The sequence below is a fragment of the Geotrypetes seraphini genome, chromosome 7 (assembly GCF_902459505.1).
Source record: "Geotrypetes seraphini chromosome 7, aGeoSer1.1, whole genome shotgun sequence".
NCBI lineage: Eukaryota > Metazoa > Chordata > Amphibia > Gymnophiona > Dermophiidae > Geotrypetes > Geotrypetes seraphini.
Window position 1 is genome coordinate 85,543,180 of NC_047090.1, and position 72,089 is coordinate 85,615,268.

Sequence of the window (72,089 nt, forward strand, 5' to 3'; positions counted from 1 at the left end):
TATGAGGAACACAAATGGCTTATCTGTGGTGACTTCAAAGTTATCCAAGATGGCTGCGTTAGGTAACACGTATCTAGATCTTGCTCTGCTCAGCTAACAATTTACCTTCTCTAGGAGACTTGTGCTGCCGGGGGGAAATTTTTCTTCCTGCTGCGATGCCAAAAAGGAGAGGCAGGAGCACTGCTGGCATCTTACGGCGCTCTGGAGTGCCGATTTTTGGCAATATTGAGGAGCTGGTTCGTCTGATGCAGGGAGCTGCAGCGATACCATCAGAGACAAGCCCGCTGAGGATGCCAGGTACTGGCAAAACCGGAGCAATTCCTCTTGGGCCTGACACCACCTTGAGTCCCAAGGTTAGAGCCCCACCTCCACAGCCCTAGACTACCAGTTCTCCCAGAGGCAAGGAAACCCCAAAGGATGGGGCTGCCCTCTCTCCAGAGGCAAACCATCTAACATCAGGGAGTCTGATAGGTGAGTTTCTTGTTCAGGGAAACTCTGAAGAGGAGTTTGGGGCAGTTCCTACTTTAGGAGGTGGTTCAATCCAGAGGGAACAAGGCCAAAAAACTTTAACAGATGGTGAGCACCTTCATCCTCAAATACAAGCTTCCTTTTGGGAAAGGCCTCCTGAGATGACATTATGGGACTTGGTAGCTAATTTTAGCAAGGCAATTAGTCCCAATTTCCAGAGAATAGAAAAAAAATTGCCCCAGCAATCAGAAGAGTTGGAAATAATAAAATCCAATTTGACTGTCTCTAGAATCTCAGTTCAAAAAGTTGAACAAGATATGAAGTCCACTAAACAATTACAGGAGTCTTTAATTAAAGACAATTTGAATCTTAGAAGGAAACTAGAGACACTTGAAAACTATTCTCGTAATAATAATCTGAGACTAATAAATTTTCCAAGACTAAAAATGGTGACCCCTAGAGAAATGCTTCGGAGATATTTGTTGGAAATATTGGAAGTCTCAGAGGAAAATTTGCCTCCATTTTCTCAGGTATACTACTTACCTACTAAATCCTTACCTCAACAACAAGTAAAATCCACTGAACAAGTAATGAACATTTCAGAGATTTTAGAGATATCAGATGCAGAAGTAGCAACATTGATCCTAACACTAGCTCTTTCTATAGATAAAGCGTGGATATTGAGACTTTTCTTTAAAAACAAACATAGATAATTTATTGGATGTAAAATTCAAATGTTCCCTGATCTTTGAAGAGAAACACAAAAACGCCAACGTGAGTTTCTTCTTTTAAGACCAGGGATCATCTTATTAGGAGCTACATTTTACTTAAGACACTCTTGTAAATGTATAATTTGCTACCATTCTATTACGTATGTTTTCTTCGAGCCTCAGCAAGTAACTATATTCTTGGCTTTATCTCGTTTGGATGGAAATAAATCTTGAGCTCTATAGAACAAAATTGCAACTCCAGTTCCAGCAGAGTAGTCTATAGCACAGTTCTTCAACCGCCGGTCCGCAAAAAAATCTTGCTGGTCCGCGAAGGATTCGGTCCCCGCCGCAACAAAAGGCCGGTGTCAGCTGACTTGCAACTTCCTGTTGCAGTCGCGGTGCCGGGACTCCTGCCTTCCACCGCATTTGCCTCCTGCCTTGTCTCCGCACCTTCAGAACAGCAGCGGCAGCTCTGTGCATTTTTAACTTCGGCACAGAGCTGCCCCTAATCAATAGTTTAGCGCGGTTTCATAAGGCAGCTTTGGGGCCTTTGCTAGGCCGGCCCACATCGCATCATCGAAGTGGGCCGGCCTAGCAAAGGCCCCGAGGCTGCCTCATGAAACCACGCTAAACTATTGATTAGGGGCAGCTCTGTGCCGAAGTTAAAAATACACAGAGCTGCTGCTGTTGGTCTGGATTCTTGGGCCCTGAAAGAGGGCAAAGAGCAGCTGTCCTGGAGGTTTCCCTTCCTCTCGCCTTTGCAGGTCCCTTTTTTCCACCTTTTTTTTTTTTTTTTCTTCTTCAAACGGCAACGGGCCCCAGTATCGACATCAATCAAGTAAGTTCCACTGTTCCTTGCAAGCGGTTCTGCTCGGCCAAAGCTTCCCCTCTGATATGAGCCACCTCAGGGGAAAGAAAGTGACCCGCAAAAGTGAGAGGAAGGGGGGCAGATAATGGAAGTTGGAGGGGGGGGAGAGAGAAGGGGCAGATGATGGAATGGAGGAAATGAGAGAGAGAAGGGGACAGATGATGGAAGTGAGAAGAAGGGAGAGAGCGCAGAAGGCAGATGGATGTCAGTTGAGAGGGGAGAGCAGATGCTGAATGGAAGTGGGGAAAGAACACATACTGGATGGAAGGAGATAAATAAAGGGGGAAGAAAATAGTAAGATAATGGATGGGTGAGGGGAAGGAGTGACAAGCTGTGGGTAGATACAGTGAAAAGAGGGAAACAGGACTAAATAGTAAGAAAGAATTTAATATAGATGGAGGCAGAAAATAGAGAAGGAAGACCAGAGAAGAAAAGGGAAGAGAGAGCAGAGAACGATATCAGATCTGAGTGGAGGAAATGAGAAGAGAGAGATGCTAAAAACCACAGGGGGGAGGGAAGGACAGAGATGCCAGACCATGAGGGGAACAGAAGGAAGATGATGGATGCCAGACCAAATGGGGGGGGGGGGGCAGGAGGAGAGATGGAAGGGGCAGATGCTGGACTGAAGAGACAGAGAAGGTTATCATGCCGCTGTACCGGGCCATGGTACACCCTCATCTGGAGTACTGTGTCCAGCACTGGTCACCGTACATGAAGAAGGACACGGTACTACTCGAAAGGGTCCAGAGAAGAGCGACTAAGATGGTTAAGGGGTTGGAGGAGCTGCCGTACAGCGAAAGATTAGAGAAACTGGGCCTCTTCTCCCTCGAACAAAGAAGATTAAGAGGGGACATGATCGAAACATTCAAGATACTGAAGGGAATAGACTTAGTAGAGAAAAACACTATTCACCCTCTCTAAGGTAGGGAGAACGAGAGGGCACTCTCTAAAGTTGAAAGGGGGTAGATTCCGTACAAACGTAAGGAAGTTCTTCTTCACCCAGAGAGTGGTAGAAAGCTGGAACGCTCTTCCAGAGGCTGTTATAGAGAAAAACACCCTCCAAGGATTCAAGACAAAGTTAGATAAGTTCCTGCTGAACAAGAATGTGCGCTGGTAGGGCTAGTCTCAGTTAGGGTGCTGGCCTTAGACCAGAGGGCCGCCACGTGAGCAGACTGCTGAGCATGATGGACCACTGGTCTGACCCAGCAGTGGCAATTCTTATGTTCTTAGGGCAGACGCTGGATGGAAGAGAGTGAAAAGGCAATGAAAGCAGAAACCAGAGACGACAAAAGGTAGAAAAAAATAATTTTATTTCTATCTTGTGATTCAAATATATCAGATTTGAAGTATGTATCTTGCTAGACATAACTGGGGAGTGCAAAGCCCAGGCACTACTTCTTTAGCTTCCAGCTGGCTTAGGGCTCTCTCTGACCAGGGGGCAGTTGCCCTAGTTCTACTCCCCTAACACCATTCCTGTCATGTGTGATTGTGGTATTCTATTACATGATATTTGTGTAGCATTCTGTAATAATTTAGCTTATTCAGTTTTCTTGATAGTAGAGGGGATATATGTGAAGGGGAGGGGAGACAGGGTTTTTGTTGATCTTTGCCCTGTATTATTTGTATTTATAAAAAGACAATTGTATAGAATATTGTTTCTTTTTATACTTTAATAAAATATGTTCAATATAAAATCATAACTATTTGAGGCTTGTGCAGATGGGATCAGATGGTTTGTGGGACCGAGCTCGCGGGGATGGGGCGGCGATGGTTTTTTAAAAAAATTTCAGTCTTAGTAGTTTGCCGGTCCACGAAATAATTATTTTATTTCCGCCGGTCCACAGGTGTAAAAAGGTTGAAGAACACTGGTCTATAGCACATCCTATGTTGCATAGAATTATACTTTTCATTTTGATTCGCTTGTATGAACCTCTTGGATCTATATGGAGGACTTGAGCTAATTTGACCATTATGGTATATTCTTTGTTTGTTTGGGGGTTTTTTTCTTTCAAGTATTGATGTTTCACACTTTAATATTGTAAAAGTTATTGGTTAAATACGCTTTCTGTATAAGTTGTACTTGGTAAAAAATTTGAAAATCAATAAATAATATTTTTAAAAAGTTATAGGAATACTATTAGGACAACAAGCTGGGTTCACTAAAATGCCTTGTTTTCTATAAGACAGTACGGCAAAGCAAAGACATTGGAGTATGAGAGTTTTACCAGAGTGGTGAAATTTTGTGCCTAGAACTAAAAACAGCCTGCATGAACCACTTGTAGACCCACAAAAAGTCCTGCTTCCACCACTACACATCAAATAGGGCTTGATTAAGCAGTTTGTAAGGGCTCTAGCATAGGATTGGCCCTGCTTAAAGTACCTTTCTAAGAAATTTCCCTTCATCGCACAAGAAAAATTGAAAGCTGGAATTTTTGTTGGTCCTCAAATAAAGAAACCGATGAAGGATGAAGATGTTGATAAAACAATGAATGAGAGAGAAAAAGACGCATGGACCGCCTTCTGATCTGTTACTGTAAACTTTATAGGGAATAACAAAGATCCTAATTACAGGGCCATTGTTGAAACAATGTTGCAAAATTTCAAAGAAGTTGGGTTGTAACATAAGTGTAAAAGTTCACTTTCTACATTCCCATATCGACATTCTGAAAAATCTGGGACATTATATTGAAGAGCAAGATGAACATTTTCACCAAGATATTAAAGAGATGGAGAGAAGGTACCAGGGGAGATGGAATGAAACTATAAGAACATAAGAATTGCCGCTGCTGGATCAGACCAGTGGTCCATCGTGCCCAGCAGTCCACTCACGTGGCAGCCCTTAGGTCAAAGACCAGTGCCCTAACTGAGTCTAGCCTTACCTGCGTACATTCTGGTTCAGCAAGAACTTGTATAACTTTGATTGAATCCCTGGAGGGTGTTTTCCCCTATAACAGCCTCCAGAAGAGCGTTCCAGTTTTCCAACACTCTCTGGGTGAACGTTTGTACGGAATCTATCCCCTTTTAACTTTAGAGAGTGCCTTCTCAATCTCCCTACCTTGGAGAGGGTGAACAACCTGTCTTTAACTAATAAGTCTATTCCCTTCATTATCTTGAATGTTTCAATCATGTCCCCTCTCAGTCTCCTCTTTTCAAGGGAGAAGAGGCCCAGTTTCTCTAATCTCTCACTGTACTACAACTCCTCCAGCTCCTTAACCATTTTAGTTGCTCTTCTCTGGACTTTTCGAGTAGCACTGTGTCCTTCAAGTACGGTGACCAGTGATGGCCCGGTACAGAAGCATGATAACCTTCTCCGATCAGTTCGTGATCCCCTTCTTAATCATTCCTAGCATTCTGTTCACCCTTTTCACCACCACCGCGCATTACACGGACGACTTCATCGACTTGTTGACCAGTACTCCCAAATCTCTTTCCTGGGGGTTTCTACAAGTACCACACTGGACATCCTGTATTCATGTATAAGATTTTTGTTACCGACATGCATCACCTTACACTTATCCACATTAAACCTCATTTGCCTTGTTGCGGCCCTTTTCTAGAGCGTGTTTATGTCATGTTGCAGGTCTTTGCAATTTTCCTGTGTTTTCACTAATCTGAATAACTTTGTATCATTTGCAAATTTTATCACCTCGCTCATCGTACCAATTTCCAGGTCGTTTATAAATATGTTGAAGAGCACAAGTCCAAGCACCGAACTCTGTGGCACTCCACTCGTGACGCTTTTCCATTCCGAGTGTTGTCCATTTACCCCACTCTCTGTTTCCTATCCGCCAACCAGTTTTTAATCCACATGAGTATTTCACCCTCGATTCATTGGCTCGCAATTTTTCAAAGTAGTTGTTCATGCAGGACCTTGTCGAGCGCCTTCTGAAAATCCAGATGTACAGTGTCGACAGGGTCACCCTTGTCTATCTGCCTGTTAACTCCCTCGAAGAAATGCAGCAGTTTTGTCAAGCAAGATCTTCCTTTGCTGAAGCCGTGCTGGCTGGTCTTCATCAGATTGTATCCGTCACGGTGGGCAATGATGCAGTCCTTTATAAGCGCCTCTACCATCTTTCCCAGTACCAAGGTCAGACTCACCGGTCTGTAGTTTCCCGGATCTCCCCTCGAACCTTTCTTGAAGATCAGCGTAACATTCACCACTTTCCAGTCTTCCGGAATCCTTCCCGATTTGATCGACAGATTGGTTATTAGTTGAAGCAGTTCAGCTATAACCCCTTTCATTTCCTTGATTACCCTCAGATGGATGTTGGAGAGGGACAGTCAAGATCTTCAAGGATCTGCAAGGAAGTCAAAGAGGAGAAAGTTTGAAAATTAATGGAGCACTGTTTGCTTTTTGTTTTGTTACAGGGTAGTCATGAAATAAATTAGGGCAGTTCTGTACAGTATTTTTTTTAAATGTGTTTGTAATAAAATTTGACCTTATGTGAAATGGTGTTTGAATACATTTGTGCTTACAGTAGTTAAAATCATGAAAATATAACTTCTTATTTTGTGTAAAAACCTAACGTGACAGGCAAAAATGGATGTCATTTCTAGAATCAGCATACAAAATTGATTCAAGAACAACTACTTTTAAGAAATCATCTGAGTAAAAGTTTTAAAATGCAGTCTGGTGATCATTACCTATTGTAATAAGATCTTTTGGATTGGAACTTAAGGAGGGATTCCAGACTGCAGCTTTGTAGGTTTTTATATTTTAATTATTTTAATCTTTTCTTTTGTTAATGGTGTTCCTTTTCTCGGAGTTTAAAATTGTAAACCGCTCTGCTGTTATTGTGAACGGTGGTGTATAAGTACTAATAAACATTATTCCACACAGTATTTGAGAGGCAGTCACACCATGAAGTGATACAAAGTAGAGAATGATACGGGGGAAAAAATCTGCCCCCACACTGCACCGTCCCCGGCCCACCATCCTCTGTACCGCCCCGTCACCGCCGTACCCTTCACCGCCCCGTCACCGTCACCGCCATCCCTTTCACCACCCCGTCACCGCTACTGCCATCGCATTCATCGCCCCGTCACAGTCCCCGCAGCATCCATATAAGCCTCAGTACTGCAAAACACCATGAAGACAGAAGAGAGTCCTGCCACTACTACTACTGCACTGAGAATCTGTTTCAGTGCCTCTGCCCTGTTGTAAAAACAGAACATAAAATAAATCAATTGACTTGTCCTCCCTTGCAATGACGCGTCCCTCATGTTTACCTATAGCTCGAATCAGGTCAATTGTGGATCTGGAACGTGAGCGCAGGCAGACAGTGATACAAAAACAGCAGACACCCGACCAATTGCAGTGTTCCGCCATCTTCCTCCCTCCATCTCACCTTAGATGTAGAGTATGCCGGCTTTCTTTTTCGCCCAGCCGCACGTGCAGCTGCTCATTTGTTCAATATTCTCCTCTGACGCAACCGGAAACAGGAAGTTGCAAGAGAGGAGAAGATTGATCAACACGAGCAGCCGCGCATGCGGCTGGGCGAAAAAGAAAGCCAGCATATTCTACATCAGTGTTTTTCAACCTTTTTACACCCGTGGACTGGCAGAAATAAAAGAATTATTTTGTGGACCGGCAAACTACTAGGACTAAAATTTTAAAACCCTGTTTCCGCCCCATCTCCGCAAGCTTGGTCATCTCAGTAACTATAGAAAAATAGACAAATATAGTGCAAAATATAGAGAGCAGATATAAATTCTCAAAACTGACACATTTTGATCACTAAATTGAAAATAAAATCATTTTTCCTACCTTTGCTGTCTGGTGATTGATTTCATGAGTCTCTGGTTGCGTTTCCTTCTGTCTGTGTATCCTTTCTTTCTTTCTGCACTCAGGCCCAAGAATTGTCCCTTTCTATTCCCTCCCTCTTTCCTTCCTATGTCCTTAGTGCCCCCGGTGCCTCCTTCCCATGTCTTTAGTGCCCCCGGTGCCTCCTTCCCATGTCTTTAGTGCCCCCAGTGCCTCCTTCCCATGTCCTTAGTGCCCCTTCCTGTCTTTAGTGCCCCCAGTGCCTCCTTCCCATGTCTTTAGTGCCCCAGTACCTCCTTCCCATGTCCTTAGTGCCCCAGTACCTCCTTCCCATGTCCTTAGTGCCCCTTTCTGTCTTTAGTGCCCCCAGTGCCTCCTTCCCATGTCTTTAGTGCCCCTAGTGCCTCCTTCCTATGTCCCTCTCACTGCCTTCCACACTTTGTCCCACCCCCACCCCCGAAGCCTGCTTGCCTGTCTACCTTTCTCTCTCCCTAGCCAAAGCCAGCCTGCTGCCTCCCTGCCGCTCAAAAAAAAAAAAGCCTCCCTCCTTTTCCCCTTCTCTTACCGCCATGCTGCAGCTGCTAAAGCCGGAAGTCTTCTTTCCGACTTAATTTTGAAGTCGGAGAGGACGTTCTGGGCCATCTAGGCAGCAATTGGCTGACCCAGACCGTCCTCTCCGACGTCAGAATTAACGTCGGAAAGACTTCCTGTCGGCTTTAGCAACTGAGAGCAGGGGAAAAGGAGAGGCTTTTTTTTTCACGCGGACCGGCAGAAATTCAACCGGCGGTTGAGGAACAGTGCTCTATATCTAAGATAAGGTGGAGGGAGGGAGATGGCGGAACGCTGCGATCGGGCGGGTGGGGACCGCGCGATCCTTGATTGCCTCACTGCGGAGACAAGTCCATTCACCGCTCCACGGGGCGGTGAATGGCCTTGTCCCCATCCCGCAGAGGCCACTATTTTTTCTTCCCCGTTTCGGCGGGTTAACCGCCACCGTGTCATTCTCAAATACAAAGGCATTATAAAATTTTCATCTTTTTTTCCATTCCTTTTCTGATAATTCCTAACATTCTATTTGCTTTCTTAATCATCACTGCATATTGAGCTGGGGGTTTCAACTTATCATCAGTGATGACACCTAGATCCTTTTCCTGGGTGGTGACTTCTAATGTGGAATCTTGCATCACGTAGCGATAGTTCGGGTTCCTCTTTCCCATGTGCATCACTTTGCACTTGCTAGCATTAGACATCATCTGTCATTTTGATGCCCAATCTCGCAAGGTACTTTTGCAAATTTTTTACAATCCTCTTGCAATTTAACAACTTGGAGCAACTTTGTGTCATCAGCAAATTAATTATCTCATGAGTTATTCCCATCTCTAGATCATTTAAAAAGCATCATTCCCAGCAGAGACCTTGGGGAACCCCACTGTCTACCCTTCTCCATTCAGAATAATGGCCATTTAACCATACTACCTTTTCTACCTTTTAACACATTCTTAATCCACAATAGGACGTTACCTCCTATCCCATGACTTTCAAATTTCCTTAGGAGTCTTTCATTAAGTATCATAAGGAATCAACTTCCTTAATATCCAACATTTACTCATCGTCTGTTTTCAAAAACCTAAAATCTCATTTTCCATCTTTCTTTCAGCTAATACAACTATAATATTTTTCCTACCTGCACCATTCACTAATAACCTTGAAGACAACAGTGACTTGTAAAATAATCTAGATAAGGGCATCGTTTAAGTAAAGCAATAAAAAAAAATAATATGCTTATATTTTGAATGCTGAAAAAGAACACAAAGACATTCATGAACATTGCATACTTTACACTGACCTAACATCTTTAGCAGGTTCACTGTACATAAAAAAAAACATGTATTTCACATACAACATATCCCTACATTCCATAGCTCTGAAGCCCTATTGCATTTATACAATGCATACATTTATACAATGCATACATTTATACAATGCAGACAACTGAACTAATTATTCAAAGGTGGAGAGGAATGGCTGGTGGACTTAGAGGTTATTATCTTAATTAGATAACACAGACATCTATAAGCTCATGCTTCATACAGCAAAAAAGATCTGTCTCATTGAAATATTACAGTATTTCTTCTGTATCATTTAAGCTATAGCCATGTAGAGTATACAGTTCCCTGTGCTTCTTATTTTTGTTGGGGGGGGGTTGTTTGTTTGGTGTTGTGTTTATGGGAGCCCGAGACCCTGTGTCGACGGGCGTAAGGTAACGCGGGGCTGGTAGAGCTCTCGTGTTATCCGTTGTCTGGGTAGGTGGGATTAGAGTAGTCAGGGGGAGGGCAGGAAGGAATAGACAGGGATTGGGCAGAGAGCCTGTCAGGGAAAATAATTTTAAATTCATTGGTGGAGTGGTGTGGGGGCAAGGCTTTAAAGCCAGGACCCTGGAGGATTCGACTCCTCCTGAGGTCCTCCAGGACGGCTTTTTTCCTCCAGGGCGGCTTTTGTTTTTGGTGGTGTGTCGGTCGTCGCGGAGAGGCGCATGGCAGAGCGAGAGGTGTCTGGGTCGGCATCGGAGGGAGAAGCGTAGATATCTCTGCTGGCGGGTGCGTTGTTGATTGAGGACCCGATGGAGCAGGTGGGCGGCAGCGGAGTTAGTGGGGGTAGTAGGCCTGAGCGGCGGTCCCAAGGTGGAGGCGTTGTCGGCTATCGCGATCGCCAGCTCAGGTCTTGGAATGCAGGGGCGGGCGTTGGGTAGGGCCACGGGGCCTAGTTCGACGTCAAGGAAATGGCAGGGAAAGTCACGCGGGAGGAGTTCCACCTGGCTGGCAGGCTGTAACTCCAGCGTTTCCAGCGCTGTGTTTGGGGAGGTTGGGCTGGCTGTAGAGGGTGGCTCCAGTGGTTTGTCTGCTGTGCAGGCTGCCCCTGCAGGGTTTGACTCTTCTGGAGGGTTTGAAGTGGGTGGAGAGAGCTTGCTTGTCTCAGGGGCAGGGGACCAGGGTGGGGCGGTTGGCAGTGTTGTGGAGGGGGTGCGGCCCCAGACCCATTTGGGAAGGGGGCAGGGTCCCTGTCTCACTGGATTCCAGGGTCAGTGGGGGGCTCCGTGGGGTTTTCCTCAGTGGTGGGCGGATCCGGCTAGTTGGGGGCCGGGTTCGTCTTTTTCCCCTTGGGGTGGCAGAAGGTACCCCAGTGGGGTTGGTGGTCCAGTTTCTGCTGGGAGTGGGAGGTCTGGTTGGCATATGCCTTGGGGTGGTTTCCTAGGCTTTGCTCCTGGCTCTGCTTTATTTTCACAGGGTTCATCGTTGGCGCCTGAGCGCCCCAGCAGTGCAGTGGCAACATGGAGTCATTCTTCTAGCACCGTCGGAGGCGCGTCAGAGAGGTATCAGAGCGGCAGTGACGGCGGCGTGCGACCCTGTTGTGAGAGTAGCTGCTGGAGGTGGCACTACAGGTTCTTCTGCTCCTGTGGTGGCTGCTGGCAGTGGCGCCACTGTTTCTACGCCAGTATCTTCTACAGAGGCCGGTCCTGCTGATGGTGGCATTTCGGCCTTGGAGAACATCGCGGGACCTTCTACATCGGGTAATGTGGCGCCTGCGGTTGTTGCTGGGGGGAATAAGTCCAGGAAGCAGGGGAGGGATAGGTGGATGCGGCGGAGGGGGTTGTCTTCTTCGGGGTCTTCCTCATCTTCCTCCTCTTCCTCTTCTTCATCATCTTCTTCTGGGACAGTTCCTGGCAGGGTGGGTGGTTATGTGGTAGGTGGTAGCGTGGTTCCGATGGGGGCGAGTCGGGGTGCTCCAGCGTTGGTGGCATTAACAGAACTCTGGGAGAGGGTTCCACGGACGTTGCGGCGCAAAATTCGGCGTCGCTCCTGTTTAGACATATTTCAGCTCATGGAAGGCAGAGCTCACAGGCGCAGTCGGAAAAAAGCAAAGCAGGGGACCAGCGAGTCCAAGCAGCTGCCGGTGGCTCGGTCCATCATTAATTGGATGCATTCCTTCTTGCGACTGGCCAGCGTTTGGGGGCGTGCGCATCCAGGGGATTATGGTCTGTTGTTAGCTTATGCGGACTTGGTGCTGGATGCTTATCAGCGCTTTGGGGGTTGGTCGTGGCTTAATTACGACGAGGCATTTTGTGTTTTTGCTTGAGTGTCAATAAACAAATAGAAGGAATAACAAGTAGCTCTCTGATAAACAGGCTCTGTTCCAAGAAATCACTTTCTCTCGACACAGCCATGTTTTGGCTGGCGGGCCTTCATCAGAAGAAGGAAATCAACCTTACAAATTGAAACCATCAAACATAAAAGAAAGTCTAAACAGAGTAAACATTGCATGAACAAAATACATACTTGCAGAAAATATACATACAGACCAACTATAAAAGCATAAATACATAAATGAAAAATAGAACGTATAAATATAATGTTAAAATGATATGATAGCTATTAAATTAATTCTTATCCATTGGAAAGATTCTTCTAAGTTAGATAGCAATAATTGGTGGAATTTGGTTTGTTTATACGTTATGTATGAAAAAATACTAGCAGTCAACTGTGGCAATGTGAGAATCTTTAACAAAATTTGGGAACCTTTGCTTAGATATCATAATTAATATATTGTTATAAATGTTATTTCGTTTATATCACAACTTTTCATGACTAATGTTTGGTATTTATTGTATTGATATGGTTTATTTGGTCTCTGTATATTATGTATTTCTTTTTAAAATTTAATATAAAAATTTTTAAGGATAAATGCACAGTAAAATTTTTATACCTCGCAGGTCAAGATGAAATTAGCAGATGCTTAGGAGACAGTTCTATATGAGAAAATGGTTTAAGAGCCAATGAACAAAAAGAGGAGTGTGTGGCGTAGTGGTTGAAGCTACAGCCTCAGCACCCTGGGGTTGTGGGTTCAAACCCTGCGCTGCTCCTTGTGACCCTGGGCAAGTCACTTAATCCTCCATAGCCCCAGGTACGTTAGACAGATTGTGAGCCCACCGGGACAGAGAGGGAAAATGCTTGAGTACCTGATTGTAAAAACCGCTTAGATAACCTTGATAGGCGGTATATAAAATCCGAATAAAACTTGAACTTGAAACTTGAAAACACAGATTTTTAAATAAACAGCACCGGTTACTTACAAATGCAACAATTGCAATGATTACTAGACCAATGGTGTAAATGTGTAAACCAGGGGTTGTTCAACCTGCGGCCGTATGAAGTATTTTGTGCGGCCCCGGTCGAGGGCGATGCAGTTTTTTTCTCTGCTGCCATCTTGCCGGCTCCCTCCTCTGTCTTGCTGCAGCATTTGCAGAAAACCAGCAGAGAAAATGCCTGGGATTGGGATTCATATTTCAGCTATGAAACATTTCCTCTCACATTCATACCAACTACTCCCCAACACCTTCTGATTATTGGTATAATATTGGCCACAGCTTTATTTATACCACATTAACTTCCATAACCAATTGCAATAAAATGAATAACAACTTTCAAAATATACATCAAACACCAAATTGCATTTTTGCGGATCACTCACTGGAGCTGTTCGGTAATGAAACTAGCTCCAGTCTCCACAATACTACTTTTATAATATCTTGTGACTTACAGGGTCGTCAAGCCACCTGAACCCACGGCGGTGCCGCCCACGAGTCCATATTTCCAATTAATCCCATATCTTAACTTAACCCTCCTCTGATATCAAAGTTCTTGTCTAGGCCACAAGCAGTGACAGAGCTACTCTTGTCACTGCCCCCCCCCCCACCCCACCCCCGAAGCTGCGGCCAACTAGCCAACCAACCAACTCTGTAATAAGTCCTGGATCGTACTCAAAAATATGTTTACCCCAATCGATAAGTAAACCCCATCAGGACGAAATAATCCTGGACAATCCGCCGAAATGAGATCATGCACCAATACCCACCCATCATGGAAACAAGTTTAGAAATGTCCACATTCACACGCCTACAAAGGCGTTCAATAGCCGCCATCTTCCTCGCTTCTTTCCAACAATGCTGGGGTAAAATATGAGACCAAACCATGAATGCCATTGGGAAAAAGCAGCTGCAGACAATAAATCAAACTTCATTTGGCGTATCAACTCAACACCTTTTGTCATGCACAAGTTATTGCCCCCCAAATCAGAATAAGGACTGGTGAAGAAAAGTGACTTGTTTGAAGAAGTGTAGGCAGTAGCTGCTCCCAGCACATCTCACAAATGGCCAGCCAGTGAATCTGAATTCTATACTCCACTAGTCCTAGCTAATTATAAGATGAAATCACCTACAGTGTTAGCATTATGCAAATTAATTATGGATTTCTGTTAACAACAAACCAGGAGAGTAATAAATTAGACACAACCACATAACTACCTCAAACTAGCCATTACCAAATAACTATCCATGAGATAACAATGAGTTAAGGTGGGAAATGGTATGAACATGAGGCCGAGGATAGGTTCAGAGTTAGTATAGATGACCTGGAAAACAAAAGAGAGGTGAAAAACAGTGGAAAGTGATGGTGGTGCTGAGGATAGTAAAAGAGGTGGATCCCGGAGATCTTTGGGGGATGGGAGGCCCAGGAAGGTGGGGGATCTTTGCTGGAGAAAGGAGATTGATGTGCCCTAAGTGCTGTTCCCTTTACGATTCCTCCATGAATCATTATGATGTGTATTAGAGGCCTGTTGCTCTGGTAGAAGAGAAAAAATGCTTGCTCAAACTTGACATTATTTTTCCATGAAAATGCAGTTTGTTAAGTTCAATACAAGCAGCATTATTCAATATGCACAATAATGATGTGCTAAGCATGCAGTTGCATCTCATTATTAAGTAGTCTGTGTTACTTTAAACTTACATTTATTACTGTAAAAAATAGCACATCATTTTATAATTTAATGTATGTTAACTGGTAACTATTGTGCATTACTTCTTTAACACATATTAGAAACTACCCCATATATGAGGTTATCTTGGGAACTAATGGTCCTGAAAGGGCATCTATAAAGAATGATAGTGGTTCTACAACTGAACAATTAGATGACATGATGGGTCTCCCAGGAGGATCTTTGACTGATTTAAATATTTTTTGTAGGGCTATTCAATTAAATGTTTTAATCACACAATTAATTGCAATTAAAATTTTTAATTGCATGATTAATTGTATAAAGTGTCCCCTTACATTCCCTCCTCTATAGTGCAAATCCCTGAAAAAGAAATAATACCGCAAGTTTCAAATCTCACCTCTCACTAAAGCCCCCAACCCAAAACAACTAGTCATACTCATTTTCCTTGAAAATGACCAGATATCTTTTTGTAATATTTTTTTGTAATGCATCTTCGATAATTCTTTTGTAATCCGCCGTGAACCGCAAGGTAATGGTGGAATAGAAATCCCTAATGCAGGGGTAGGGAACTCCGGTCCTCGAGAGCCATATTCGTCGGGTTTTCAGGATTTCCCCAATGAATATGCATTGAAAGCAATGCATGCAAATAGATCTCATGCATATTCATTGGGGAAATCTTGAAAACCCGACTGGAATACGGCTCTCAAGGACCGGAGTTCCCTACCCCTGCCCTAATGTAATGTAATGTGTACATAACAGATGTAAGTTCTCAAAACTAATACATTTCAATTCAATTGTCCCATAGAAAGGCAATATATCAAATCGCATTACCACCACCACCAACCCCTCCCATACTAAACTACAAATAAAATAATTATAACTTTGATGTCTGGTGATTTTTATCTTTCTAATCATCTCATTCCACATCTCTGGTTCTGCTTCTCTGTGCTCTGTCTATTCATTTTTTTTCCTTTTTTTTTCCTCTTCCTGACCCATTATGCATCTTTCATGATCAGCTTTTCTTCCATTTCCTTCCTCCTTTTCAAATCTGTCTAGTTTCCATCTCTTCTCTTCCCTGCCATTCATAGGCACCATCATCTCCCTTCCATTCATTTCCTTTCTGTTCCCTTTCATGGGTACTCTTTCTTCCCTTTTTTTTTCCCTTCCCTCCCCTCCCTCTCTCCATCACTCCATGCTAACCATTTCTCTGCTTCCCTCCTTTGTTACCATATCCCTTGGGTTTTCCTTCCCTATTTCCAGAATCTGGCCCTCTCAAATATCACCCTCCTCCCTGCCTGCACCTCTTTCTCCCAGCAAATTTTCCTGTCTCTCCCTCCCTTCCGCTCCGACCATAATCAAAATAGCTCTCTTCCCTCTCCCTCGTGATTGGTTCTCTCTCTCTCTCCCCCCCTCCCTCCTTCTCCCTCCCCTCCCCCATGGCTGAATATTTCTCTCCCTGCCCTCCCCATTGTAAGGTATCTCTCTCTTCTTCTTCTTTCCCTGCCCCCCTGGTCGGGCTTCTCTCTCTCTTCCGTCCCTCCCTTCCCCCATGGTCCAGTCTGGTCGCTTTCCTCCATCCCTTTTCCTGTGGTTGGCTTTCTGTCCTCCTTCCTTCCCTCTCTCTAACCCAGGGGTGTCAAAGTCCCTCCTCGAGGGCCGCAATCCAGTCGGGTTTTCAGGATTTCCCCACTGAATATGCATGAGATCTATTTGCATGCACTACTTTCATTGTATGCTAATAGATCTCATGCATATTCATTGGGGAAATCCTGAAAACCCGACTAGATTGCGGCCCTCGAGGACCGACTTTGACACCTGTGCTCTAACTTTACATAGTCGCTGGCAGTGCTAGCAATTAAAGCAGAGCACTGCCTGCAGGCTAGGTGACTCTAGTCTCTTGCAGTCTCTTCAATCCCTGCTACACTGGAACAACTGATGTAACTTCCTGTTCTGGTAGCAGGGACTGAAGAGACTGTGAGAGATTGAAACAGTGCTCTGCTTTAATTGCTGGCACTGCTGGAAGCTATGAATGATTAGAGAAATGGAGGGAAATAGGACAGAGAGCCAACCATGGGAGGAGGGAAGGAGGAGACCCGTCTGAACTGGACCATAGGGGGGGACGAAGGAAGGAGAGAGAGAGGCCTATAGTAGTCTGGATCAGATGGTGGGCAGAGACAGTCCCAAGTGGAGGCAAGTGGCGACGGCAGCAAGGTAGCTAGATGGGCGAAGGGGGAGGAGAGACTACTGCAATTTGGTGCTTCTGGATATACCTGCATCAGCGTTGATGTGCTGCAGGTAGCCCAGAATGCGCTGTTCGAACTCTGTTTCGATGAACAAAGAGTGATCATGTGACAGAATGCTATATACAGTGGCATACCAAGGGGGAGGCAGGGGGAGGTCCACCCCGGGTGCACGGCCCAAGGGGGTGCACAGCTGGCCACTCACTGGGTAATAGGCTGCCGCCGGGGAAAGGCTGCCATTGCTGTCATCAAAAACAAGCCGGCGTTCTCCCTTCCTACTTCTCTTCTCCGCGAGCCGACCAACTCTAGCTGTCTGACGTCAATTCTTATATCGGAGAGGACGTTCTGGGCCAGCCAATCTCTGCCTGGCTGGCCTGGAACGTCCTCTCCGACGTTAGAATTGACGTCGGGCAGCCAGAGTTGGTCGGCCCGCGGGAAAAGCAGCAGGGCGAACTCGGCGCCGGCCTGTTTCCGATGGCCATTGGCAGCCTTTCCCTGGCGGTGGTGGCAGAAGTATGTTTCCCAATGGCGGTGGCATGAGGGAGGGCAGGGAGAAAGAAAGAAAGGGGGGGACAGGGATCCAGAAAGAAAGAAAGGGGGCAGGGTGAAAGAAAGAAATGGGGCACGGAGAGAGAGAAAGATAGACATACAGAAAGAAAGGGGGCATGGAGAGAGAAAGAAAGAAAGAAGGGGACAGGATGAAACAAAGAAAAAGTTGGGGGAGGGAATGAGGTCTGGAGGAGAGGAGGCATACAGGAGGCTGAAAGAAGGGAAGAAATATTGGATGCACAGTCAGAAGAATAAAGTGCAACCAGAGACTGATGAAATTACCAAACAAAGGTAGGAAAAATGATTTTATTTTCAATTTAGTGATCAAAATGTGTCCATTATAACATTTTCTCTGCGTACAGTGTGCTTTTAAAATTTTATTGTTGGTAGATCATTTTGACTTGGCCACAAAGGTAAGGGGGAGGGAGGGAGGAGAGCTGCTGAAAGACATCTAGTAATCCTTGCAGGCTTGACTGTGCAGGGAATTATTTTTGTAAAATCATGTTTTGTTATGTGACTGGCATTATGTAGACTTTAATTTCTATGAATGAGTAGAATGAAAATTATATAAAATTACTTGCTTGTTTTTATGTGCGTGCGCTGAAGTAAAGTGGAGAGAGAGTGGGCTGAGGACGCTGAAGGGAAATGGGGAAGAGAGAGTGGGGAGAAGACGCTGATTTATAAATTGACAATTGTACAGAATATTGTTTCTTTTTATACTTTAATATAATAAGTTCAATATAAAACAATTCAAGGCTCGTGTGGATGGAATCAGGTGGTTTGTGGGGATGAGGACCGAGTTTACGGGGATTAGTCCAATAAAATGGTATTTTCTTATTTCTCATTATTTGTTTTATTTTTATTTGTTAATTTGTAAAGTGGTGATTGTTATGTATCAGTTTTTTCAAATTTGCATCTATTGTCTTTATATTTTGCACTGTATTAGAGTTCCGGAGATGGCACTTCTTATGTTCTTATGAAAAGACACGGCTGAGGGGAGATATGATTGAAGTCTACAAAATCCTGAGTGGAGTAGAACGGGTACAAGTGGATCAATTTTTCGCTACTTCAAAAATTACAGACTAGGTGACACTCAATGATGTTAACAGAAATACTTTTAAAACCAATAGTTAAGCTATGGAACGCATTGCCAGAGGATGTGGTAAGAGCAGATAGCGTAGCTGGTTTTAAGAAAGGTTTGGACAAGTTCCTGGAGGAAAAGTCTATAGTCTGTTATTGAGAAAGACATGGGGGAAGCCACTGCAACTCCCGGGCTCCTGATCACTGTAGCGACACGGGTTCACCGCGACCATTACTGCTCCCAGCGTGTTCCCTCCAACTAGGGAATCCTTTAGGCCCCCTAGGCAACAGCCTAGGGTAAAACAGCAGGTAAAATGTCCACAGTGCAAGCAAGCAAGGAATCCACACACACTCAAAGAGATTCAAAAATAAAGTTAGATTTTTATTCCTGACCCTGAGTCAGGTTGCTCTGAGATTCTTAGCAGGCTATAATATTTTCCAATACATTGGTGCAAAAAGCCAAAACATACAATGCTAGGCCAACCTGGCCATGCTGGTTTCACCACCATCAGAATGACCCTTATTTCTAAAATCAAAAAGGGAAAAAGAAACACAAAAACCAAAACTATAGCTGGACTTCAATTTCTACAGCTCAGTCCTCTTCACCAGCCTAAATAGGTAAAGTAAGTTCAGCAATAAGGAAACATACACACAGTTCTCATTGCATGACAATAAACTTTTCATAAGCCAAAAGTAAGCTGTTAAAGCTGGCGGGCTCTGACACTGGCTGACTGCAGTCAAGGAACTTATTCAAATGGAGTTCCTCCGTGGCTGACGTTCCCTGCAGTAGCTTATCAGCAGCAATTAGTCTCCAGATGTGTGGAGAAGAGGTAAACAAAAAGCTCCGTAGTGAATTGTTCAAGCAGTTTAAAGTTATAAACAATGTAACAACATTCTTCACAACCAAGCTCTGAAAAGTGAGACAATTCTGCTGTACACCAAAAATAACTCAGTCTCAGGATTTCACCAAAAGAAACAGGTAAGAAAAAGTATCAAACACTTTCCACCTTTTCAGCTTGTGTCCATGACTTCTAGCCTCTCACTAGGCTCACTGGACAAACCAATATTCATAGGTTCACAGCTTTCAAACTGCTTCTCAACGGTGGGTTCAGACTCTTCAGAAAGGTCCACCATCTCCCACTCTTCCCCCAGCTCATCAGCATTCAACCAGGCAGAGAAATCATGCTGCCTCTCTGGATCACTTTCCCAGTTCCTCTGCTCCTCCCCCTCTCTGGGTCTCAGCTGCCTCCTTTTAACAGGCTCCAAATCACCCCTCCCTGCTCTAAAGAGGGGAAAGGGAGAAAGCTCCTTCTGTAGCTGTGACTGATCACATGACAGCTTCCTACTAGGTCTCTGCCTGTTCCCTGAGGTCTTATGAGCTCTAACAGCCGGCTTGGAAGAGTAACCTGCAACTGGTCTGTACTCTCCCTGGCAGTCACTGTCTGACTCACCAATCTCGGTGCAAGGGAGGTCAACGCTCTCATACTCAGCAGAGCCAACCTGGTCAGCTCTCCTGCATAGGGGCTTCCTGCTCTTCCTAGTTAGACCTGTGACAAAGCTAGGAGGAGAGCTAGATTTGTCACAATTGGTAGCATGGAATATTGCTACACCTTGGGTTTTGACCAGGTACTAGTGACCTGGATTGGCCACCATGAGAACGGTCTACTGGGCTTGTTGGACCATTGGTCTGACCCAGTAAGGCTATTCTTATATTCTTATAGTCATTGTGGAAATTGAGAACCATAAGAGCTTATTTTGACATAAACTCTTTTTGATTGTTAGTGCAAGATCTGCTTTTAAGTCAACTTGACTACGGTAATATTGTGCATTTTGCTGGAGCCCATAAAAATCTGCAGAGACTGCGTATTATTCATATTACACCTTATTATCATCAATTGCATTGGTTGCCAATTGAAGCGCAGATTAAGTTCAAGTTTGGTTGCTTCTGCTTTAAGGTATTGGCAGGCTTAATTCCAGAATATCTCTTGGAATCATTTACGTTCAATAACTCCAAATATTCCAGGAAATCACACGCACTATTCTCTTTCCATCTGCCAAGGGTTATAAATTTTAAAGATATCAACAATGTCTGCTATCCTTTCATGCAACACTATGGGATAAGGATTTGACTTTCTTACTTATGTCGACTGACTCTTATTTACAGTTTCGACTTGTCTTAAAAGCATACGTTTTTACTGAATATTTTGATAATTAGACACGCTCTGCTATTCTTCTCATCTTTTGTATATATAATCTTTTGTGAACCGCATAGAACTTAGCGGTATTTGTGGTATAAAAGTGAGTTGTATGTTATGTTATGTTACTTGATGTCAAAGTTTATTATAATAATCCTCCATTAATACCTCAAATGGTGCAGGTAGTAATAATCCATTCAACACACATTAATGTATTAATGAAGCATGATTATAATAAATTTTGACATCAAGTACCTTGTATCCCTGGTTGTTTTGGTTGTGCCTAAAGATAGGTGCCATAAAGGCACCTAAATAAATAAATAGATACCTAAGTTAGTCACCTAACATATCCACCTCCCCCCCCCCTCCCTTTTACAAAACCGCAAAAGCATTTTTTTAGTGCAGGCCAGGGCATTAAATGCTCTATGCTGCTCCCAACACTCATATGAACTCTATGAGTGTTGGGACCAGCACACAGCATTCAGCGTGCCAGCAGGCGCTAAAAACCACTTTTGCGGTTTTATAAAAGAGGGGGGTTAATTAGTATATTTGCTTCAATTATGAACTTTAATAAACTCATAATTAGAAAAAAATAAAAATTAATTGGGTAATAGGCACCCATCTTAGGCACAATTCTACATTAGCTAGACGCCTAATGGTGCATAACTCCAAAGTAGGCGTGTTTAGGGGAAGAGGCACCATTAGGCACAATTCTCTAAAGTATTTAGGCGCCTATAATTTTGGCTCCTTCAAAATGACTTTTGTAGATGATGTTTTAGCCAGGGTGTGAAACACTGTGGAAGTTTGTTTAATGTTTGTTGTAGCAAATTTTAATATTTCTATGCTAGTATAAAAATATATACAAGTGAAAAATCACTCCCATATGAGATAAAAAGGAACAGGAAAGGGATTGGGACTTGTATACCGCCTTTTTACAACCACATTAATAGTGGTATACAGTACATGCAGATACTTCAAGTGTTTTCCCTATCTGTCCCAGTGGGCTCACAATCCTTCTAATGTGCCTGTAGCAGTGGCGTACCTAGGGTATGTGGCACCCGGGGCCCATCATTTTTTGACACCCCCCCCCCTCATGTAAAATTTTTTTTTTTTTTTTTGCAATAACCATGAAATGGAATAAATGGTCAGAATAGAAACAGGCAGTGAAAATTTTCTTTTTTTTTTTTTTTTTTTCAAAGTATTTTTATTGAGAATGGCAAAAGGTCCAGACAAGCAACCATGGTCTGTACAGAAACTTATACATTATCAAAAAGAACACAGAATGAGAGTAACAGCAACAACAAGCATGAACAAGCCTCTCCCAAGAGAAAATTGCCAATGAGAGGCATAGCAATACACAACAAAAGGCCAAAACTTGGGGCAAGCAAACAAATCCCACCCCAGAACCACAAGAATAATAAGCCGGACTAGACCCTCAGCCATATTTTATAATGAAAAAAACCCCCACAAGCAACAACACCCAGACCGCTCACCAGACACACCAATCCGCACAACAAGCACCCAAGAAACACCCAGCCACCACCCAGACAAAACTACCAGACACACCTACCCCACCAAGCCCAGACCCAACCCCCCCTCCCCAGAGAGTGCAAGCGCAAAGTGGACCGTGAAAAGGGCAGCTGCAGAAGTGGAAAGCCCCAGATAAGTAGGTTAGCTAAAGAAAGCCCACAGATAGAAGAAATCAGGATAACAGAAGTTCCAACAAATGCTCCCACAGAAAATTTTCTTTTATTGAACCTCATTTATGTAACCATTATTCCAAACATAACATAACATAAATTATGTCTGAATTGTCATGACATCAGAAGTACATATGGAGTAGTTGCAGGTGATGCTTGGGACAGTTCTGATTATGTTAGTTTGGTTTTATGTGTTTTTTTAATAGAAGGGTTTTTATTTCTTTTTTTAAGGTTTTGTAGTTTGTGGTCGAGGTCAATAGGTTGTAGAGTTGGGGGTCAAGTGTTGCAGCTCGAATGGCTAGGAGGTTGTCGAACAGTTTTTTTTCTTTTGACGTTTTTGGTTGGAGGGTGTGTGAATGGTGCGTGAGTTCTCCTATGTCTGTTTGAAGTGGATTGAATTATTTAGCTGAAGAAATTAGTTACCCCCCCCCATTCCACACACATTAATTCTCTTCCATTTTTGTTCCCATTATAAAAAAACACTGATAAGTTCCCAGGAAAAAAATACATTAAAATAAGAAGTGAAAACAAAGGCCCCTACAGATGAGAACATAACATAAGAATAGCCTAACTGGGTCACACCAATGGTCCATCATGCCCAGTAGCCCATTCTCATGGTAGCCAATAGTGCTGCCTGATTCAGAGAAAAATATTTCATTCGATCCGATTCACCCTGTTGAATCGATTTTTCGATTAGATTCACTGTTAATGACACCGCTTTTTAAGTTTAAACAAAGTATAACAATAAATTTCACAACAACAATAAATTTCACAAAGTACTTTAAAAAAAAAAAATCACATTTTTTCCATTAAAGCAGTTCTGGAGACATTTGCTTGAACAGTCTTTTTTCCCAGTCCATAAGCAAGCAATATGAAAAAGATTTCCTTAATTATCTACTCAAACATTTTTGCTATTTACTTTCATTGTACCTAGACTATTATTCAGTAGAAAAAATTTAGTTTGTTCAATCAAGCAGAACATTCACTCATAGAAGTCCAATGTCCACACAGGATTTGATTGAACAAACAAATTTTTTCTACTGAATAATAGTTTAGGTATACTGAATAGCAAAAATGTTAAAGCCACACAGAAAAGCAGTAAAAGTCAATAGGTTCTCCAAGTGGGAACAACTGAGTGCACCAATCCAGGGCAAGCAGACGCTTCCCCCATGTCTTAATAACAGACAATGGACTTTTCCTCCAGGAATTTGTCCAAACCTTTCTTAAAACCAGCTACGCTATCTACTTTTAACATAACTTCTGGCCACTTCATTTTTAAGCTTAGATCTTTCCTTCCAAACAGAGACCTTGCTAGATGTCAAATACAGCACAAGGTAACTTCACATGGACTTAACTGTGCAGGAAATGAATCTCCTCATACACCCACCATATAGTGCAAAAATGTGCAAAGGTCTGTTTTTTTTCTTTCGATCACTACATAGCCTAATGCCACACAAGCAGCGCTGTTACAAACATATTCTGAAGGTCAATGCTAAGGTTGACAAAGTTTCCTTCCTTGGACCAGAAGGAGATACTGACAAACCACTGGAAGAGATTCTAAAACAACTACCCAGAAATAACACCCAAAGACCCACTCAGTGTGTGAACCAGTTGAGTGGAGTGGACTAACTGGGGGTGGAAATGGGCCCAGAGTTTGCTCAGCAGAATTTCCCAGACTACCTCTTCCTCTCAACACACTGACATGCTACCACCACCACCAACACTAGGAACACCTCACCGAGTATGCCAGCAATGCTTATAAACTTTATAAAACACATTATTATATTTTCTTATAAAGCATATATTTTAACTGAACTCAGCCTTGCCATTCACAAAAATAGAAAAGTTCCCATTTCAAGCTGTCTCATGTACACTTTTCAAATCTAACATATTGTAATCACAAAACAGAAAATAAAATTATTTTTTCTACCTTTTGTTCTCTGATCAATATTCAAATCTTGTTGGTCCCAGGCTCTTGTTGTCTTGCTTGCCAGGGTCTCCTTTCTCTGTGCTAACCATCCGTCTGCCATCTCTGTTCTCCCCTTCCGTTTCCCTTCCCTCTCCCGGAGATCTGGCATCTTTCCTTTTTTTTGTCTCCATCCACAGATTCACCTTTTCTCAACTCCCCACCACCCCAGGATCCACCATCTCTCCCTTTCTGTTCCCAACTATCCTCCTATCCAGTATCTCTATCCCCCCTCCACACCATCCCCTGTTTCCAAGTTCTCTCCCTTTCTGTTCCTTCCCTCCCTAAATCCCATTATGCACCATCTCTCTCCCACTCCTCTGTTTTTAGACCCATTATTTCTAACCCCCAAAGTCTGGCATATGCACGTATCTTTGAACCCCCCCCCTTCCCTCTCTCCCTCTGTGTACTTTTACACCAGGACCCCCCTCCCCCGAAGGTCTGTCCCCCCTCCGAAGGGCTACACCCCACCCCTGAAGACCTGCACCCCCCGAAGGACTTTACCTCCCACCCGAAGGTCTGTCCCCCTCTGAAGGCCTAAACCCCACCCCTGAAGGCCTGCACCCTCCCCGAAGGATTGTACCCCCCACCCGAAGGTCTGTCCCTCCCTGAAGGCCTGCACCCATCCCGAAGGCCTGCACCCACCCCGAATGCCTGCACCCACCCCGAAGGCCTGCACCCACCCCGAAGGCCTGCACCCCCGAAGGCCTGTCCCCCCCCTTGAAGGCCTGACCCCCCCTTGAAGGCCTGCCTGCTTGTCCCCCCTTGAAGGCCTATCCCCCCTTAAAGGTCTGCCTGTCCCACCCCCTTGTAGGCCTGTCCCCCCTTAAAGGTCTGCCTGTCCCACCCCCTTGTAGGCCTGTCCCCCCCTTGAAGGCCTGACCCCCCCTTGAAGGCCTGCCTGCTTGTCCCCCCTTGAAGGCCTGTCCCCCCCCTTGAAGGTTGGCACCCCCCCAAAGGCCTGCACCCCCTTGTAGGCCTGTCCCCCCCTTGAAGGCCTGCCTGCTTGTCCCCCCTTGAAGGCCTGTCCCCCCCCCCTTGAAGGCCTGCACCCCCCCTTGAAGGTTGGCACCCCCCCAAAGGCCTGCACCCCCTTGAAGGCCTGCACCCCCTTGAAGGTCGGCACCCCCCCTGAAGGCATGCACCCCCCCTGAAGGCCTGTCCCCCCTTGAAGGCCTGTCCCCCCCTTGTAGGCCTGCACCCCCTTGTAGGCCTGTCCCCCCCCCTTGTAGGCCTGTCCCCCCCTTGAAGGCCTGCCTGCCTGTCCCCCCCTTGAAGGCCTGCACCCCCTTGAAGGTCTGCACCCCCCCCCCGAAGACCTGCACCCCCCCTTGAAGGCCTGCCTGCCTGCCTGTCACCCCCCTCCCCCTTGAAAGTCTGCCTGCCCGCCCGCCCGCCCCACCCTGAAGGCCTGATGCCCCGACCCACCCCGAAGGACCATTCGCCCCCCTGGCCTCCCCGCACTACCTATGAAGCAGCCGCAGCAGGATCGCGACGTCAGCTATATTTGCGCTACTTAGGAGCTGCTTCCTGCGTCGCGGTCCCGCCCCCTCCTCTGACGTCAGAGGAGGGACGGGACCGCGGCGCAGGAAGCAGCGCCCAAGCAGCTGAGGGATTGCTGACGTCGCGATCCTGCTGCGGGCTGCTTCATAGGTGTGCTGGAAGGTCAGTGGGGCGAGCGGTCCTTCGGGCGTGGGGGGGGACTGAGCGGCAAGGCCGGGAACACCCCCTCAGGGCTGGTACCCGGGGCGGCCCGCCCCCCCCGCACCCCCCTAGGTACGCCACTGCACCGAACCAAACTGATAGAAGGAGAATGAGCTTCTTCAGGGATCTGACCCAGTTCTAATACCTCTCCGTCTCCGTGCCGACCGACCCCCTCAAGGACCGACCCTTGGAAACATGTTTTCAGGCTTGGAATCCAGTTAAAAGGCAATAGACGCTCTGTCTATACCTGGGACCAAACTGAAAGAAATTTGTCCAGCCCTGGCAAGTTCAAACCCAACTCAAACCAAATTCTGCACTCCTGGGGAAGGGGGAGGTTTTGCTTCTGAGAAAGTGCTCCTTAGTACATCAGAATCTCTGTCTGCTTCTTGGCACCAGCACTGGAGAAATAATGAGACGCCCTACTTTCTTTCTGCATGTGAAGCCATCTGGAGGGGGGGGGTGTGTGTTTGTGAGTACCAGAAGGCACTGCGAGGAAGGAACGGGGTATATTAGTAGATCTGTGTGTGATGGAGGGCACTAGGGCCAGCAGGAGTGAGGTACATAGTTAGAGCTGTAGAGGGGGGGGGGAGAAGGAGGGTGTCCCTATTGCAAGGGAGGAGTGAGGTTTTCCCTCGCCTTTTCTTCAGTCCTAAAGTTCACATTTTCTGGCTTTGGCTGCCTTCAGCAGTCATGCGACCGGGTAACAAAGCCCCCCTGACCCTGCACGCTGTCTGATTCGGCTGCTGTTGAACAGTTTGCGTGCCGGAACCCTTCTCAGGCTGAGTGGAATTTGGGTTATGAGCTGCAGGGAGTGGTTGTGAATTTCTCCGTGAGAACCTTGTGCATCCTCATCCAGCTTGAGTTCCGATCCTCCCCGAGGCTGACGTATTTCCTGTTGCCTCAGCTTTCAACAGCAATCTGACCTGGAGGAGGGGAGAACAAGGCCTGGGAATGCATTTATCTGAGTTTGGGGTTTAGGTTTCTGCCACTTGGTGCTGAATGTAAGACGCGCGCACGAGGACGCGCACGCGTAGACGTCCGCACGTAGACGCCCGCACTAGACGTCCCCACGTAGACGTCCGCACTAGACGTCCGCACTAGACGTCCCCACGTAGACGTCCGCACTAGACGTCCGCACTAGACGTCCCCACGTAGACGTCCGCACTAGACGTCTAGTGCGGGCGTCTAGTGCGGACGTCTACGTGGGGACGTCTAGTGCGGACGTCTAGTGGGGACGTCTAGTGCGGGCGTCTACGTGGGGACGTCTAGTGGGGACGTCTAGTGGGGACGTCTACGTGGGGACGTCTAGTGCGGGCGTCTAGTGCGGGCGTCTAGTGCGGACGTCTAGTGGGGACGTCTATTGCGGACGTCTATTGCGGACGTCTAGTGGGGACGTCTAGTGCGGACGTCTATTGCGGACGTCTAGTGGGGACGTCTATTGCGGACGTCTATTGCGGACGTCTAGTGGGGACGTCTAGTGCGGACGTCTAGTGCGGACGTCTAGTGGGGACGTCTAGTGCGGACGTCTAGTGGGGACGTCTAGTGCGGACGTCTAGTGGGGACGTCTAGTGGGGACGTCTAGTGCGGGCGTCTAGTGCGGGCGTCTAGTGGGGACGTCTATTGCGGACGTCTAGTGGGGACGTCTATTGCGGACGTCTAGTGGGGACGTCTAGTGCGGGCGTCTAGTGGGGACGTCTAGTGCGGGCGTCTAGTGCGGACGTCTATTGCGGACGTCTAGTGCGGACGTCTACGTGGGGACGTCTAGTGCGGGCGTCTAGTGCGGACTCAAGCTGGAGGAGGATGCACAAGGTTCTCACGGAGAAATTCACAACCACTCCCTGCAGCTCATAACCCAAATTCCACTCAGCCTGAGAAGGGTTCCGGCACGCAAACTGTTCAACAGCAGCCGAATCAGACAGCGTGCAGGGTCAGGGGGGCTTTGTTACCCGGTCGCATGACTGCTGAAGGCAGCCAAAGCCAGAAAATGTGAACTTTAGGACTGAAGAAAAGGCGAGGGAAAACCTCACTCCTCCCTTGCAATAGGGACACCCTCCTTCTCCCCCCCCCCCTCTACAGCTCTAACTATGTACCTCACTCCTGCTGGCCCTCCATCACACACAGATCTACTAATATACCCCGTTCCTTCCTCGCAGTGCCTTCTGGTACTCACAAACACCCCCCCCCCCTCCAGATGGCTTCACATGCAGAAAGAAAGTAGGGCGTCTCATTATTTCTCCAGTGCTGGTGCCAAGAAGCAGACAGAGATTCTGATGTACTAAGGAGCACTTTCTCAGAAGCAAAACCTCCCCCTTCCCCAGGAGTGCAGAATTTGGTTTGAGTTGGGTTTGAACTTGCCAGGGCTGGACAAATTTCTTTCAGTTTGGTCCCAGGTATAGACAGAGCGTCTATTGCCTTTTAACTGGATTGCCTGAAAACATGTTTCCAAGGGTCGGTCCTTGAGGGGGTCGGTCGGCACGGAGACGGAGAGGTATTAGAACTGGGTCAGATCCCCGACCCACCCCGAAGGACCATTCGCCCCCCTGGCCTCCCCGCACTACCTATGAAGCAGCCGCAGCAGGATCGCGACGTCAGCTATATTTGCGCTACTTAGGAGCTGCTTCCTGCGTCGCGGTCCCGCCCCCTCCTCTGACGTCAGAGGAAGCAGCGCCCAAGCAGCTGAGGGATTGCTGACGTCGCGATCCTGCTGCGGGCTGCTTCATAGGTGTGCTGGAAGGTCAGTGGGGCGAGCGGTCCTTCGGGCGTGGGGGGGGACTGAGCGGCAAGGCCGGGAACACCCCCTCAGGGCTGGTACCCGGGGCGGCCCGCCCCCCCGCCCCCCCCCCCTAGGTACGCCACTGGCCTGTAGCCTAGACTTACATATGGCTTAAGCAAAACCAATACTGTATCTGAGGGCTATCAGATGTGTGATAAGAGGCATATATAAATTTGGGTAAATGTTGTTTGTAGACCTGTATGGGAGCAGAGTGGAAAGCGGTTATGGAGCATGTATAGAGACTTTTCCTCTTCTGTGGAGGGGCTAACAGTTTGGGGAGATGTTTTTGGAGGGGCTGACAATTTTGATGGTGCTAAACATCTCTCACATACCATCTTATAAAATAATTGCTATTTGGCAACACATTGTTATTTCCTGTTATTTGATTTCCAATGGCCAAGATGATTTCAGATGAATTGAGCCCAAAGAAAGCAAAAAAAAAAAGTCAGATAAAGCTAAGCAGCTGCATGGCCATGTATCTGAAAATCAGAATTTATGTTTTATGAGACCAAATAAGGTTGCCTGTGCTACTCTTATTGTATCTATTACACATTTCACTCAAAAATCTCATCTCTTCTAAACCTCTTCAGGGTGCTTGAGGCAGCAGAGCAAAAAGGAAAGGAATTTTCTATTTACCCAGAGGTTCTGACATTCTGCCACACAAGTCCATTCTGCCTATTTACCTGCTCTCAAAAAAAACCCCACAAGAGACACAACAAGAGGAGACGTTTTTCCCACCGAAAGCACCTAGTTTGCAATTCTGTAGGTGTCTGAATGCATCTGTAGCTTCCTTCTGTCTCATCAGAGTTATTGTTGCCACGTTATTCTATTTCTTTTTTGATTAGTTCAGGTTCCCCCTCCTCCCTCCTGCACAGGCTCCAAGCTCTCTCAAGCCAAATGTTCTTCCACTGGTTGTCATGGTGACTGAATTGTTTGTGAGCAGAAAGGCCCTGTTGTCTGCCATTGTTCTGGTGTAGTTTAGGTAATGCAGGAAGCATCACAAGAGAAGTGGATGCCCCCTCCCAATCCCCCAACCTCGGGGGGGGGTTTTTGTCCATACAGTGAAATCATTTAGAGTGGACAATCTTACATAAAAAGACAGCAAATGGGGGCCCCTAACCAAAGACAATAACCAACCTCTTTCTCCAGAGACAGGAAGGGCCCCTTATTGCGGATAGAAACCAGAAGACGAATGATATATTTGAAGGAAAATGCACAGATATATTTATAACTAAAACAAGTGACGGGCATTAAAAATGGTATTTTGGAAGTTATCAGCAGCAGAGATGTCCAGCTGTACCGTTGAAATAATCTCCATTTAAACTTCTGATGCTTTACCATTGAGTTCAAAATAGAAAGGGAAATTTGGAAAAAGAAGGATCTTGGCATTGTGATGTGTATGGTGGGGGTTTTTTTTTTCTATTTTGCTAATAATGTCTTTCATTATTTCTCTCATAGTTTTCTGCTCTGAGTTTGAAGGAGTTGGAATATTGGCTGACATTTCTTTACAGATTTATAGCTAAATATAGAAAAGCTGTATTTCTGTAATTGTTTCAGATTTATTAATTATTTGAAATGAAGAAAATAAACCAGTCAAGCCCAAATTCTTTCTGTACTAAAGCAGGTCTGGGCCAAAACTTTATTTATTTAGGTAATAAACTTATAGCCTGCCTAAACCCAAGTGAGTTTGATATATATATCCTTCAGAATGTCAGTATAGCTCAGGTGGGATCAGCCAGTCATCTCGATTTACTCTGCATACTTTTATAGCTGAAGATGTAAAGAAGTATCACTGGTTCAATGGGAGTGTTCATTAGAAGTGCTCAAAGCAAAAATTTTCATTTTGTTAAGTTCCCCAGCAGCTTTTACGATTTTTATTTTTATTTTTGGTTTTGATTTTGTTTTGTTTTGGGTTTTGTTTGATTCTGGGTAATGTTATCAATAGTGCACTCTACGGTATTGTACAATATCATCACTATTTCAAAATACTGCTGTAGCAGGATAGAAATTTCATGCACTGCATAAAGGGGTGCTTGGATTTCATAGGCCTGCTTATTAAATTAGTGTTCAGGTTAAAAGTGTGTACCATCAGCAGTGCTGGGGAGTTTTACAGCTCTGCTATATGCAACCCTAGGCTTTAGGGTTGCCTGAGTGTAACAGCTGGAGTTGAACTTTTAACCTTTGTTCTGTTGAATCCCTTACTATTGACAAATACGGGGCAAAAAATTCTGATTTTTTTTCCTGTCATTTTAGATTAAATGACATGAAACAACATGGGTGTGGTAATGTGACTAAGAGTGTGGTTTGAATCTGTCACAAACACAGCCATACACTCAAGACTTGCAAGCAAAAGAAAAATTACTTTATTGCTATGATTCAACATGTGCATCCCTGTAACTATAGTCCAGGACTAGTAAAGACTCATTTCTCTCTTGCTCTTCATATTTTACTATCAGTACTCTCTTCCTAGGCTGATTCCCAGGCTCAAGATGCATTAATAATATGTCGTCATCTTCTTCCACTAAACCAGTCTCACGAAAAGAGCTGCAAAATCTCACAGCTCTTTTTGCGAAACTGGTCCTGTGGCAGCAAGAGATGTTACATAGTAACATAGTAGATGAAGGCAGATAAAGACCCGAATGGTCCATCCAGTCTGCCCAACCTGATTCAATTTAAATTTTAAAATTTTTTCTTCTTAGCTATTTCTGGGCAAGAATCCAAAGCTCTACCCGATACTGTGCTTGGGTTCCTACTGCCGAAATCTCCGTTAAAACCTGCTCCAGCCCATCTACACCCTCCCAGCCATTAAAGCCCTCCCCAGCCCATCCTCCACCAAATGGCCATATACAGACACAGACCGTGCAAGTCTGCCCAGTACTGGCCTTAGTTCAATTTTTAATATTATTTTCTGATTCTAAACCCTCTGTGTTCATCCCACGCTTCTTTGAACTCAGTCACAGTTTTGCTCTCCACCACCTCTCTCGGGAGCACATTCCAGGCATCCACCACCCTCTCCGTAAAGTAGAATTTCCTAACATTGCCTTTAAATCTACCACCCCTCAACCTCAAATTATGTCCTCTGGTTTTACCATTTTCCTTTCTCTGGAAAAGATTATGTTCTACGTTAATACCCTTCAAGTATTTGAACGTATGAATCATATCTCCCCTGTCTCTCCTTTCCTCTAGGGTATACATATTCAGGGCTTCCAGTCTCTCCTCATATGTCTTCTGGCGCAAGCCTCCTATCATTTTCGTCACCCTCCTCTGGACCACTTCAAGTCTTCTTATGTCCTTCGCCAGATACGGTCTCCAAAACTGAACACAATACTCCAAGTGGGGCCTTACCAATGACTTGTACAGGGGTATCAACACCTTCTTCCTTCTACTAGCTATGCCTCTCTTTATACAGCCCAGCATCCTTCTGGCAGCAGCCACTGCCTTGTCACACTGTTTTTTCGCCTTTAGATCTTCGGACACTATCACCCCAAGGTCCCTCTCCACGTCCGTGCATATCAGCTTCTCTCCTCCTAGCATATATGGTTCCTTCCGATTATTAATCCTCAAATGCATTTCTTTGCATTGAATTTTAGTTGCCAAGCATTAGACCATTCCTCTAACTTTTGCAGATCCTTTTTCATATTTTCCACTCCCTCTTCGGTGTCTACTCTGTTACAAATCTTGGTATCATCTGCAAAAAGTCACACTTTTCCTTCTAACCCTTCAGCAATGTCACTCACAAACATATTGAACAGGATTGGCCCCAGCACCGAACCCTGAGGGACTCCACTACTCACCTTTCCTTCCTCCGAGCGACTTCCATTAACCACCACCCTCTGGCGTCTGTCCGACAGCCAGTTTCTAACCCAGTTCACCACTTTGGGTCCTAACTTCAGCCCTTCAAGTTTGTTCAACAGCCTCCTATGAGGAACTGTATCAAAGACTTTGCTGAAATCTAAGTAAATTACATCTAGCATATGTCCTCGATCCAGCTCTCTGGTCACCCAATCAAAAAATTCAATCAGGTTCGTTTGGCACGATTTACCTTTTGTAAAGCCATGTTGCCTCCGATCCTGTAACCCATTAGATTCAAGGAAGTACACTATCCTTTCTTTCAGCAACACTTCCATTATTTTTCCAACAACTGAAGTGAGGCTCACCGGCCTGTAGTTTCCTGCTTCATCCCTGTGACCACTTTTATGAATAGGGACCACATCCTCTCTGCTCCAATCCCCAGGAATCACTCCCGTCTCCAGAGATTTGTTGATCAAGTCTTTAATAGGACTCGCCAGAACCTCTCTGAGCACCCATAGTATCCTGGGATGGATCCCATCTGGTCCCATTGCTTTGTCCACCTTCAGTTTTTCAAGTTGCTCATAAACACTCTCCTCTGTGAACGGCGCAGAATCCACTCCATTTTCTCATGTAACTTTGCCAGACAATCTCGGTCCTTCTCCAGGATTTTCTTCTGTGAACACAGAACAGAAGTATTTGTTTAGCACATTTGCTTTTTCCTCATCACTCTCCACATATTAGTTCCCAGCATCTTTTAGTTTAGCAATTCCATTTTTCATCTTCCTCCTTTCACTAATATATCTGAAAAAATTTTTGTCTCTCTTTTTTACATTTTTAGCCATTTATTCTTCCGCCTGTGCTTTCACCAGACATATATCTCTCTCTTGGCTTCTTTCAGTTTCACCCTGTAGTCCTTTTTGCTCTCCTCTTCTTGGGTTTTTTTATATTTCATGAACGCCAACTCTTTCGCCATTATTTTCTCAGCCACTAGGTTGGAGAACCATATCGGCTTCCTTTTTCTCTTGTTTTTATTGATTTTCTTCAGATAAAGGTCCGTAGCCATTTTTATCGCTCCTTTCAGCTAAACCAGGTGGTTAATAAAATAAAATAAATGATTAGCAGTTCTATGTGCTCCTCTTGTTGATCAAAATGGTACAGGGAGCTGGCAGTGGTGGAAAGGCCATGGAGGAAGACAAAAGAAACGGAGACTAGTTTGAAATAACAGGAAATGTGAGCATCAGGTCTTTTTTTTGCATCATTATCAGCTCTTAGGCACAAGCCTACTTTGAACTACTGTAGTAACGTAAGAATTGCCGCTGCTAGGTCAGACCAGTGGTCCATCGTGCCCAGTAGTCCACTCACGCGGCGGCCCTTAGGTCAAAGACCAGTGCCCTATTTGAGTCTAGCCTTACCTGCTTATGTTCTGGTCCAGCATGAACTTGTCTAACCTTTTCTTGAATCCCTTAAGGGTGCTTTCTCCTATAACAGCCTCTGGAAGTGCATTCCAGATTTCTACCACTCTCTGGGTGATGAAGAACTTCCTTACGTTTGTATGGAATCTAAACCCTTTTAACTTTAGCAAGTGCCCTCTCATTTTCTTCACCTTGGAAAGGGTAAACAATCTCTCTTTCTCTGCTAAATCAATTTCCTTCAGTATCTTGAATGTTTCGATCATGTCCCCTCTCAGTCTCCTCTTTTCAAGGGAGAAGAGGCTCAGTTTCTCTAGCCTCTCATTGTACGGCAACTTCTCCAGTCTCTTAACCATTTTAGTCACTCTTCTCTAGACCCTTTCAAGTAGTGCTATGTCCTTTTTCATGTACGGTGACCAGTTCATAGACATCTGCCCTCCAGAAGGAGCTGTTTTACCTATTAGAAGGCAGACTTGAGAATTTCTGCCCTAACTCTGGACTTGTTTTCTGCTATTGCGGTTTTATTTATTTATTTTTCCATTATTATCAAAGAGGAGTACTCTTTACCTCTCAAAAAACTGAAGACCCATACATCTATATGTGGATGCCTATGACACACCCAAATCATGCCCAACGCACACCCAAAAGTAGACATGTTAGAACACTGAGCGCCATATGATTCTGTAAATGGACGTCCATATTAAAACCTTGCCCATGTCTATTCTATTAGACGTGGATTTTTCCGATGTGCATATATGAAATCATAGATGCCTATTCTGTGAATCACGCACAGCCTTTGGACGTCTACTTTCTAATTATTGCTTGTTAAAGTTGTAAATTGTGCTTATTATTCAATCTATTTGGATACCTAAGTTGTTGGACGTCTACATTGTGGATGCCTAACTTTAGGCATCCTTTATAGAATTGCCCCTTTATGTCCAACTAGCAAAGGGGCAGTTTTGAGAAATACAGCTAATAAAAAGAGGGTGGAAGGGTGGGACATCAAGGAGAATATGAGAGGAAACGCAATTCTGGACTTAATTCTAAATGGACTACGAGGACTGACACATTGTAGGCACTTTGGTGAGCCTAGAAAGGCACATAGGGCCACTTAAGCTCACCCAAGGCTAGGCATAGGCATGGTTTCACCCAGAGGTTGCCTTAGGTGAGCTTAGGTGGCCCTAGGCATCTCCCTAGGGTCGTGATAGGCGCCTGAATTGTAGACCAACAAAATGCTGACCCACATTTCAAATAGACACAGCCACTGAACTGATTGTGACAAGGGAATTTCCCTGCCATGACTAGTTTAGAGGCCATAGCAGGGAACCCGTCCCACCATGAAGTTGACCGGCAGGACAGATGCACAATCTCTCTTGCTGGAACCTCCCAAAGCACACCCCCTTGAATGTCCGCAGCAGGAGGAGTGCCTAATTCCTCCTGCCACCCCACCCCTGAAGATCATCGGCAGGAGGGATGCACAGTCCCTCCTGCCGGCCCCCCCTCTAAAGATCAATGACAGGATGGATGCCCACTCCCTCCTGCCAGAACCCCTACATAAAAAATGCCCCCACCCCAACACCCCCCAAGCTTATCTAGATCCTCCTGTACCTTTTTCTTGCAGGCCAACCAAAGGGATGCTTACTCCCTCCAGCCAGCAGGCCCACCTCCGCAGAATGGTGGGCCTTCCCCTTCCCAGTACCTAAGACACTGATTGGCCCAGGTGTCTAAGGCCCTTCCCATAGGAGGGGCCTTAGGTGCCTGGGCCAACCAGAATCATAGGCCTCCCTCCTAGTGAATTCTTGGATGCACTGGGAGTGGCCTAAGACTCTGATTGGCCAGATCCCTTAGGCCACCCTCCATGAGAGGCAGATGCTGAGACTGGGTATCTCATACAGAATCTAGTCCTGATTGTATAAACATTTGGACATGCACCAGCCTGTGATCTTTGCTATATACTGAGGGACAAGGGTACCTCTCATCCAAAGATAAGTTAAATTTGGGGGGGGGGCTTACAATTATTATATAGAGATTGATGATATACTATGATAATATTGAAAAAGAAGTACGCAATGACACCAACGGCGGAGTTTTTCTGACCAAGGATGTGCCTCCTGGTTCAAATTTAAATTCTTTGAAGTTAGGTTAAGTCCTTTGGGTCCTTTTCTCCATCATGTTAGTTAGTGGATATTCTAATCCCTGTATCAATATTTGAATTTTGAATTTTTTCTATGATTTTTTTTAGTGGATTTGATATTATTAGCACGTGACCATTCATTTAAAAAAATGAAAATTCTGCCATTTTACTGCTGCAATAAAAATGGCCTTAGCGTGCAGGAAAAACCCACACAAGGGCACACTAATGCCACTTTTTACCACAATTTAGAAAAGGACCCCTAAATTTCAGAACTACACAAAAGTATGAATATATATTACCTTGGGTCCACCCTTAACTTTAGCATCAAGGTTAATGATGGTGGTGGAGACAGTACAGCTCTTCAGCAGAAGACAACACACCAGGCGAGGTTATAGGCCATAGTGAATCTCTTCATTTACCCACTACAGCAGAAGATCACAGGAGTTAATGATAAAGTTATGAGACCTAGATACAGTTACATGGATCCATGACGTTACAAAACAAATATATTTTTAATGTCACAAATCATTATATTTAAAACAAAAATGTTCACAAAGAGGTCCCTCCAAAAACTGAAAGAACGAAGAAATTGTCCCAGTTGCAATGGGTGCTACTTTCATTTAAAACAAACAAACTTCCAAATACACCTTGGTAAGTCCTTTGTTTATATTATACCTATGACCTTCAGGAGGAAGCTGTCCTTGGTATAGTGCGAGTATTAAGAGAATACTAGTAGTATTTTGAGAGGAGGAGACTGTACCCATCAAAATCTGGTTTATAGTAAGGTGGCTTCCTATCATAGTATGTGCAAAGCAAAACCATTTGAGACACTGTCCCCATAAATAACTCTGAACCCATCAGCACAGTTCAACAGATAATCCAGCAGAGGAGATTGAGAGGGGCATGATCGAAACATTCAAGGTACTGAAGGGGATAGACTTAGTAGATAAGGACAGGTTGTTCACCCTCTCCAAGGTAGGGAGAACGAGAGGGCACTCTCTAACATTGAAAGGGGATAGATTCCGTACGAACATAAGGAAGTTCTTCTTCACCCAGAGAGTGGTGGAAAACTGGAACGCTCTTCTGAAGTCTGTCATAGGGGAAAACACCCTCTAGGGATTCAAGACAAAGTTAGACAAGTTCCTGCTGAACCAGAACATACACAGGTAGGGCTAGTCTCAGTTAAGGCACTGGTCTTTGACCAGAGGGCCGCTGCGTGAGCGGACTGCTGGGCATGATGGACCACTGGTCTGACCCAGCAGCATCAATTCTTATGTTCATATGTACTTAATATGTAAAGGTTATGGAACTGGTTATGCCAGAGCAACTATAAATATGAGCTAGTGTTCAACAACAGTAGAAAATCAATGTAGCTTAATTCAGTGGCTTTCCTTGGAATTTAGAGGAAAAATTCAGTGTACTTACATACTGATTTTGTTGACTTACAATCATATGGCTCTGAAACATGATGCAAAATGATTAAAATGCAAAAATAAAGAATTAAGAAAGCTCAAATCTAGCAGATCAGCTAATCTGTAAGAAATTCATTTCAAAGATTGACTTTTCATTAAATGTGCATCATTTCTTGTCACTCTTAAGCATTTCACATTGATTATCTTAAGAAAATGTTACTGCTGTTTTTGTTTTCCAAAATATAGATCTAACAGCTTGCCGGTACATTTATATCTATTTATTCATTGACTGATATTAGAAGGGTGCAGCCTCAAAATTGTGATTCTCGATCCATGATTTCCCACCTTGGAACCCAAAAATTTGAAATTCGTTACCATTTTTTAGATCTTTGTCTTCCAATTGTAGTTTAGATTTAAGAATCACCTTTGCAACAACACAGAACAATAGTTTTAAACACATAAAGCAATTATATAAGAATTAATCCATTTGAACTAATGGAGTCCCCTTTATCACCAGTTCTGTTTAGGAGTTGATATTCAATGTGGTTTAAACAAATAGGAGAAACTCCTACTTGCTTAAACCACACTGAGAAGACTAGCTGCCAAAATTCAACAGCACTTAATTGACCAATGCCATTGAAAATGGAGAGTGAGGCACAGTGGTTAAAGCTACAGCCTCAGCACCCTGAGGTTGTGGATTCAAACACATGCTGCTCCTTGTGACCCTGCACAAGACACTTAATTCCCCCCCCCCCCCCTCATTGCCCCAGGTACATTAGATAGATTAGATAGACCTGTTGCTTCTATCTCTTCAATATCACCAAAATTTGCCCCATCCTCTCTCAGCACACTACCCTTGAACAAGCTCTCGTAACCTCACGCTTAGATTACTGCAATCTTCTTCTAACTGGTATTCCACAGTGTCACCTTTTCCCTTTGCAATTTGTGCAAAACTCTGCTGCACGACTCATCTTCTACTAACCTCGCTATCCTCATGTTAACCCTCTCCTTAAGTCACTTCACTGGCTCCCTATCTGCTATCGCATACAGTTCAAGATCTTATTGCTGACCTACAAGTGTGTTCATTCTGCTGCCCCTCAATATCTCTCCTCGCTCCTCGCTTCTCTCTTATACACCTCCCAGAGAACTCTGTTCCTCAGATAACTCACTCTTAGCGTTACCCTTCTCCTCCACTGCCAATTCCAGACTTCGTTCCTTTCATCTAGCTGCCCCCTATGCCTGGAATAAATTACCCGAGTTTGTCTGTCAAGCCCCTTTACCTTCCCTTGTTTAAAAGCAGACTGAAAACCCACCTTTTTGATATAGTCTTCAATCCTTAACCCTACTCCTCTGGCTCTCCAAACCAGCTGCTGATTAACCATTCCCCTTAACTGTATCCATGACATCCTGTTTGTCTTGGCTGTTTAGATTGTAAGCTCTTTCAAGCAGGGACTGTTTCTTCTTCTTTGTGACTCTGTGCAGTGCTGCGTGTGGCTGGTAGTGCTACAGAAACAATTAATAGTAGTAGTAGATTGTGAGTCTGCTGAGACAGACAGGGAAAAATGCTTGAGTACCTGAATAAATTAATGTAAACTGTTCTGATCTCCCCTGAGAGAACAGTATAGAAAATTGAATACATAAATAATATTGACTCTGACCATTCTGATCCAGAGGGCGGGGCTGGGACAGAGCCAGCAGTTATACAGGAACTGGCCATATTTAGTCGGTGGCTATAATCCACTGAATGTCACAGGCTTAATATTGTTCCTTTATCTCAAGGGACCTTCAAAAAGTTTCCACACTTTAATTCTTTAAACACTATTGATTAAATATCTCAAAAGCAAATTGCATCACTTTTCCATATAATCACCTTGTTGCCTGACTGACTAGTCACATGGCATTCTACAACACACCCTCTTACCACTTCTCCCACCCCAACCATCTCCAGCGAAAAAATGAAAGTGCAGAAACTTTTTAAGGACCCTCGTACTACTGCTACTACTACTTATCATTTCTATAGTGATGCCAGACATTTATAATGCTGTACATTAAACATGTAAGAGACAATCCATTTATATGTTATGTATTATAGGGAAATTCTATTCATTTAAAAAAACAGAAATATGGAACAATAGTCCACTAAGCTTAAGAGAATCAGATTCATTCCAATCCTTTCACAAAAACTTAAAAACCTGGCTATTTTCAAAATTGTAAGTTCTGTTTATTTCTTCAGCTTTTTAAATTTGCTGTAAACTGAGTCGAGCTTTATTATATGAAGATGACCCGGTCTATAAATTCAAGTTTTAGTTCAGCATGGCCCCGATTCACTAAAGTCAGCGATCAGGGCCTTAAGCCCCTCCCTGTGTAGCACATGATGCACTGGGGCAGGGCCTAAGGCCTGCATTGCTGACAGTGGCCAGCGGAGGAGCAGGAGGGACTGAGTACCTCTCCTGCTCCCGACTTAAAGATAAAGGGGGGTGCGAAGGGGGGAGGGCGACCCGACAGCAGGAGGGATTGGGCCCGATGGCAGGAGGGAATGGGCATCTCTCCTGCCATATTCGTGTGGGGGGGGGGATCATCGGGATCAGCAGGGAGGGAAGGGGCGCTTTGTTGAGGGGGGCGTTTTTTCATTGGGCAGATATTTTGCATGTATAATACATGCAAAATATCTGTGCCATTAAAAAAAACAAAACCCCAAAACAAAAAAACAATTTTGCATGAATTTTGGCACTGTTCAGCATGTTTTTAGGGAATGGTTCATGTGTGCAATGGTTCATTGTAAAGCGATTTAGTTTCCCACTGGTCTCTCAATATCCATATCTCATCAAAATCTCTAATGCTCTTTACTGCACCTTAGAGGTGGAGGCTATAATGCAATATTACAATCTGTTGCACTATTCTGCAGAAAAATGGATGACTTCAGTTTCTAGAATTGGTCATTTGGCTAATACAGTGCATTTGTTAGAAAAATAGCCATTTTCCTCTAAAAAAGACAAGTGTAATTATCATCATATTTGCTGCTGAGTGTGAATCATGCCACAGGCTTACAGAATGCATCAATATAGCATAATTAGTTTTGACATTAGATAAATCCTCAACATGCTATCAATCTAATTAACTATTTACCATTCAAACTGTGTTGAAAGTATGGTAAGATGGCTTTTGTGCTCTTATTACTTATTGAAGGAATATATTTATGCACACAAATTGCCAGAGATGCTGGGATAAAGGCTTTGATCTAATGTACTATCCATTATTGGCTCAGGTACAAGAGACCAGAAAGTACACAAAGCTGTCTGCTGCAGACTGGGGAATAAAAAGGACATTGTTGATACACAGCCAGATTAGCTAACTCAGTCAATATTTGCATAATGCAAGGAGAATTCTTTGCTCTTTGAGATTAGGAATTGAATCTCACCAGAAAACTACTTCCTTGACTGCAAGAGTTTTAATATTTCAGTAATATTTCCACTCTCTTGTGTCAATCACACATATTAGCAAGCTGATAAGCTTTTGCAGGAGAGAATCATGAAAGAATGAACCAGGAAGCTGAGAAAAGCGGCACTATTAACCGTGTTATTCATTTGTTACAATGCATTCTGGATTCTGGTTTGGATGTGTTCAAGCAGTCTCTTATGTTTTGCAAAACTGAAAAAATGTTCACAGAAGTAGAAAGTCATATTTTGGACCAGTGTCTCTCAAACTATGCACCACGGCTCAGTGTTATGCCCCAAAGAGATTCTGGATATGCCAGGAGAGTTTCCAGAATTTTAATTTATTTTAAAAAATTCCCTTCGTAAGTATATACTGCACTAGAGTAGATTGCATGTATGCAGAAGTCTATCAATGATATGAGCATCTGTGTGCGTAAGGATACAACCATACAGACAGGCATCATTGTTTGACATGATTGGTCTTTGAAAACTAACAACAAGTAATTTTAGCTTTATTATTGTATGCAGTAGTTATCCTAACTTGAGCAACAAAGCAATCAAGGCTTTGTTACCATTTAGGATCTTCTTAACTTTGCAAACTTGGATTTTCAGCTCTGACAGAAATTAAATTGGCAAAAAAGAGAATGACTGCAGATGCTTGTCAACTATCAAGACACATTTTGAGTTCATTTGCCCTCAAAAGTAAGCACATCCATCGCATTGATAAGCAATTCTATTCTATCTACTTTAGTTTCACCGTTGTTACAATTACCCATACATAGCTTAAAGAATTATCTCTCAAATAACTCTCAAATTTAATTTTTTGTTGGTTTTGCAATTTTATAATTTCGGTCATAATGTGCCATGAAAAATACTTTTGCTCCGTTCAGTGTGCCAGAGATTACAAAAAAGTTTGAGAGACACTGTTTTAGACCAATCTGACAAGGGAAAGCCTATAAGAGACATAGATACTTACTAATACCTATTGTAACTTAATATAACTTATTTGAGTTACTATTGAAAAAATGCTAATACCAAATTCCTTTCCCCAGGTAAAAAAAAAAAATGAGTAGAATTGCCACCCATCCAAAAAGCATTTATTGATCTGACCTGTGGTTTTCAACCAGTCCTTGGGACACATCTATCCAGTCAGGTTTTCAAGATACCCAAAGGGCCTAATTCTGGACACAACACCTGCAAAACAGATGCCTCATGCATGTCAATCACCGGTGGGCACCATGTCCAGAATCGCATCTATTTTCTTCTACAGATGCCTTAAACGTAGGCCAACATTTTACAGGCCTCCATTTAAGGTATCTGACTCATGCCTACGAGAAGTGGATCAAGGTCTGGCTGGCAAACAGGAAGCAGAGGTTGGCGTAAAGGGCCACTACTCAGACTGGAAAGGGGTCACGAGCGGAGCTCCTGTTCAATATCTACATAAACGACCTAGAGGCGGGAATCAAGTGTGAGGTCATTAAATTTGCAGATGACACCAAACTATGCAGCAGGGCTCAAACCAGGGAAGACTGCGAAGATCTTCAAAAGGATCTAACACAGCTGGAAAAGTGGGCCGAAAAATGGCAGATGAGCTTCAACGTGGGGAAATGCAAGGTCATGCACGTGGGGAAAAAGAACCCGATGTTCACATACAAAATGGGGGGAACATCACTAGGGGTCAGCAACCTGGAGAGAGACCTGGGAGTGATGGTAGATGAAACACTGAAGGCATCAGCACAATGCGCCACGGCCTCAAGGAAAGCAAACAGAATGTTGGGTATCATTAAGAAGGGTATTACAACCAGGACGAAAGAAGTCATCATGCCGCTATATCGTGCAATGGTGCGGCCGCACCTGGAGTACTGCGTCCAGTACTGGTCGCCGTACCTCAAGAAAGACATGGCGGTACTTGAGGGAGTACAAAGAAGAGCAACTAGACTGATAAAGGGAATGGAAAAACTTCCATATACCGAAAGATTGAAGCAGTTGGGACTTTTCTCCCTGGAGAAGCGAAGACTTAGAGGAGACATGATAGAAACCTTCAAGATCCTGAAGGGCATAGAAAAAGTAGGCAGGGACAGATTTTTCAAATTAAGGGGCGCCACAAGTACAAGGGGGCACTCGGAGAAATTGAAAGGGGACAGGTTTAGAACAAACGCTAGGAAGTTCTTTTTCACTCAGAGGGTGGTGGATACGTGGAACGCGCTTCCAGAGGCTGTTGTAGACAAGAAAACATTAAATGGTTTCAAAGAAGGTTTGGATAGATTCCTAGAAGAAAAAGGGATTGAGGGGTATAGATAGGTATAGACCATTGCTCAGGAAATGGGCCTGATGGGCCGCCGCGGGAGCGGACCGCTGAGCAGGATGGACCTAGGGTCTGCCTCAGCGGAGGCAACTTCTTATGTTCTTATGTTCTTATGCCAACCTTAGGCATCCGTAGGTGTGCCAAGACATCTCCGTATGCACGCAAACAGCACCTACATTATAGACATCCTTCACCCCATTGACTTAAAAAAAAAAAGATGTGTCCTGATTGGTCTGTTAGATAATAATAATAATAATTTTATTTTTATATACCGCCTAACCAAAAATGGTTCTAGACGGTTTACAACAAATAAGCACAAGTCATATAGTGGAGAGTACAATTTAAAAGGAAAAAACAATTCAAAACAAAATACATTACATTACATTAGTGCAGTGGTTCTTAACCTGGGTTCGACCGAGGTCAAAACACACCTCCGACTCATATAGCGCTTCGGTCACGTTCAACCATCTATCAGTTATTCAGTGATTTTGATCAAGGCTGATCGTGTACTCGGTTTCTTGATCTATCAATCTGTAACTAACGCCTTATATACATCAATCAATTCCTGATCAAAATATGTGATTTAACTGATAGATGATTGAACGTGACCGAAGCGCTTATGATTCGTGATGATACACCCCCGCTTGTCCATAATTGGCTGCAGGTGATCACGCAACATCGCTTGGCCTATCTGTGCTGCAGGGGATTTGATGCGCACAGTAGTCGAATTGTAACTGTTGTGATGGTACGTCATGTGATACCTATCTTAATATTTTAATCCCTTACTAACTATGTCGAGCAAAATTCGAAAGTGGTCGGACGAATATGTACAATATGGATTCACATGTATAACGGAACGTGATGGGAGTCAGCGTCCTAATTGCTTGATTTGCAATGCCAAGTTGAGTAATTCTAGCCTAGCTCTGGCAAAACTAAGGGAACACTTCCTTAAGCTGCAAGGTGATGGAAAATACAAGAACATAACGCTCGCTGAATTCAAGGTGAAGAGAGCAAGATTTGATGAAAAGGCTACTCTGCCTGTTCTCGGCTTTGTACTGAACTGGTCTCTGAGAGGCAACAGCAGAAGTCACACTGATTTGCAGTAAATTTCATTATTATGTTATTATTATTCGAAATATAGGAGAACTTTTTTGTTTTCAAAATTGATATTATTTTTTCCCTCACTGTATACCTATGTTTTGAATTTGTAAAAATCATATTTTATTTTTTCAATAAAGAAGGGTTCGGTGAACACGCATATGAAACTGGTAGGGTTCAGTACCTCCAACAAGGTTAAGAACCACTGCATTAGTGATTTCTATTCCGCTTGTACCTTGCTGTTCAAAGCGGATTACATTGGAAGATAGCTGGACATTTCCAGGAGATTGCATTACATTGGAAAATTGCTGGTACAGGTTACAAATTGAGGATTCAGATTACGTTACATTGGAAAAATTTCAGGTTACGTTACATAGATATTTCAGATTACATTACATTGGAAAAAATTTCAGGTTACGTTACATAGACAAATATCTGGCTTCCTTACATTGGTAGATAGCTGGTTTCGGTAGGAGATATTAGGATTCTGGTTGATTACTTGGGTTTCCAGTACTTTTTGGGACGTTGAAGATGTGGGCTATACATGGGAAAAAATATAGAGGGGATAGGAATTGGTCCTACAATAGCAAATATGATTTAAAAGAAAAATGCAATTTAAAAGTATGGTTCTAAGCGGATTACAACAAATAAGAACCGACCATACAGTAAAAATACAATTTAAAAGAAGGACACTCACCACTGCCTACAATCGGGATATGTTTTTAGAATCAGGGCCAAAAGGTCTCTCAGTGTTATGTAAATGAATCAAAGGACGCCCAAATTGAGTCACTGTCCAAACCACGCCTATTCCACGTCCACACATATTGAGTTAGGTGTGAGTTTTAACCATGGGTGTCCATGAAATTGTGGCTGCGTCTACAAAGCGGCGCCTACGTCCTTTGGACTCCTAAGTACCAATTATTGCTTGTTAAGACCCTTAATTGGCTCATTAACTACTTAGATTGGATGCCTAAAGCACGCCTAACTTTATGCATGACTTAGGCGCCCTTTATAGAATTGGGGCCTAAATGCTAAGACACCCAGTATAATCTATGGGCGCTTTTGTATTTAACATGCAATAAAAAATTATCACAAACTACTATGGTTAGCGTGTGCTAAATCGGTTAGCGCGCCTTAGTAAAAGGACCCTTTACTTTCTCTAATTGTTAAATTGAGTCTTGGGACTGAGAAGCAATTTTTTTCAGAAAACCTTTTTAATTCACCTTCCATTTTGTCCACAGTTTTCAAAAAAGAGGAATTTAAATTCTGTATGGCCTCCCAGAGTACTTGTAAAGTTATAACGGCTGTTTTCTCAAGCCTCACTACTACAGTAACTTCAGAAGGAACTTTCCCCCCCCCCCCCACATGCCTCACTCACAGTTCTAGATGATAAAAATTCATGCGCAGTGGACACCTTTGATGTTATACTTCCTAGGGAGGAAAGTTCTATCGAAGAGAGGTTCCCAGAAAGCAATGAAGAGGTCTGAAATTCTCCCGGACTCCCTCATTGCTGTTCTCCCTCCAAAAGATTCCTTCTGGGTTGTAGGGGTGCCGTGTGATTCTTGGGACTCAATGAGATCCCGTTCTCACTGCCGCTGCTCACCTGAGTTTGCAGAGTTTGAGCAGACAGATGCTGTGGGCCTGACCGATGACTGAAAATCCTCCAAAGTGGTTTGCCTCATCGGCGGTATCTGGCTGGCCACCGGGACTTGAGCCTTCACCATTCCCTTCCTCTTGCCCATTCTAACGGCAAGAGAAAACCGATAGGCTCAGACTTCGGGACTTCAGGAAAACGGAGAGCACAAGCTCCTCAGTAAAGCACCATCTTGGATCCATCATTATCAGTAGGGAAGATTTTCAACTGTGATTTGCCAAGTGAACATATGTGAAAACCACAAAGTGAGACAGGTAAAAGAAATTAAAAGTACATTTTTAAGCACTTGACCATTATGACCAAATCTCTGACCCCCATTAATAATACGTGAACATTTTAAAAGGGATAAGCAAAATCTAAATTATGAGTGATTATTATTCAGTTTAAAATTTGGAACATTTATGGTCATATTTGTTGTCGGGGTTTAAATTCAAATGCATGTACAAACCCATCTTTTAATTTGGAAAAAAAGAAAGCAGGACAAGAAAATTAATTTTCAATATAAAGACACACCTGAAAACTTTAACAGAAGTGAGATACTCGTAGATGGGCAAATGAGCGCCATAACCTGGTACAGTTTTATGAATAATAACCTCATCACAGAAGTCGTAATGGTTAGTTTTAGATGAAATTTTCTTGTTTGGTGATTATTGCCTATGTAAAGAGTGAAGCTACCAGAGCTTATGTGACTGGTTAATGGTTTGCAAACACACTCTAAGGGCTCCTTTTAACAAGGTGCGGTAGGGGTTTATGCGCGTTAAACCACCTGCCGCGCTAGTCGCTAATGCCTCCATTGACAAGGCGTTAGTTTTATGGCTTGACAAGGCGTTAGTTTTATGGCTTGCCACGGGGGTTAACCCCGCTAGCGCACCTTGATAAAAGGAGCCCTAAGATGTGTTGAGACACACTGAGGCTAAAAGTTGGTGAATTTGCAGTACAAATGAAGTTACAGCTTGTGGCAGTTCTTTATAAATAGACATGTACTTTGCTATAACTGATTGCTGAATCATCCCATGGAAAATCTTACATTGGGATTACTGTCCAATGGGCTGACAAAAAAAATTCATTAGTCAAAGCCTGCTTGTTTGGTTTTACAAAGAATAAAGAGTTCACACGCATTTGGGAGGGAGTTCAATAAACCGCACTGAAACTTAGGCACAGAAAAAATTGCTAGAATAGCATAAGGCATGGATCTTGTACCTAACTTTTGGTGCCAGATTTATATCTGCTAAAACCTGGTATGAATGGCAGCACCCAAGTTAGGCACTGATAGGCAATATTATGTAATTCTTTATGGTATGCCCCAACACATCCATGGCCACGCCCCCTTTTGAGGTATGCGCCATGGGATTTAGGCACTATGCCTTATAGAATAGCTTGCATCGAGATACATGTACCAATTTTAATGAGTGTCAGTTGACATCAGTAATACTTTGGTAGCATCCAAATATTGATGGTTCAGAAGTCATTATTCAATTTATTTGCATGTCAGTCTTGGAAGAACGCTCAAAGCTGGGCGTGCAACTTTCGGTACCATATATAGAATCCAGGGATAGATATATTTCCATGAGTTCTTAAGATCATTCATAACAAATTTGCCATAAGATGAAAAATAGAACAACAAACGGATGCGTTATTTTAAACATCTTTGCTGTATGTGAAAAGAGTAATGGCCCAATTTGAAAGAACTTTTTATCTAATTGAATACACTTTACCTGCATTGGTTTGATGATACAATAATGCATCCACATAAATGCTAAGGGGCTCATAATTGAAAGAGAAAAATGTCCAAAAACTAGCCTAATTCAGCACGTGGACGATCATAAACGAAAGACGTCCAAGTGCCAATAATCAAACCGGATTTTGGATGTATTTCTAAATGACCTAGGCCTTCATAGTGCCGCTGAACAACCATAGCTAAATGAGGTGTGTCAGGAGGAGTGTCGAGGGCGGGTTTGGGCGGGATGTGGGCAGGCTTAGACTTAGTCGTACTGCATGTATAACCAAAAGTTATACAGCACAGGATCGACGGAACTTGGACGTTGTGACTTAGACCATTTAAAACATGGTCTAAATCACAAAAACCCACCTAAAGTGACCAGATAAGCACTGCAAGCACATAATACAGACCCCCACACACTACCCCAATGATCACCGACCCCCCCCCCCCACACACACACACACACACACAACCCCATAAAAATCATAATCATACCTTTAAAATTCAGCCTCCAGAACATCATCACCTGGCAGCCTGGCATAGAAAGCCTAGTCAGCCTGCACAGAGGCAGCTTAAGTCATCTTGGGGGTGGGTTAGGGACCCATGGAGAGGAGGACCCATGCCCATAAGCCCCTGTAATCGCTGCATTGATACTGAAACGTGCACTCCCCTATAAACCCCCAAAACCCTTTTGTACTGGCATATAAGTGGCTCCTGAAGCCATAAGGACTATTAGGGTGGTAGATAAGTGGGTCTAGGGGATTCTGGAGGTGATTTGGGGGGGCTCACCGTGACCTATAAGGGAGCTGTAGTAAGATGATGACATGTCACCCTTTTTGTGAAGTTCACAGCAGTGCCCTGTAAGGTACCCCACTATTTAGGTGCCATGTCTGGGTGTTCAGTCCATCACTTTGCAGACCCCTTGCATGTCCAACAAGACTTGTTCTAGGCATTTTTGACTTGGACGAAAAGATGGATGAAAATGTGGTATAAAGATGGACGATATAGCGACTTGGACGATCAGATCGGCAGGGCGTATACTTAGACGATTTTCAAAAAGGAAAAAAATTTGGACATATTTTTCAAAAATGTGTCCTAAGTTGTTTTTTACTTTGGACGACTTGCGACTTAGATGAAAACAGACTTAGACTTTCCTTTCGATTATGCCCCTCCACGCACCTTGAGGATGTTAATTTTATTGAAATTGAATAAATGGACAGAACTACAGTAATTCTGTCCATTTGTTTAATTTCAAGAAAATTACATTCTCAAGATGCAAGAAGTGACTTAAGCATATACTGACAGTGTTTTATATGCTTAGGGGTCCCTTTTACTAAGATGCACTAACAGATTTAGGGGGAAATTAGTAAATTGGCTTCAATTATGAGCTTTAAGAAGCTTAGGTGCGATTCTACAAAATATAGGCGCCTATTGCATGGCACTTAGTGACACCTAACTCCAGTGGCATACCAAGGGGTGGGCGGGGGCGGTGCGCCCCGGGTGCCAGCCCTGAGGGGGTGCTCCCGGCCTTGCCGTTCAGTCCCCCCCACCCCCGAAGGACCGCTTGCCGCACTGACCTTCCTGCACTACCTGTGAAGCAGGATCGCGACGTCAGCGATCCCTGAGCTGCTTGGGCGCTGCTTCCTGCGCCGCGGTCCCGCCCCTCCTCTGACATCAGAGGAGGGACGGGACCGCGGCGCAGGAAGCAGCGCCTAAGCAGCGCAGAGATCACTGACGTCGCGATCCTGCTGCGGCTGCTTCATAGGTGGTACGGGGAGGCCAGGGGGGCGAGCGGTCCTTCGGGGTGGGTCGGGGCATCAGGCCTTCAGGATGGGGCAGGCAGGCAGGCAGGCTTTCAAGAGTGAGGGGGGGACAGGCAGGCAGGCAGGCCATCAAGGGGGGGACAGGCCTTCAAGGGGGGGACAGGCCTTCGGGAGGGGTGTGCAGACCTTCAAGGGGTGCAGGCCTTTAAGGGGGAGGGACAGGCCTTCAAGGGGGGGGCAGGCAGGCCTTCAAGGGGGGACAGGCCTACAAGGGGTGGGACAGGCCTTCAAGGGGGGGGACAGGCCTTCGGGGGGGTGTAGGCCTTTGGGGGGGTGCAGGCCTTTGGGGGGGGTGCAGACCTTTAAGGGGGTGCAGGCCTTCAAGGGGGGTAGGACAGGCCTTCAAGGGGGGACAGGCCTTCGGGGGGTGCAGACCTTCAAGGTGGTGCAGGCTTTCAAGGGGGGACAGGCATTCGGGGGGTTGCAAGCCTTCGGGGGGTGCAGGCCTTCGGGGGGGTGCAGACCTTCAAGGGGGTGCAGGCCTTCAAGGGGGGGACAGGCCTTCAAGGGGGGGACAGGCAGACAGGCCTTCAAGGGGGGACAGGCCTACAAGGGGGAGGACAAGCTACAAGGGGGTGGGACAGGCCTTCAAGGGGGGGACAGGCCTTCAAGGGGGGGGACAGGCCTTCGGGGGGTGCAGGCCTTCAAGGGGGTGCAGGCCTTCAAGGAGGGGACAGGCCTTCAAGGGGGTGCAGGCTTTCAAGGGGGGACAGGCAGACCTTTAAGGGGGGACAGGCCTTTGGGGGGGACCCTGGTTTAGAAGTACACGGAGGGAAGGGGGTGTTTAAAGAGACGTGCATATGCCAAACTTGGGGGGGGAAGAAATAATGGGTCTGAAAATAGAGGAGAGGGAGAGAGATGATGGACCATGGGATTTAGGGAGGGAAGGAACAGAAAGGGAGAGAAATTGGACACAAGGGATGGTGTGGAGGAGGGATAGAGATACTGGATAGGAGGGTAATTAGGAAAAGAAAGGGAGAGATGGTGGACTCTGGGGTGGTGGGGAAGGAGGGAGAGATGCCGGATGAAAGGGTAGTTAAGAAAAGGTGGATCTGTGGAGGGAGATGAAAAAAAGGAAAGATACCAGACTTCCTGGGAAGGGAAGGGAAATGGAAAGGGAGGACAGAGTTGGCAGATGGATGGTTAGCATGCAGAAAGAAGGAGACCCTGGCAAGCAAGTTATCAGAAGAAAACCAGAGCCTTGGACCAACAAGATTTGAAATATAACCAGACAACAAAAGGTAGAAAAATTAATTTTATTTTCTGTTTTGTGATTATAATATATCAGATTTGAAATGTGTATCCTGCCAGAGCTGGTGTTGGACTGCAAACGTGAGCTAGGATTTAACAGAGAGAGGAAAAGTCCTTTTTGTTTCTTTATTTTATTTACACCACAGCGCCAGTGTGGTTAGGAGAAGCCAAAGGGGGTGAAAAAGCTATAAAACCCACCAGGAGTTTTGAAAAAACTCACCCAACTGGGCAGGAAAATCGAATTGAAAAACCAATTCAATAGGCTAAATCGAATCGAAATTTTTTTTCCTGAATCTGGCAGCATTAGTTTGCGCTACTGTCTTAGACTTTAGAACCTGGGATTGGGGAGAGATGGCATCCTCAGTACTTTATAATGCAAGTGAAACGAGGATTTGGTCAGACTTTTGAAGGGTCTGCAGAAAAAATATATTGTATAGGCCGGGGACATGAAACAGCAGGAAATGGGAACTTTTCTTCCTTCTATTTTTGTGAATGGAAAGGCTGAGGATGTCAGAGAGTTCAGTTAAAATATGTGCTTTATAAGAAAATATAATAATGTGTTTTATAAAGTTTATAGCATAGCTGGCCTACCCAGTGAGGTGTTCCTAGTGGTGATGGTGGCAGCGTGTCAATGTGTTGAGAGGAAGAGGTGGTCTGGGAAATTCTGCTGAGCAAACTCCAGGTCCATTTCCACTCCCCAGTTAGTCCACTCCACTCAACTGGTTCACACACTGAGTGGGTCTTTGGGTGTTGTTTTGGGATCTCTTCCAGTGGTTTATCAGTATCTCCTTCTGGTCCAAGGAAGGAAACTTTGTTATCCTTAGCATTGATCTACAGAATATGTTTGTAACAGCGCTACTTGTGTGGCATTAGGCTATGTAGTGATCGAAAGAAAAAAACAGACCTTTGCACATTTTTGCACTATATGGTGGGTGTATGAGGAGATTCACATTTCCTGCACAGCTAAGTCCATGTGAAGTTACCTTGTGCTGTATTTGACATCTAGCAAGGTCTCTGTTTGAAAGGAAAGATCTAAACTTAAAAATGAAGTGGCCAGAAGTTATGGTAAAAGCAGATAGTGTAGCTGGTTTTAAGAAAGATTTGGACAAATTCCTGGAGGAAAAGTCCATAATCTGTTATTAAGACATGGGGGAAGTGTCTGCTTACCCTGGATCGGTAGCATGGAATGTTGCTACTCTTTGGGTTTTGACCAGGTATTAGTGTCCTGGATTGGCTACCATGAAAATGGGCTACTGGGCATGATGGACCATTGGTCTGACCCAGTTAGGCTATTCTTATGTTATGTTCTCATCTGTAGGGGCCTTTGTTTTCACTTCTTATTTTAATGTATTTTTTTTCTGGGAACTTATCAGTGTTTTTTATAATGGGAACAAAAATGGAAGAGAATTAATGTGTGTGGAATGGGGGGTAACTAATTTCTTCAGCTAAATAATTCAATCCACTTCAAACAGACATAGGAGAACTCACGCACCATTCACACAGCCTCCAACCAAAAACGTCAAAAGAAAAAAACTGTTCGACAACCTCCTAGCCATTCGAGCTGCAACACTCGACCCCCAACTCTACAACCAATTGACATCGACCACAGACTGCAAAACCTTCAAAAAGAAATAAAAACCCTTCTATTCAAAAAATACATAAAACCGAACTAACACAATCAGAACTGTCCCAAGCATCACCTGCAACTACTCCATATGTACTTCTGATGTCATGACAATTCAGACATAATTTATGTTATGTTATGTTTGGAATATAAGAAAATTTTCACTGCCTGTTTCTATTCTGACCATTTATTCCGTTTCATGGTCATTACAAAAAATATTTTTTTACATGGGGGGGTCAAAAAATGATGGGCCCCGGGTGCCACATACCCTAGGTACGCCACTGCCTAACTCCAAAGTAGGAGTGTTTAGTGCCGTAGGACTTAGATACCACTAGGCACAATTTGCTAAAGGACTTAGGTACCTATAATGTAGGCCTTTAAAACCCTGGCCTACATTACAGACACAAGTTAGGCGCATGCCTACTGCAGGTTAAAATGCAGTAATATGAGGTACACTTAGCATCCCGTGGTTATTTTAGCATGTGTGCGTGCTACCTATGCGCTAATAAATAACTTTGTTTGTTTTTTAGCACTGGGGGCAGGGTTTGGGGGCACAGAGTATATTCAGGGTTAGTGCAGCTACATTGCCATGCACTAACAGTGGTTAGCGCATGATTCATTACCCCCTACAAAACGGGTGTCAGTAAGCTCTCATGCATTAATGGGAAAATTAGCCCGTGGTTATTATTGCTGAAATAGAATAATTTCTTAGTAGCGTTAAAAGGGCCTTAATGCATGGGAAAGAACCACGCTGGGGATAGTGCAGGCCACTTTTTAGTGGTACTTAGTAAAAAGGGCCCCAAAATGAGCTGCTCACAAAACTTAACACCTGGAAACAAGGTCTAAAAACTTTGTGTGGGAGCTTGAACGTATTTTCTAAAAACACATAGGCACATGTGCCATCTTTATAAAACAAACTTGACATATTTTTTGTAACATCGCTGTCTGTATACAGTCTCTTCCTCTGTAAACCGCTCTGAACTGCTTGTGGTATTGTGGTATACAAAAACAAAGTTATTATTATTATATGTGCTTTCCTTGCCTAAAGTGCCTTATTATAAAATCACCCTCCATACATTACAGATATTTTAAAAATGTATTCTCTTATATTTTTTTTAATGTAAAATGAAAAGATATATAAAAGCATAGAGGCAGCCATCTCAAGAATGAATACCATCTCTTCCTTAACCGTCACACATTTTGAAGGAGATAAGGAAAAAGAACTGATATTATAATGCTTTCTCTACTTAACAAGACTGAGAAGAAATTACCTTCTTCATTGTAACAAAGGACTTATAGCAGAATCTGATTGTATGAAATGCTTTATAAAGTTATTACTAATAAAAGCAGCATCCCATTTGTGGCAAAATAGCATCAATAGAGGCCCTAAGATTAAATGTCTCTTGCTTAAAGGTCATGTAGAGAATCAGTCAGACAAGAGAAAGAGAATTTTAGTCACAAAAGTCTTTGGAATCCCAACTCAGCTTATTAAGGTTGGAGCCATTCTCCTCCATGTGATTCCTACTACTTTGTCCCATCGCCTCCCAGTGACATTTTCGTAAACACTTGCTTCCAATGTATGTGGGACACAGTGACTTCATTGCAAGGCTTTAAAACATGCAAGAAGACAGGACTAAGCTATGTTGACAAATGGGTCAGAGAACGTCTGTAGTACCAATTAATCTCAGAAGATGTTAACGTAATCCCTTGACAAATATGTTGATGCAGCGCCACTGTAGGCCAGTCAAATAATGAACAATGGCTTAACTTATCCTGACTTTTTCCTCCATGTAATGCTTAGTCATAATTTAGTCCCTGTCTTTCTTACTGAAGGATTTAAATGGAATGACCTTAATTCTGCTTTTGTTTGCACTCCATTTCTCAGCTGCTATGAAAACTTATGCAAACAGCAGATTAGCTAGTGGTACTTTTGATAGGATGGATTTGGCCACAGTTTGCACTCAGTGAAGCAATACCCTTCCTTCCAATAAAATGAGAAAATAGCATAGAATGAAAATAGATATATTTAAATTCTTATTTATAATTGTTATAAGGGTTTTTTTTTTATGATGTTAGCTAGAACTGTTGACTTTTAAATTAAATATTTGCTGAAAGACAGAGACGGAAAGACTGATTTAGCCAGCATAAAAGGAGGTGTTTGCACTAACTTGTGCTAGATGGCAAAACATTTACATGATGGATGAATTTAGAAAACACACTGCATTATTTTTATGATTAGAGTATATGAATGGCCTAGATTTTCCCAGAGATATACATGAGCCCTGCTTTTCAAAGGTTTGCCCGAGCCACAGTCAGCAACAAATGTGACATAAAGGAGCTAATTCAAAACTGGCCACGAGTGGATGGATCCAATGTGGGCTAGATTCAATAAAAGGCACTCAAATTTAGGCAATCAGAAAAATTCAGCACGAAGCACTGTTTTATAAAGGGAGCTCAATGCATATGCCAGCTGAATCCTGGCGCACAAGTTAATATTCTATAACACTGTGCCTAAATATTTGAAATAATCCTCACAGATCAATTTTTACAAGCTATTCTTATCATGGGGTTCAAAATCAATAGCAGCAATGAATTCACCCCTCTAATATTCTGTTCTAGAATGTTGCCTGAGTAAGACCTGGGCTTCAGTGTCTCTCTCTTATATTTTTAAGTTTTTACTTTTATTTTGTTGGTTTCTACTTTAATTTGTTCCTTATATCTATCTTATTCATAGTTTTACAGGGTTTCTGTACTTTTTTCTTTTAATTTTCACTCAGGCGAGTAAGAAAACATCTTTGATAGGAGGAATTTGACAGTTATAGAATCACAGCATAACTGTCTACTAACCTAAAGGCTTGGAACAGTTCATTTTCAGCAGAGGTCCTTCCTACCTACAAATGGTGACTAGAGATCGCTGCGGGGAGATCGTTGCTGGAGGCGGGACCAGCGGAGGCATGATTGATCGCTGCTGGTGGTTGCCTAGGATGGGGCAGCGTCTGCTCTCTCATTGGGGAGGGGCTGATGGTGTCTCCAGATCCGTGGAGTGGGACCGTGCCGTGGACTCCTCCTCCCAGTTGTCCAATGGAGGCAGTATTCTTCGAGAGCTGCCCATGAGCATCCGCCGCCCACCGAGAACAGTTTGGCCTGGCACTAGATTGTTCTATCTCTGTGCATCTTCTGCCTGGAAGCGATGAGTTGGGGCTGCAGCAGCTGGAAAGCCCGAGCAGATATCTGTCCCATCTGGACTTTTGCCGTTGGGATTATTAAAAATATGCTGAGGCAACAGAGCAGCTTCAGGAAATTGGACTTCTGCCAGATTTATTTGATTTTGTTTTTCAATGTTTTCTTCCAGTTTATGAATTATTTTAAATTTTATTCCATTGTTTTTACCCCTATTCTTTTAATTTTATTAACTGAATTCTATTAACAGTTCCTCCCTTCTATTCCTTTTTACTTATTACTTTAATTCATTTAGATATCATTTACATAGATGGTGCTCCTAATGTAAAGTTAGGCAGTTCTATGAAATATTCTACATACTTCTCTCCTCTCCACTCCTTCCTGCCCTCCATAGTCCTCCCTACCCTCTTCTAACCCCTTCCTCTGTAATGTCACCTAGAGCTTGTATAGGTATCAAATGGAAGAAATAAATAAATAATAACTTATTCTAAATATTCATATAATCCTCAGCAGGCTCTTCACTCGTGCATTATAACATGCATGAGCCATCATCTTCTATGGATCATTTACTTATATGTAATAATTTTTTTATATCCTTTTAGTATTATGTATATATATATAATCATTTATCTTATAAATTGTTAAATGCCTCTCCCAACATAATCACATTTCATTAAATCTTCCTCAGGGTCAAGGCTCTGCAAACAAACATCCATAGAACACAATCTTACTTTGCCTGCTAAAATTATTAATTTATTTCAAAACACCAACCTAAGAGTAGAAAAATGTGTCTAGAACTTCTTAAAATCATTAATTATTAGGTGCAGCAGATGAAAAAATTCAAACACTTACAACTTATTCATTCGGCTTTGTAAATATTTGAAATGCCACTGACCCACCCAAGCCCCTCTCATGGCCACTTCCCCTTTTGGGTTGTACATGAGACACTTTGGGCCTGATTCTCTAAAGGACATCAAGATCGACAGCGGCCTAAGAAACGGCCGCCAACAGTGTGTTAATCACACATCGGCGTCCTTTAGAGAATCGTGTCTTTTTTTTCTAACAGACGCCTTAAATGTAGGTCAGCGTTATACAGGCCTACATTTAAGGCGTCTGTCTCAGGCCTATGGAGATGCATAGGGATACTTACAGACAGTGGCGTACCTAGCATATGTGACACCCGGAGCCCATAATTTTTTGACACCCCCCCCCCATCTATATCAAAAATATGATTTTTAGTAACAATCCACATATCGCACAAGAGTGTACCTAGGAAAAAGGCAGCATCTTAAACACTGCAGTGAGCACTAGAACACCAACACATACATTGTAAAACTAAACAAGCCAGATCCCGCACAGTCAATTGATCCTGTAGTCAATGCCAACTGAAAACTATGTCCTTTTCATACACACAGAACAGAGATTCACCCTCGCCCAATATGGAATAATCACAAACTAAAAATAGAAATATGTAGACAAAAGTTAAACTGAACTGCCAAGAAACCAGACTCTGCATACAATGCAACACCACTACACCACAAAAATAGTGACACATGACCCCTAATACTGTACAAAATATAAAGACAGTAGATGTAAATTTGAAAAAACTGATACATAACAATCACCACTTTACAAATTAACAAATAAAAATAAAACAAATAATGAGAAATAAGAAAATACCATTTTATTTGACTAATCCATTTTTCAATTAGCTTTCAGAGGCCAAATCTTTCTTCAGAAAAGTATAGTATACTGCTGTTATGGTATCCTGTCCTGAGGAAAGGCGTTTAGTCCAAAAAATTGCCTTATTTCTATTTCCTATTTATAAACTTTTATCAATACAGTTACAATACTACTTGATTCTAAGTAAAGCGACAAAAAAATCTTTCTACCTTTTGACATTTCTGCTTTAATCATCTTCTCTTTGCTCTCTTCTTTCTATACAGCGTTTGTCCTCTCTCCCTTCCATGCAACATCTGCCTTCTCTTTGCCCCTTCCACCCAGCTTCTGACTCTTCCATCTACTGCCCACACACTCTCTGCCCCTTTCATCTACTGTCCACCCTCTCTCTCTTCCATATGGCATCTTCCCTATTTCTATGTCCCTTCAGTAAACTGTATATCTGGGATCCCTTCTCTCCTTTGCACATGATTCATTTCAGCTTCACCCCCTCTCCATTTTTCTGTCTCCACCACCTCCCCTATGCTTTGGCATCTCTCTCTTTCTCTTCTCCTTTCCTTCCTTTCTTCCCACTCCACACCATGGTGTGGTATCTCTATCTCCTTCCCTTCCCTCATGCCATGGCATCTCTTCCTCCCTCTCCATGGTCTGGTATCGCCTTTCCTTTTTTCCTTTCCCTCCCTCTCATGGACTTGGCATCTCTGGTTCCTCTCCCTTGTCTTCCATCTCCCTCCTTCCCTCTCTCTCCCCAATTGGGTGCTGCAGCAGCAGCATGTCTCCCCCCTTGCCTGTGCAGTATTTCTACCCTCCCCCCTTCCCTGTGCAGCATTTCTACCCTCCCCCTTCCCAGCATGTCTATCCTCCCCCCTTCCCTGCCCAGCATGTCTGACCAGCTCCGCTGCTGAAAGCTGCGGGCATCCGCTCCTCGCGCAATCCGTGGCTGCATCGGAAGCCTTCTCTCTGACGTCAAGAGGGAACTCTTCCAATGCAGCTGCGGATCGTGCGAGTAGACACCTGCGGCTTTTAGCAGGGGAGCCGGCCAAAAGATGAGCAATGCTGGTGTGCACCCACGGACACCCCCGTTTACTGCCACTGCTGGTTAAGGAAAGCAGCAGCGGTAGAATAGGGAGGGTGACCGGCTATGCACTAGAGAGTTGTGCGTGGACAGGAATCCCACCCATCCCCACCAAAATCCCCCCATCCCCGTAAGGAATCCCTCCATCTCCACCTGTCCCCGTGAGGAATCCCCTTTGTCCCCGCCCATCCCTATAAACTTCAGAAATAGTTATTTCATTTAATTATGCTACTGAATTAAAGGCTCTGGTAGAGACCCATTTACAAATAAGCAAAGACACTTTATTCATTTGGAAATATCAATTGGGAAGAATACATACTTTGTAAACGGGTTTCTACCAGAGCTTCTAATGTAAATATAAATACTCAGCTGATGAGAACCCCCAAGCGGTCAGCTGAGGACTTCATTTGCAGTTGGCCGGGGTCCCTTTTGCCAAGCTTGGCAGGCAGCAGTAGCGCCCCTGAGTCACAGATGCTGGCACCTCAGTGGCTCATAGATGTTGCCAGCGACTGCTGTGCTTGGTGGAGGGGAGTTCTTGCTGTCTCTAGAGGAGGTCATAGAAACATAGAAAAATGACGGCGGATAAGGGCCATAGCCCATCAAGTCTGCCCACTTCACAGACCCATCCCCCTGAGTCTGCTCTCCTGGAGATCCCTCTCCTAATGATCCATCCTTAACTACACCCTCTTAAGGATCCCACATGGGCATCCCATTAACCCTTAAAATCTGGCACGCTGTTGGCCTCGATTACCTATATTGGAAGCTTGTTCCAATGATCAACCACTCTTTCGGTGAAGAAATACTTTCTGGTGTCCCCATGAAATTTCCCGCCCCTGAGTTTAACCGGATGCCCTCTTGTGGCTGAGGGTCTCTGGAGAAGGAAAATATCTTCTTCCACCTCGATACGTCCGGAGATGTATTTAAATGTCTCAATCATGTCTCCCCTCTCCCTACGTTCCGAGAGAGAGTAGAGCCGCAGCTTGTTCAGCCTCTCTTCTTATGAGAGATCCTTGAGCCCCGAGACCATCCTGGTGGCCATCCGCTGAACTGACTCTGCTCTTAGCACATCTTTACGGTAATGTGGCCTCCAGAATTGCACACAGTATTCCAGATGTGGTCTCACCATGGTTCTGTATAACGGCATGATGACCTCAGGCTTCCGGCTGACGAAACTTCTGCGGATACAACCTAACATTTGTCTTGCCTTGGATGAAGCCTTCTCCACTTGATTGGCAGCTTTCATATCTGCACTGATGATAACTCCCAAATCTCGTTCTGTTACAGTCCTAGCTAAGGTTTCACCATTTAAGGTGTAAGTTCTGCACGGATTCCTACTGCCGAGGTGCATGACCTTGCATTTCTTGGCGTTGAAGCCCAGCTGCCAGGTAGATGACCAACATTCCAACAAAAAAAGGTCATGCATCATACTATCGTGTAAATCAGAGCCGCTCACTATGTTACATAGTTTGGCGTCATCGGCAAATAGTGTTATTTTACCTTGAAGCCCCTGAGTCAGGTCCCCTATGAATAAGTTGAAAAGGAGCGGGCCCAAGACTGAGCCCTGCGGAACTCCACTTGTCACTTCTGACGTTTTAGAGAGGGTACCGTTAACCACCGCCCTCTGAAGTCTACCACTTAGCCAATCCTTGACCCATGCAGTTAGCGTTTCTCCCAACCCCATCGATTTCATCTTGCTCAACAGCCTACGGTGAGGGACGCTATCGAAGGCTTTACTGAACTCTAGGTACACTACGTCTAGGGATTCTCCCAAGTCCAGCTTTCTTGTTACCCAGTCAAAGAAGCTAATGAGATTGGATTGACAGGACCTACCCTTGGTGAATCCATGTTGACTGGGATCCCGTAGATTCTCCTCATTCAGGAACGTGTCTATTTTACGTTTGATTAGTGTTTCCATGAGTTCCATGATGTTAGACTCACCGGTCTGTAATTCGCAGCCTCCGCTCTGCAACCTTTTTTGTGCAGTGGAACAACGTTAGCCATTTTCCAGTCCATGGGTACTCTCCCCGTACTGAGTGAGAGATTAAAGAGTATGGATAGCGGTTCCGCCAGGTCCTCTGCTGGCAGTGCTTGGGGATCCCCACCAGTCACAGCAAGGGTCAGCAAGTACTTCAACACTGTAGAAATAAAACCAGAAATGCACTTCCTTTTCTTTTGAACACAATACAAAGACATCTGCTATATACATTTCCCAAAGCTAACATATTTTAGTCAATAAATTCTGTTTTTTACCTTTGTTGTCTGGAGACTTATTTTTCCATAAAATTGGTCCCAGTTTATTTTTTCCTCTTTCCCATCTTCTGTAAATTCTTCTGTTGCTGTCCATTGGTTCCTCCTACCATGGTCTAGCATTTATCCCTTTCTCATCTTCGCCCCTGCCCACCAGTCTCATGCCCAACATTTCTCCTTCTATCACCCCTCTCCAGCACCATGCCACATCTCTCCCTCCATTCCCTTCACCACTATGTCCAACATTCTTCCCTCTTGCATCCATTTCAATCTGTCCATTCCACTACAATATTTCTCCCTATGACCAAAAATTATCCTTTCTTCCATTCCCCATGTACACAACCATCTCTTTCCCTCCCTTCCTCTCTCCCAAATCCATGCCTTCTGTGTCCAAAAATGCATTCCCTCCCCCACCTCAGCATCTCTTTCCCTCCCTTCCTCTCTCCCAAGTCCATGCCTTCTGTGTCCAAAAATGCATTCCCTCCCCCACCTCAGCATCTCTTTCCCTCCCTTACTCTCTCCCAAGTTCATGCCTTCTGTGTCCAAAAACACACTCCCTCCCCCACCTCTTTCCCTCCCTTCCTCCATCCTCTCTCCCAAGTTCATGCCTTGTGTCCAAAAACGCACTCCCTCCCCCACCTCTTTCCCTCCCTTCCTCCATCCTCTCTCCCAAGTTCATGCCTTGTGTCCAAAAACGCACTCCCTCCCCCACCTCTTTCCCTCCCTTCCTCCATCCTCTCTCCCAAGTTCATGCCTTGTGTCCAAAAACACACTCCCTCCCCCCTTTTGTGTTCCGCGTTTGCCTCCCAAGTTCAACCTCCTTCTGTCCCACATTTGCTTCCATGTTCATGTCCAGCCCTCATCTGCCAACAAATTACCAACTTTCTCATCCAAATGGAGCTCGAGCCATGAGGCTCGTCTTCTAGTTTCTGCCTGCCCTGCCGCAGCACACATAGTCGACCGGAAGTCTTACCCGATGTCAGCGCTGATGTCGGAGGGCGGGCTTTGCATAAGCCCTACCTCCGACATCAGCGCTGACATCGGGGAAGACTTCCGGTCGGCTATGTGTGCTGCGGCAGGGCAGGTAGGAACAGAAGACGAGACTCGCGGCTCGAATTATAATGAACCCCGCGGGGCCCCCGTCGTCCCTGTTCAGCTCTCTACTGTGCAACCCCTTGGGGCGTGCACCTGGGGCGGACCACCCCTGGCCCCCCCCCAGGTACGCCACTGCTTACAGACACCCAAGACTGCTTCCAATGGAAACCACGTCCATGCCGGCCTTGGGCATCCACATCCCTATGCATCTCTGTAGTGTGAGACAGACGCCTACAATATAGATGTTGTTTACCGCATCCATTTTTATTAAAATGTGTGTCGTAATTGCCTGGTGCATGACGCTGTTTGTAGAATCAGCTAGTGCTGTCCAATTCAGGAAAAAAAAAATTTGATTCGATTCAATTCAGCCTATTGAATTGATTTTTCGATTCGATTCGATTTTCCTACCCAACTGGGTGTTTTTTTCCAAACATCCTGGTGGGTTTATTTTATAGCCCCTTCACCCACTTTGCCCTCTCCTACCCACACTGGTCCTGTGGTGTAAACAAAATAAACAAACAAAAAAGACTTTTCCTCTCTCTGTTAAATCCTAGCTCACGTTCCCGGTCCAACACCAGCTCTGGAAGAATACACATTTCAAATCTGACATATTGTAATCACAAAACAGAAAATAAAATTATTTTTCCTACCTTTTCTTGTCTGGTTATTTTTCAAATCATGTTGGTCCCATGTTGGTCTGGTTGTCTTCTGATCAGGCTCTCCTTTTTTCTCCGTGCTAACCATCCATCTTCCATCTCTGTGCTCCCCTTCTATTTCCCTTTCCTCCCCCCAGAGGTCTGGCATCTTTCTTTTTTTTCATCTCCATCCCCTCGCAACTGCAGCGATGGACCCCACCATCCCCAGATCCACCATCTCTCCTTTTCTCAACTACCCTTTCATCCAGCATCTCTCTTCTGTGTCCCTGTCCCTATTCTCCTCTCTAATACTGTCCCCATTCCTATGCTCCCTCCATGTCCAGCATCTTATCTCTCCCCATATCCAGCTTCTTTCTCTCTTCCTTACATCTTATATCCCCTTCCCCAGGTACAGGCTTTCTCCTACTATCTCTCCTGCCATCCTGCACCCTGCCCATCTACTTTGGAGCAGTATCTGTCCCTCTTGTACCCTTCCCCTTGTGGACTTGCATTTCTTCTCCCTCTCCTTTAGTCCAGCACCTCTCCTTTGCTTTCCTCCCCCTCTTTTTTGTTTGGTCTCTCTCTTCCCTTCACCTCAGGTCTGTCATCTCTCCACCAATCTCTTACTCCTTCCTCCTCCTCCCTCTGCACAGGCCTGCCTCCCCACCGCGAAGGAACTCTTCCTCTTCTTCCCTCTGCACATGCCTGCCCCCCTGCTGTGAAGGCACTCTTCGCCTGCTCCCCACCGCGAAGACCTGCCCCCCCTCAAAGGCCTGCCCCCCTGCCATGAAGCACTCTTTTCCCTGATCCCCATCGCTAAGACCTACACCCCCCCCCGCAATGGCCTGCCTTCCTGCCGTGAAGGCACTCTTCAGCATGCTCCCCCCGCAAAGCCTGTATCCTCCCCCAGCTTTCCCGCTCTTACTTTTAGGTTAACACGGCAGCTTGCAGGCTTGTTGGTATTATAGCGTTCCCTGCAGCTGCCCATTGTCCTCAGCGGCACGTTCTCTCTGCCGCGATCCTGTCCCTTATGTCAAAGCAGGGGCAGGACATAGCAGCGAGAACGTGCCCCTGAGGACGATGGGCAGCTGCAGGGATCGGTATAACACCAACGAGCCTGCAAGCTGCCTTAAGGAGGTAAGAGCGGGGAAGCTGGGGGAGGCCTTTCTGACTGACTCTTCCCCCTCAAACAGGAGCGGCAGCGGATGGCCAGCAAGAGGCAACACTGCAGCTCCTGCTTTTGGAAGATACAGGGGAAGGGTCAATTATTGAATTGGGAGGCCAATTTTTTGGGAAATTGAATCAATTTGAATCGGTGAATCAATTCGAATCATGAATCGGACAGCACTAGAATCACCCGCTTTGGGCATTCAGTGTTATAGAATAACATGTTGGTAGGTGTGTGCGTAAATCCAAATTAGTGCCAATTAACTCTAATCAATCACAATAATTGATTGCTAGCTCTCAGTTGACTAATTAGTTTAGGCATGCATCTAGGCTCTGCACCCAAGTTTGGGTGCTCAGCTTTGGGTGAGCTTTATAGAATCCAGGGGTATGTGTCTAAAAAACTGTGGCATCCATATTCAGCCATCAGTAGTAAGTGTTTTGCTCACTGCTGACAGTGTTATTCCTAGTCAAAGCCAAGACCTGTGCAAGTTTCAGCTTTCAATATCCAGTTATTTTTAAGCCGACTAAACCATAGCCACTTAAGTAGACATTCCACATTTAAGTGGCCATGGGTTACAGCCAGTGGCATGCAGAGAGGGCTTTTAGGGTAGTCAGTATATCCCCAGCTCTACAGCCCGGCTTTCTTATTTTTTTGTTTTCTTTTTGCTTGCTGCAGTTTGATTTCTTGAGTAGGCAGCCTGCTCAACTACTCAAACTGCATCAAACAAAAAGTAAACAAATTAAAAAAAAAAAAAGCAGGGCTCTTGGGCTGGGGATTCTCCGAACCCCTCTGAAGGCCCTGACAATACTGATCTGAATTTGATTGGCTGGGTAGCTTCTGCCTGCTGCCTGCTCAACCAATAAAATTAAAAGCAGTGCCCTCGGGAGTAGGGTGAATCCCCTGAAGGCCCAGACAACACACCACTGGTTACAGCATAAAGGTAAGTCAGACATTTATGTGGTCCCATTTATGCACTAAATGCTGATCACTTAAGTGTTGCATATCACCATGGATGTTGCCAGCGACTGCTGTGCTTGGTGGTAGAGAATGACACGGTGACAAAATTCATCACAGTCCCGTCCCCGCGGATAACCGCAGGAAATAATCCCATGTCATTTTTTAATGTCTATTTCAACCTTAGTCCTTCTACACCAGCATTCTTCAAAGCAAAGCTTGAGGGTCAGTGGTTGTGGCCATTCATATTCTGATTCTTCTCTTTCTCCTTAAAGAATGACATGAAGATGGTGTCCCGCGGTTATCTGCGGGGACGGGAACGGTGATGAATTTTGTCACCGTGTCATTCTCTACTTGGTGGAGGGGAGTTCTGGCCATCTCTAGAGGAGGTCCTCTGTTGGCAGTGCTTGGGGATCCCCACCAGTCACAGCAAGGGTCAGCAAGTACTTCAACACTATAGAAGTACTGACTTATGTGCTGACATATGTGCTGACATAAGTGCTGACTTAACCCCCGGAACACTCCCAAGCCGGCTTTGTATTCAGTGCTAATCACGAAATTCAGCAGCACTTAGCCAGTTATGTGCCACTGAATTTTACAGCTGGCCCTGACCATGCAAGTTAACCAGTCAGCAACTGAATAAATTGTTTAGAATATTGGGCAGAGTGTATATATACAGTATATCTTTTATATCTAAAATCATAGCTTATATGTGCCCGCATCTGGAATACTGCGTCCAATATTGGTCTCCGTACCTTAGGAAGGATATGGCGTTACTCGAGAGGGTTCAGAGGAGAGCGACACGCTTGATAAAAGGGATGGAAAACCTCTCATACGCTGAGAGATTGGAGAAACTGGGTCTCTTTTCCCTGGAGAAGAGGAGACTTAGAGGGGATATGATAGAGACTTATAAGATCATGAAGGGCATAGAGAGAGTAGAGAAGGACAGATTCTTCAAACTTTCGAAAAATAAAAGAACAAGAGGACACTTGGAAAAGTTGAAAGGGGACAGATTTAAAACAAATGCTAGGAAGTTCTTCTTTACCCAACGAGTGGTGGACACCTGGAATGCGCTTCCAGAGGGCGTAATAGGGCAGAGTACAGTACAGGGGTTTAAGAAAGGATTGGACAATTTCCTGCTGGAAAAGGGGATAGAGGGGTATAAATAGAGGATTACTGCACAGGTCCTGGACCTGTTGGGCCGCCGCGTGAGCGGACTGCTGGGCATGATGGACCTCAGGTCTGACCCAGCAGAGGCATTGCTTATTGCTTATGTTCTTATGCCTTCATCAGCAGTACTTTTTGTGCAAAACGCATATTTTTGAAGTTACAAAGTTTCTGCCCTCAAAACAGTGGTGAGTGTTGCCCTGGAAGTTAAACTGGTTTTGTGCTGCCTGTTACAGTTCCAGAAAGAGAGGTACAGTGATTTCTGGTAATTTTTCTGTTTTTAAATTCCATCATTTGTTGTCCTAACTACAGAATTAGGTTATACTTAATAGTCTGAAGTGGGCTTCCAATAAATCAGAGGACCTATTAACCAACTGGACAAGTCCTTTTCACTGCGGTACTGAAAGACTCTGCCAGCCTGGAGGCTCCTGAGTAGCAACTCTGCATACAGGAAATGGATCCCTTTTGTCCCCAGCAACTCTCCCCACCATCACTGTCTGACCTTCTAAGGTTTGGGCCAAGATTTGTGGTCAGTGGAAGAGAGTGAACACCAAGCTGATGTTCACCTTGCACAAAAATGGACTGAAATTCATCCCCCTGGGGAAGCAGCAGAGGTAACAAGCTGGTTCTGACTGGCTGTAACTGGTTCCGACCGGATGAAACCGTGTTCATGATTTTAAGTGGTCAGAATTGTTTTCAGCCAATCAGAACCAGTTTCAGTCGGTTGGAACCAAATCCCTTTTCTTGTTTATTTAAAAAAATGAATAGTGCTACCCTCCCAATGCAACTGCTGAAGATAGAAAGGAAGGACTAGGGTGTAAACCAGAAAGGTTATACATCTTTAGGCAGATTGAAAGAGATGAATTAAAGAGGATGCTGAAAAGTTCCCAGTCAACCAAGAAGAGAATGACATGGATATGGTTCAATCAATGATCTGAAACAATGTCAAAAACATAGGCCCCCCTCTTTCACTAAGGTGCGCTAACCGATTAGCGCACGCTAAACGCTAATGCGTCCGTTGACTAACGTGCACATGTTAGCGTTTAGTGTGCGCTAAATCGATTAGCGTGCGCTAATCCGTTGGCGCACCTTAGTAAAAGAGGGCCAGAATTTTGTTTCCGCAAATTGGCACTTAACGAAATAAGATAACATTTCAGCTACAGTGGCAAAATAATGCTCGGAATTTAGGAAGTTGGTTGGTTAGGGGTTGAGAACTTTTCAGCCCCCCCCCCTTGTACAATACCTGTTTCAAAAATCACACTCAAAGGAAGAATTAAAACAAATTTATGTCTCTTTTCAATAGGTTGGTGAATGATATTTGGATTCAAATAAAAAATCTGGATAACAGGTAGGTCACAGTACTTTGGGAAACAATATTTAATCAGTAGAACTTCTCTCTTCACATGAACAGCTGTATTCAATTCACTTGCACACGTTTAATAGCCCATTCTTTTACTGCTACTGCTGTTCATCTACATATTTCTTTTTTTCTAACCAGAGTTTCCAGTCGCAAGCTTTGGTATCAGATGACTATCTCCCAGAATGAGAATTAGTCTACTTGGAAAGTAAATGTAAAACTATTATTCAGAATACTGGGCTCTCAACTGTGAAGTTATCCAGAATCATTCAATTAATGTTTACTATTTCTGATGCAAGTATGCGAGCCCAGGCTTTGAACTAGTTGCAGAAAGTCCATCTGGGTTACGAACACAAGAATTGCCGCTGGGTCAGACCAGTGGTTAATTGTGCCCAGCAGTCCGCTCCCACGGTGGCCCTTAGGTCAAAGACCGTTGCCCTAATTGAGACTAGGCACCTAATATCCCAATTGCTTAGGCTATAAGTAGTGTATAAATACTAAAATTAATTATGCCCCTCCCCCCCAAATTCTGATGTCCACCTAAATTTAGCCAATATAGGCACTTAGCTTAATTGAGTAACGGGCTTAGGGCTCCTTTTATCAAGTCACGCTAGTGGTTTAATGCACGTAATAGCGCGCGCTAGCCCCTACCGCCTCCTCTTGAGCAGGGGGTAGTTTGGGGCCAGCGTGGGGATTAATGCGTGATGAAAAGTCACACGCGTTAACCCCCGCTAGCGCGGCTTGATAAAAGGAGCCCTTAGTCTGTGCTGATAATTGGCACTTAGCAACTCATAATTGCATTAATTAAACTTAATTGAATGGTGCCTAACTCGAAAAATGAAATTCTGTAAAAAGTAGGTGCCTAGTCCAAAGTGCATAGCTAAAAGTATGCATGGTTAGGAGCAGATCAAGGGCATGTTTTTGAGTTAGGCACCATTGTGCATCTAACTTAGGCACAGGCATTTAGGCTAAGAAAGCCCTAACATAATATTGTGAGCCTAAAAGTTGGGATGCCTAGTAACACTTAAAGCCTCTTAGGCAGCTCTAAGCATGATTCTATACAGCATACCTTACTTTTATATAATCACACTTAGTGTCGCATTAGTTGGCACTGATTTTGTAGGCGACATATATATAACCAGGACCATAGCACATGCAGATTCAAAATCTAATGCAGAATGCTTGAGCATGTCCTTCGTTAGGTCATTTTTGCTGGCTTAGGCACACATTAGCACCTAACACAGCTTAGTAAAAGGGTCTTTTAGGGTGCTTTTCTAAGAAGTATATTTTCTCTAACAATTAAGAAAACTTAAATTTGTATTTTGAGTTTGGCAGCTAAATTTTTGGACTGTTCAAGTGCAATTCCCAGATTCTCTTGATAGCAGTCTTGTTTTTGTTATCCACATTGAACTAAAAAGCTGACTGCAGAATATACAAAATCATAATGTAATGCCAATGAGAGCTGCTAAAATAATTGGGGGCAGATGTCTGAGTTACCTATGCATGGGTGTGATAGTCTGCAGGAATGTCAATGACAACCTATCCTCAGCATTCCTGCAGCCAGACTTACACCATGCTCCTGGATGCAGCAACAGAAATTTGTGTTTACCACAGGAATCACTAGCCTGCTCTATTTATTTAGTGACTCCAGTGGTAAATATTGCTGCAGTGAAATATGTCATTTTATGACCTCACCAATATGGCTATTGGAATGCTGATGTTTCCTTTTGTGATCATGCACTTGGTCAGTGACCACTATATTGCCTCTGTGTTACTCTCATTTCAAGTGATCTCCTTTTGTTATTTTGCTTCCTGGACGAGAAGGAAACCCAGGATTGCAGCCACGGCATTACAATGGAAAGCCTGTGTAGAGAAAAATAAAAGCTGAAAGTTCTAATCAGAACTCTAATCAGAAAGATGACATATGGTGAAGATTATTACATTTTCTTTAGCTCCCTTGATGAATTTAATAAAGAACTAATCAAAGATCATTAGACGGCTTTTGTGCTAGGGTAGCATTGTAACTCGATTGCAATCTGAATATGTTTCCTGGATTTCCAGGGTTGCAGTGAAGATGTAAATATGAAGAAAACGGGATAGATAAATCTATAGCTATTGGAGAGATTTGTCTACTACAGTGATAATTTATTGAGCTAAGCAATAGCAGAAATCATAAGAAGGATTTTTACTTACGTTTGGGACACTTTCCTCCCGTCCTTTGCAAAACTGCGGAAGCAGTTTTTAGCGCAAGCTGGTATGCTAAATGCTCTGCGCTGCTCCCTATGAGAGTCAGGAGCAGCGCAGAACATTCAGTGCTCCAGCCTGTGCTAAAAATCGCATCTGCGGTTTTGTAAAAGGGGGATTATTTCTTAAATCTTCAAATGCTCTGAACTTTGGAGCCCTTTTACTAACCTGTGTTAAATGCTAACACATGCTTAACATAAAAATGGGCAAAGGAGTGGTAAAGTATTTTGCATTAGTTTTGCCAGTTGTGCATGCTAACCGCACAGTATGTATGTATATATTCATTTATTTATGGGGGGAGGGAGCATCTCAGGGGTAGAGACTAGGTGTTGAAGTGCTATTCATCTAATGCATTGACATTGGTACATGCTAACTGAATAATGTTGGCTTAAGTGAGAGCACTTAGCACCTCCTAAATAGGAGATAGTAAGGGCCAGATTCTATAAATGGTGCTTAACTCAGTAAGTCTAATAAACACTTTCACAAAAAATATATGTATAATGTCTAATGGATGTCCATAGCTCCGTGCAGGCTTACACATAAAGTGCAATTCAAAAAACAGAGGAAAAAGCTCAGACTGAGGCCCTCCCACCACCACAAAGGTGGTTTAAAGCTGGCAAAAAACCTCTGTAATGTTGCAGGTAGATAAAAGCAAATTTATTCATGCAAAAGTTTGAAAACATGTGGATTATCAATAACCCTTTTTCAGACAAGATTTGTACCTGGTTACGTTTCATTGATGACGTGTTTGTCATATGGAAGTGCCCTAGAGAAGAACTTGATTCTTTCCATACATGGCTTAATTCGAGACATCCAAATGTGGAATTCAGCATGACTTGCCATTCCCATCAAATTTCTTTCCTAGATGTCTTGATTATGAAGAAGAATGAATCCAATGTAACTACAGTATTCAGGAAGGCCACTGATAGGAACACATTTCTTGATTTTTCCAGTAACCATCCGGGTCCTTTAAAACACAGTTTGCCCACCTCGCAATTCTTCCGTTACCGTCGCCTTTGTTCGGATATCAAGGATTACAAATCTAAAAGTAAACAACTATATACTCATCTGAAGAAAAGAGGTTATCCTATTTCCACATTGAAAAGAGCATACAAGAGGGCGAAATTTCTTACAAATAATTCAGAACGCCTCCATAAAAATTATTCATAAAGCCAAAAAATTTGACCATGTTTCACCATTACTCAAGACCATGTTTCACCATTACACTGGCTTCCAGTAGTACACCGCATCATATATAAACAATGCTTACTTACCTTTAAAGCTTTACAATTCAAAACTCCTGCCTTTATTTTTAGAGTCTTAATACCCTATACTACCTCTAGATCTCTTAGATCACAAGATCAACATCTATTAGCTATCCCCTCATTAAAAGTTATTAACACAAGGCGCAATACAATCTTTTCTATAACAGCCCCTCAGTCCTGGAACGATCTCCCTCTTTATTTAAGATAAGAAAAAAACTTAGACAAATTTAAGACCAAACTTAAAAGTTTTCTATTTACAGATGCTTTCAATGATTAAAATCTTCCGCATTGCCTATCTAACCTTCTTTGTTAATTGTCATTGTCTCCCTTCCTAATGTACTTCCCTTGAATTATTATTGAATTTAACAACGAATGTAACCATTAAATAACTTCCCTTTTGTTTTATTATTATACGTAGATGTAAATGTATTGATAACTGTTTAAATAAGTTTACTTTTTTTACCCAAATTTATTGTATGTCTGAATGATATGTTATCTAAATTTTTGAACTATTTGTACATCGCCTAGAATTTTGAATAGGCGATAAGTCAAACTATTTAATAAACTTGGAAACTTGGAAACTTAATAGGGATCTCCTATTTATTCCCAAAGACAAAAAGGTGGCAGAAGATACAGTTATTTGCATTCTGGAATATTCACCAGGAATGAATGGCATTACCAGGCTTTTACGACAACACTGGGAGATTATGGAATTAAATCCCACATTTAGTGACACCCATTTCAGGATAGCTTTTTCAAGACAAAAGAACTTAAAAGAACTTTAAGCCCTTCAGATATAAATGATTCATCTGAATCTGAAGTTCGTTTTACAGGTCATTTTAAGTGTGGGGGGTGTTTGACATATGCAGTGACTCTTGAATTAACAGATAATTTTATACACCCTGGCACGGGTCAAATTTTTCAACTCAAACATGTCACCTCTTGTATATCTACTTTCGTGATCTATGTCATTATATGCCCGTGTGGCAAGATTTATGTAGGCCAAACTACACGCCCTTTTAAGACACGGATTACAGAACATAAAAGTTGCATACGAAACAATAGATTACAGGCCCCTATAGTCACACATTGCCTAGAATTTAATCACGAATTTACAGATCTACGTTGCTGTGTGATTGATCGCATTGAAGAGGATTGTACTAATTGTTCCCAGCGGCTCTTACGGGCTGAACAGTTATGGATCCATAAATTGAACAGTGAAGAACCAGAGGGGTTGAATTCAAAACTCGAGAGGAGTGCTTTTTATTAAGGGATTTATGTTAACAGGACAGACAAATTAAAAACAATATAAAAAATAACAATAAAAAATATCACAAATAACAAAAATAACACAAAATATTAAAAACAACAAAAACAATTCCAATCCTGGACCCTCTCTGTACAAATGAAGCTGAATGAGTCCAAAACAAAACTACTCTGGCTTGGCCCAAAATTAGATCAGTTACCCACGCTCATTCCACTACCTTCTGGTCCCATATTGCAGATCGAATTCTCAAGCAA

At 43.9% G+C, this 72,089-nt stretch overlaps 1 long non-coding RNA gene across 1 annotated transcript; it reads right to left on the reverse strand.

The window, feature by feature from the left end:
• Positions 1-6,195: 6,195 nt before the first annotated feature.
• On the reverse strand, positions 6,196-38,945 carry LOC117363318. The gene is made up of 3 exons (XR_004540022.1): positions 38,906-38,945; positions 36,480-36,602; positions 6,196-6,344 (listed from the first exon to the last, which is right to left on the reverse strand). It is a non-coding gene; the product is annotated as an uncharacterized LOC117363318 (long non-coding RNA).
• Positions 38,946-72,089: the final 33,144 nt, after the last annotated feature.